The sequence below is a fragment of the Diplotaxodon limnothrissa genome, linkage group LG16 (genome assembly GCF_057381915.1).
Source record: "Diplotaxodon limnothrissa isolate DT_005_m linkage group LG16, D_limnothrissa_male_GT1.1, whole genome shotgun sequence".
NCBI lineage: Eukaryota > Metazoa > Chordata > Actinopteri > Cichliformes > Cichlidae > Diplotaxodon > Diplotaxodon limnothrissa.
In genome coordinates this window covers 26,438,124-26,499,071 of record NC_140611.1, presented here as the reverse complement: position 1 = coordinate 26,499,071, position 60,948 = coordinate 26,438,124, and the positions used below count along the sequence as shown (strand labels likewise).

At 40.6% G+C, this 60,948-nt stretch overlaps 1 protein-coding gene across 1 annotated transcript; it reads right to left on the bottom strand.

Annotated features, from left to right (window-relative positions):
• Positions 1 to 14,906: 14,906 nt before the first annotated feature.
• LOC146616332 (matrix-remodeling-associated protein 5-like) lies at positions 14,907 to 29,649 on the bottom strand. Its single transcript, XM_085373967.1, has 12 exons — positions 29,368 to 29,649; positions 28,636 to 28,855; positions 28,333 to 28,462; positions 26,810 to 27,051; positions 26,443 to 26,594; positions 22,202 to 25,764; positions 20,887 to 21,028; positions 20,117 to 20,252; positions 18,609 to 19,799; positions 18,311 to 18,518; positions 17,360 to 17,581; positions 14,907 to 17,223 (listed from the first exon to the last, which is right to left on the bottom strand). Exons 2-12 carry the CDS (start codon positions 28,827 to 28,829, stop codon positions 15,085 to 15,087), a joined length of 8,319 nt encoding a protein of 2,772 aa, XP_085230093.1. The 5' UTR covers positions 28,830 to 28,855; positions 29,368 to 29,649; the 3' UTR covers positions 14,907 to 15,084.
• Between the last annotated feature and the right edge of the window lie 31,299 nt (positions 29,650 to 60,948).

Below are 60,948 nucleotides of genomic sequence, written 5' to 3'. Positions count from 1 at the left end.
TACACACGAGTAGTCTCCTTTTGCACAAAATCACAGAGATCACAGTTTAACATGGGCACATGTAAAGCATGATTTAGCATCCACTGAGTTATTATTCATATTAATTTATTGCATACTGATACACATGCACAGTTAAAGGCGTATTTATGCCTGAACAAATTTAGGCATAGATGCAAGGCCATGTGTGGAGACACACTGATACAAAAACGTTTTTGATTTTTCACGCTAGTATGGATAACAGTGTGTTTTGTAGATCTAATGCAGGGATATTTCTTGTTATTATTATGAAAGCTTTAAGCTCACTATTTACACTATGTTCTGTTTTTTTCTTGTTATTGCATATTTTTTCATTGTCTTCATTCTGTGTATAATTTGTTCCTCACATTTACCCCGCCTTCCTCCTGCCCTCTCTATCCTTCCTGTACAATTACCTGCTCGGCACTAGAATAGAATAGAATAGAATAGAATAGAATAGCCTTCATTGTCATTGTACAGAGTACAACAAAATTGGAGTGCCACTCCCTTGGTGCAAGTTTCAATAATAAATATAAATGTAAAATATAAAAAGTACAACAAAACAATCCTAAGTACTCAAACACTAATGTGTTTCACCTGTGTCTAATTGCATCATTGTGTATTTAAGCAGCATATGCTGCCTTAGTTTTCTGCCAGATTGTTGATTGCAGTCAGTGGTCCAGCAGTGTTCACATAGTTTTCTAGTTTGTTTTTGCTGTAGGTCAGTTACCTGGTTTTGCCTCAGCTTTCTCAATTTGCAGAGCCTTCTCTGTTTACTTTATTACTACCTGTGTAACTGATCTTTTTGCTTCGGCGAAGACTTTTAGCCATGCCTTGTCTCTGAAGTTGTGGATTTTGGTTCTTATTCGAAGTCATTGTGGTGAGGCTGTACCGCCAACTGAGTCCACCACTTTGGTGCAGATTGAAATATCTCAAAAAGCACAGCCTTAGATGATTGTCATGAAATTTTAAAGCACCAACTTTTTTTATTTGTTCTGTTTTTTTCACTTCCACCACGAGGCAAGCATCTCTGCTTTTTATGCTGATATTGGAAGCACCATAAAAACCTGGTTTAGCTTTCATGTTTCGCTCACATTCTTGCATTCCTTCTTTACTGAATCTGGCAAGTCCCTACTAACTTACTCTGGCACCACCACCTGGTCAAAAATGTTTTTCCAATTCTACATTAAAAAAAAACTGGTGATATTCCTCCTCCTCCTTTTTTGTTTCTTACAAGTGCTAGCTGTGAATGCTAGCATGTTAGCTTGTGCGCCTAATGTCTTGGCTGTGTCTGAAATCATTCAGTCATTCAATACTCTGTGCTCTCCAGGCAGAGGATTATAAATTAGGCTTGGCATGAAAATGAATGAATTTTATTTGGCTTATTTTTTCTGCACTATTAATAATATAATTGCTGTCACATAATTAAAATGTGAAAGATGAATACTGGTTCAATATGAAGTAATTACAAACACACACTTTTGTGCGTAAGCATATTTTTCCAAATAAATAAACTCCTTGTGGTAGTTATTGTTGTGAAATGTGTTCTTAATCCTGCTTGACAGGCTGCCATTTCTTCTTGATGACACTGCATCACTGATTAGACACCATGGGTGAACTATGCAGGCGTATACTTACTATACTGTCTATCACTATATATTTAGCAAGACATGACAACATTGTACATTCACTATAGAATACATTAACTGTGAGGAACGCCTTACTCTGCGCAATGTTCTGGCTTACACATGGCTGTGCGCTGATCGTATGCAGAGCCTACACCAAGCTTTGCAGACCGTTGTTTACCTGTTGTAGCTGTTTACAGGAGGTGGTGTCACAAACAACCGGTCTGTGGGCTGTTCCTGCTTGTGCAGTTATTAGTCTTTCAGCCAGCCTTGGAAATATACAAGATTCAAAGAGCTGAAGTGAAACTGAGTCTCAAATACAATGAAAAGGATGGGCTGTGGCCACTCTTGTGCTCTTCATGCTGGGTTTTTGTTTTTGTTTTTAATATTTTGTCTGTAATGTATTTTTTAAGCTACCAACTCTTCAACCAATCCATTTTCCAACTATGCACAGCATCATCCACAATGAGTTACACGCTGTACATCTGAGTCGGTTGAGTAGGTTGAATGTCCACTCTGCAGATACCCACACAAAATAAAACACAGTACCATAAATGCCCGCTTTTGAAGTCTGGTCTGCTCTACACAGGATGTATGCACGCATGACTCTGACTTTAGCTGATTTCCATTTTGGGCATGCATTCTTTTTTTAATTCAGATTTTCACAAGCAGAAAATATTTTCATATAGAACGAGAAGGGTACCTTGATATGGTTTCCTAAATTACAAGCAATATACACTCATTACTGACATTAAACACATGGGAAACAAAGATAAGCCCAGCAAAGATCACAGATTAAACACAGGATCCGGGCTGGTTTTCTTCATATCATATACTGATTACATGCATGCTCATACATAAATGCAAACACACAGGAGTAATCTGTATTTTTAATCAAGTTCATAAAACAGAATTGCTTGCTTGTATTTTCTATGCAGACATCCAGTTCCCTGCAAATCATACTCTACTTCAGCTGCAAACACTTACAAGCATCTTTTATTATATTATATGTTCCATAAGATGTATAAGTCACTGCGTTTCTGCAGTGCAGTAGAGCCTGTCAGTTCAGTAAAGTATTGCAACATTTAAGCTAAGACAGACACGAGGGAACGAAGGTATATTTGGCATATCTGAAGCTCTCTCTGTAAGTCATTGTGCAGAGAAGAGCATTACTTCATTGACTTTAATAGAAACGTAGGCTGTGACACAGACTAGGGAATAAGAAGACATCACCATAACTGGGGATTGATATTATCCAGCCTTTATTGTGAGTCTGAAATGGCACTGCCTGTCTTTCTATCCTCTGACTCTTTCTCTTGTCTCCCTCTATTCTGCCTCTCACCCTGACTTACATCCCAAAAGAAGAGATTACATTAGAAAGACCTCCTTTCTTGTCTTTCAGTAGAGAAGTGCATAATTACTGTGTCTGGGCCTGTGCCAGAGTTCTTCAGTCCTTATTGTGATTTTAAGAAACCTAATTTTCACAGCTTCACTGCCACACTTTGGTTGAAAAATAAAACGGTGCTGTTGAGCTCTCACAAAATGGTATTAAGTCAAATTACCGAGGGTATAATAGAACAAGGGTTTGCTGTGTTTAATATAAAGATACCTGACTGTTGTTGTATAAGACACAGCCCTATGAAGAAGTGTCCTGAACTAAACTGTAGTGTGAAGAGTGAATAATTAGCTGCAACCTTGAAAAAATGTTTTAACCAGAGAGAACCTTTCCAAAAAAATTTCGACACTTCAAGGTTTTTTTTAACCATTTTCTCTGATCTGATATTATCTAGGGAAGTGTAAAAGAAAAGGCTAGAGTTTGAAGGTTTCTATAGGGCATCGGGCAAATGGTACAGTAAAACTGCTGTGTTACAAGCCCCTTGCTTCCCCAGGGCTGTGTATTATTATGGCTCCCTGATACTAACCAGTCCTCTGTGTGCCACAAAGTCTTTTATTGCTCCCACGCAGAGATTTCGCTTTCATCTTTTATTATGGTTTCTTCTCCTCATAGATATTCCTTTTTTAGTTTTTCTCTTATCTGTCTGTTCTTATCTCTGAGTCTTTCAGTCTCTCTCTCCCTCAGCACACACCTATACACACACACAGACACAAAAACATAAAACATAGTCGGAGCAAAAATATCCTCCCTAATGAGAAATAACAATATTCAGGTCTAGTTGATACATATAACAACACACATCAACAGGCGCCTCGACTCGCAGTTCTGATATATCACCCCCCCCCCCCCCCCCCCCCCCCCCCCCACACACACACACACACACGAGATAAGACATGCCCTTAGAGGTCTGCAGCTTATGATAATGTCTGTCTCCTCCAATTAGACACTTCTATCTGTGTAATGTTTTCCACACTCCTTGCACTTTTTCCTCTTTCGTCTGCCCCGTTTTTTCGCCCCTATAATTGTCTCTCTATTCAGTCTCTTGAAGGCCTACTATCAGCCTGTAACCTGCTGCTGACGCAAAACAGATGTTTCTCCATTGCCTCCTTCCTCCCCCTATCTCTTCCTGCTTCTCCACTTCTCTGTCCTTTCACTTAATCCTCATCCACCTTCCTTTCTCAGCACTGTATTTTCTTCCTCTGCCCCTTGCCCCCAGTTTGCCTTCTAGTCCTATTTTGTCTTGTTTATGTCTCACGGTCCACATTTCCACAATTCCCCCCTTTCTCTACATCTGTTCGATGTGATAGCACTAGCAGTATAATGAATTCCAGAGGTCTAAGTGTTCAGACACGTAGTGATTGACTGTCTTTGTCAGCAGTGTCTTTCATGAACAAACACTCTCATGAATTAGTGCTGTAGTTGTTGTTGTTTTTTTGGGGGGGGGGGGGGGCTTTTTAGCCTTTATTACGACAGGACAGTGGACAGTAAAGCTGTGAGCGACAGTAGAGGGAAAAAAAATGCAACAAATAGCCCAGCACATGCGCAATTCCCCACAACAGTGCTACAGCATATGGGTCACCAAGCTCAACCTGGTGAGCCACACTGGCACCAAGTGCTGTAGGAAATGCATTTGTAAAGATACACCATGAATTATTATTATATTTCTTTTTATTATGAACAGATATAAGTCATAACAATATCAATTTCAAGACAAGCATCAATTCTGCCAACTGTCCACATCCATCTTACTTGCATTCATTTACATTGTCTAATCATTATTGTTTTCTGCTCCGAAGAATCCTCTGACACAGTCTCATAAATCACCCATGTTTGTTTCACATGTAGTGACTTACATCTGTCTATTTATTGGCTTTGCTAATCCTCCTCATATTTGTCTCCTTATTCTTGCATTCCTTTATTCCCCCTTTTTTTCAATCCTCTTATTTTCCGCTAATCTTTTCCATCCCCGATCACCTAAGGCAAGCTCACCTGCTGCTGAATTGAGAGAGCCTCATTATCTCAGACACCTGATGAGCGTGTGCTAGTTTTCGTGTGCAGCTGTGCATTTCTGTGTGTCTTGGGTGGCGAGGTACAAAGTGAATAGCGTGGGTTCAACTTGTCATCCGGAAAAAAAAAAAACGGTCATCTCTACAAATTATGTTGATAATTACAGCATGCGCCAAACCAAGAGCTTAATGTGTATGTGTGTGCATGTGTGTGCATGTGTGTGGGTGGGTGGGTGTTTTTGCAACAAGGGGTGTAAGCAGCATTTCCACAATATTACATTTTTAAGTACTAAATCAGCAGTTCTCCAGCCATGAATCAACCTAGAGTGTGTTGCATGGTTGTTTCTATGGGCTCTCCCACACCACAAGAGCATCTGTTTGTTTGAAAGAGTCCCTTTCCCAGCGTGACACAGAATTTATCATATCTGGTGAAAGTTTATGTTTTCTCTTCTAAATTGCTGAGTTATATTGACAATGGAAACACTCCCTTCTGCAATATTCCCAGGCACCCGCCTTAATCAGTTTACTGCAGAGAAACTGAGGTCTTTCACAGGGCTGAGATATGACACAGCGAGCCAAGCAGTGACACTTATTGATTCAAACTGGTTTACTTCACAAAGAAAATAATAAATAATCTGTATTTATAACATCTCACTGACCCGTATTTTTCCAGACTATTCTTTTTGTTGTGTTTATCTAATTCTGTGCTGTAAATCTGTGTTGTTTTAGTCGATTGTGATCATTTCATCACCAAATATGCAACGCTACAGCAGAACAATGGCACGCCACCATTCCCAAATGGTGTGCCATGAGGCAAGTCCAGGTGGGCCGTGGGATTTTGTAACAATAGTGCATTATTATTACAATATACAACTGAAACACAAGAAGGGAGAAAAAAACTGCAGCCTGGTCATAGGTTCATATGCCAAAAATATTCTATCAAAAGTGTCTTTGTCTGAAAATACAATCAAAACAAGACAGATGGTATAGGGACTTGAAAAGCAGTACTACTTGTCCGATCAATTATTGTTTAGTAGCATATAACTTAATAAATGTAGATCTTTTGGTTGGCGACATTGTGCCAAACCAGGATTTTAATCTAATTTAATTGAATATTGACCAAGTAAACAAAACCACAAAGGCGGATGCAAAATGGTGGGCTTGATACTTCCAAAAGAACATGGTCAAAAAAAAAAGTTTAAGGGCACTCTATGCAGTCCTGTGAAATACTACAAGTACAATTTTTTGCTTCTGGAGGAATTCATAGGAATTAAGAGGGTCAGTTCTGCTGCTGATCAAATGCACTTGATAAATAGATTATCAGCAAGTGTGACCAACTCTATGAAAGTAGAAGTTTCCAGCAGTCTGCTGGTCTGTAGCATTCGAGTGCATGTTAACACATTGTCAAAATCTTCCCCTGAGTGGACATCCCTTGAAATTCAAGCCAAGATCAGACTGTGAAACTGCAAAAAAACAAAACTCTAGAGCTGTCTCTCAAACTCTACACACCTCAGATAGCTATGTGCTAAAGCTTGTAACAGTCCAATTACAAAAAGAGTGTGTCCTACAAGAAAAGGTTGCCTAGGGAAAGCAGCTTCTTTCTAAAACAAATGAGACCAAAGTGGAGATGTTTGGCACAGTATAACAGCACAAACACCTCATGCAAGCTGACAAGCAGAGTTGTGGAGGAGTCATGATTTGGGTTTGCTTTGCAGCCACAAGACATGAGTGCTCTGTGATTATGAGCTTGTTTGTATACCACAGTATCCTGGAGTGAAATGTTAGGCCATCTGTGTGACAGGAAAATGATCCCAAGCACAGAATGGCTGAAAAAAAAGCAAATAATTAAGGTGCTGCAATGGTCTCAACCTGTTTAGAGTTCTGTGTTGGGGCCTTAAGAGAGCTTCGCAAAAACGAAATCTTGTAAACACCAGTGAATGAACGAAAGTTGTAAAGAAGAGTGGGCCAAAGTTCCTCCAAAATAAACACTCATCCCAAGTTTGCCTTGCATCCCAAGCACTTTTGTGGGCAGGACAAACTATTTATTTCAGTTATTTTATTATTAATTTACAAAATTACAATTAAATCCTTAAAATAAAACAATCAAATAAGCACATAATAGCACTCTCAAAAGTATGCGGCTCATACTTTCAACTAACCATTCTCTTCTGTATAGCAAATTTCCTTCCTTCACAGTAACATTAATAAAAAGCACTGATAACCAGTGTCAATATTGACTCTGGCCCTAGTATTACTTACATTTTGGAATTTTGTCCCTCTAATGGACACATCTTATCTGCATACTAAAGATCATCGGATTTCCATAAAAATAAAATAAATGTCCTAATGCGCTGCTCTAAATATCAGGCCTTAATACACAAAACACAGTGGGAGGAAGGTTGGGCTATTGAAATGATTATTGTTTTTAGCTTTTTTCCAGAACTGGACTTCAGCATTGCATGAAGAGAAAAATAAATAATGTGGGTAAGCCTGAATTGCCCTTTAGGGTCTAAATATTAAAAACTAGCGGTCATATTACAAGATTAGTTTTGAGAGCTGAAAACAGTCTCTAGCCCTCTGTTGAGCAGATGCATCATTATCTGTTTTCTCAGCTTGTTTTGTTAGTTTTGTATTTAGCCGCTGGTCTTTCGGGAGTCTGACCTGAACTGCATAAACAGAGCAATAAACCAATAATTAATTCAAAGAATAAATAAAGAAATTCAGTTCAGGTCTGGTGATTTACTGAACCTGAGCTCAGTTGTCTTGGCAACATGTTGATCAAAAAGTAGACAAAGATCAAAGGTGTAACAGCAGGTCCGGCGATCCCCGAGCCTCTCCACGTGCATAGGTGTTTATGGCCGAGACAACAAATACAAAACTACTATAGCTGGCAAGCTAACATCTTGCATGAAACCTCTGCTAATGCTGGTGAGTATGGGTGAATGGGTGAGGCACTTTTTACAAGTGTTAAGGGTAAAGGGCGTTACAAAAAAGCAAAGCATTTACCATTTTGTGGTTTGCACCTGACCAAAATTTGCATGTGTAAGCGCAAAATACTGCAGAATTACTGGGCCCTTGTGGATGTGCTTGTTTGTGTGTGTTTCGTGCAGTGATCCAGTTTTCAGTAAAAGTAGGCCAGCCAGTTAGTCCATGAGTAAGCTTTTCTCTTGAGAAAGGAGCCTCCCTGAGATGACAGCATCATTAACAGCTGACCAACACACCCTACCAGTCAGACGCTCTCATTTTTGCATCGGCTTACACGTGACAGTCATATCACATATACTCTACAAAACCATTCAAACACACACAAACACACATGTACAGCTGCTGTGTGTGCTGTAATACACCCAAAGTCCGGCTTCAGCATTAGCGCATGATGGATACTGTAACTGTTTGTCTCCATGGTGTAAAAATATGATGCTGAGGTCACTGGCTCTCAGTTGAATTCAAATGAATGCTGACATGAACCGTCCTGAACTCTGTGTTACAGTCCAGCACCTCAGTTTCATTCTGAACGGATTATTTTTCTTTTGGGCTTGTCTGATTTCTCCCTTAAGTATGATTTACATATTTGAGACACTTACTTTCAAAGGTAAGATAAAATTTAAGCATCAACAGCAATGAAATTGACATTCATATGCAATACAGATGTAATGACCCAGTTTCAGGAGGTGTTGCGATAACATACCAAGGGCAAAGTCCTGAATCATGTAATAGCATTTAGTCTTTATTTAACACATATTGAAACTCCACTGCAGTACAACAAATGGGGCGGCTCATGGGCTTAATATTTGAATTCAGATGTTTTCAGTTTCATCGCCTCAGGTGTAGAAAATCAAACATCTAGCCATTCAGTCGGCATTAATAAACATTTGTGAGAGAATGGGTGATTCTTAAGAGCTCACAGAATTCAAGCGTGTTATTATAATAGGATGCCACCATTGCAACAGGTTGTAAATGGAGCTGTAAGTGGTATTATTGCCAAAGCAATATAGCATTTAGGAATCACAGCAATTCAGCCACAAAAATGGCAGATGACATAAAGTTACAGAAAAGGATTCCTGAGTGTTGAAATAAATCCCCAGTGCGCTGCTGATTCAATAACTGCTGAGGTCCAAACCCCCCTGACATTAACATCAGTGCAAAAACTGTGTGTCGGTAGCTTCAAGGCATGGGTTTCTATGGTTGAGCTGCTCCTGTAGGTGTAATTAGTATGTGGCCTGATGGTTTTGTCCATTTGCCATATGTCCATTATCTTTAGGATATTAAAGCATAGAAATTTAAGAAATAACTACAAAATATTAAATGTTATGACATTTTAGCTCAATAAAGTGATGGATAAAAGCTATAAAGTCGATTCTTAAACGTAGGTATTTTGGAGGAAACGGGAGGGCTTAATAAGCCAAAAGAGAATGAGTATAACATTTTTTGGTTGTATGTGGTATGTGGGATGATGCAGTGCAGATGTAGGTTCAGTGTTTTCAGATGAAGTGTTTAAAAGGCAGCATAACTCTGCATGAATTAAATGTGTTTCAATTGAGCAACACTGAGAACACATGGCCTTGGACCTTGCTAAGCTCTTTGATGGGCTTGGCTGGATGAATTATTTCTCAGCTGCTTTCAGAAGAATCACAGTCATGTTGGTGTGCTGCTTCTTCTGAAGTCGCATCAGTGCTGTTAGAAAGGGAGTAAAGTTTTTTAGATGTAATACTGCCAGTGGGTCAAAACACTCAAGGACTTTATTTGAATCATAATTTTCTGCTTTATTAAGAATCATTTTTCCTCAGTGCTAAAGTCACAGAGGAATTAAACAAAACTGCTAAAATGGGTCAGGTATGCAGTGAAGTCACATCCCATTATTTTTCACAGCTTTTGGGCTGGTCACTCTTTCTGAGAATGTCTTTTCGACTCAACAGAAACATACGGCCAAGAAAACTGTGGATGCGGACAGAGTGTTTGTTAACACTAGCATGAGTTGCTAATGGGCCCAAGCGCTATTGTAAACAGAGCCTGCTGTACGAAGTGATACTTCACTGTGTGAAGTATGTGTGACTAGACGTATGTTTTGAGTGCATTCTGCTGACAGAGGTACTTCTTATGAGTCAATATCATTATTTAAACAGCTGGTGAAATAATAATATTTTGCAATCTCTCAATCTCGGTATTTTGTAATCTCATACGTTTATAAGCTCTATGCGCTCAAAATCTGAAAATTTCTGGTCGTAACCCTCATATTGTAAGTCACCATCTGTGTTCCTATTAAGTCACGTCTATGAAATCTATCAGACAACAGCTGACTGAAGCACAAATTACAAAATCAAAGTCAAGTTCCAGATAATTGCTACAGTACACCTCCTCCCACACACTTCAGCTTAATCTCTCTTTTCCATCAGCTCATTACTGCACAGGTGGATCCTTAGTAAAATAGTCATCCTGCTGGCTTATTAAATGCAGGCGGATATGAGTCATACCCAATGGAAAACCTACTATATATGAATGACAGATTATAGGCACTCCAATTTACACATGAAATAACAGATAATAAGTGTAGATAGAGTCATATATGATTAGATGAGCTGCCCTTTTAACATAACATTACAGAGAGCTCATCTAGCTCTCATCAAGCTGAATTAATGTAAAAAAAGAAAAAAAAAGCAATCACTCATCCAAAGCCACAGGGTGAAGTTGTCATGTGCAAAGCGACGCTTTTCCCAAGTGCTCTTCCATGCAGGAATAATTTTCCAATTATTTCCAGTTATATAATCATTATTGCTTTGAAACGAAAGACTTCAGAACATTTTCATACATTCATATCATTATTATTTCCTTTAGAGCGGCAAAATTAAGGGGAAAAAATGGAAAAACACATTCGTGATGGGCAGCCTAATGAGGCGTCGAAACAAAATGTGTTTTTCACTCCAATGTGTATTGTTGTTCTAAAGCAACATTAAAGACAGGAAAGTAATGAAGCTGTCTGAGGCCTCTCAGTGGGTGGTGTAATGCAGCCATTTCGTTACTGATTACAAGTTGTGTAGCAGAGTAGATTCTGAGTCTGAAATATCTTCCGCATGTGGTTCAGATAAGTGACTCCCCATCACGGTGAGAAAAACCCTTCAGAGAAGGAGCCTTTACTCATTAAAAGGAAAAGTTTTTCTTTGTGAGAGTGTTTTCCATTAATCAAACACATGCACACACACACACACACACACACACAATGAGAAATAGGAACGCAGAAACAGATGACTAGCTGTTGTCTGTCTTTTCACTGTGATTCAAACATGAAAGCTGGGTGGACCATGACATGCGTCTTGTCAGTATGCCAGACTCAGCTGGCATGACGAATTTGTGATGACACCATCCACGTGAATATGTAAAATGTGAGCAGATGTAGCAGCAATGAGTGGTTCTGCATTACAAAGTGTTCTGTGTACGTTTGAATTTCCCAGGTAGTACAGCAGTGGGAGTGTGAGGGGTTCAATATTGATGCCTATAAAGTGTGTTTTAGTTAGTAGTTGATGATTGTTTCATTAACATTGATGGGGCTGAGATATTATCCCTATGATGCTATTAGCATAAATAAAACACGAGAAATTGTCATCATAAATTGCAGTTGCAGTTGATCAGATCAGCCTCGCATCTGAGGAACATGCACAGACAGTTGTAGTAATGATGCTACTGCAGGCATGCTGTTAAATGACAACATTACAGTTCTTCTCGTCAGGATTGCGTGCATTTCAATCCAGTCGAGAGCTTTGTAGCCACACTGTAATCTTGTCATTTCAGAGAATAAAGTGCAACTAAAGTAGATCCAAAATAGAATGCCTTGGTGATGCTTAATTAGTTAGTTATATGCTTGTATGTTTGCAATTGCACAAAAAGAGATTGGCAGTAAATTATTTGCTAAAAGGGACCACAAACATGGAACCATTAAGTAAAAGTGCCACAGTGGATGGAAATTCTCCAGCATCATAAAGAAGATAATTCAAAACATGTTTCGCAGAAAACAACTGGCTTCTTCAGTACTGGAGCTCAAAACAAAATTCTATTGTTGGTCCTTTTCCCTTTATTTTTCTCTAGACACAGAACTCAAACCAAACTCCCCAAGTTATTGGGTGGTGTGTTGCAATGATTCTAATCAGTGGTGCCTTTGATCAGTGGACTAATTCACATCAATAAGCTTCAGCTTCGCATTGTTTGAAACATTTCTCTTCAATTATTCAGCAGCTCTGATTTTCTCAGGTCTGACTAATAGTATCGACAAGTTTGGGCTGATTGTATTCATTTGGACTAAATGGTCTAATCACAGAGCATTAAGGCTACGGCTAAAAAAAAAAAAAGAAAAGGAAAAGAAAAAGAGAGGAAAAAACATTTGGAACTTTTTAAAGGCTAAAAACTCTTTTCAGATAAAGCTGGACTTGATTTAACTCGTAACCACGGCTTAACAATCCTGTGTCATGAAAAATAAGATATATAAAAAAAATTTGCCCTGGGCCAACTGGTGGACTATGTAGGAGTGCTAAAGTAACCAAATGGGGTTGCCTTAGTCTCAAGGGCTAGGGATAGTGCTAGACTGTGTTACATGTCCTGTGCTGTGACTTTACACTTGCTAAATTATATAAATTAAAAATGGCAACATGCAAGTAAAAAAAAAAAAAACCTTTTTCAATCTGTGGTTTGGGAGTGGCGTTGATATAAACCTTTGCCTCACAGCACGATGCAAAACAGAAACGCAGAAGAGGTGCACAGCTGAAAAAGGTGAAAATAGTCTAAATACTGTAAGTATGGTGTGAACGCTGTGTTGACAGCCCAGAGAAAAAAAACATGCAGTAATTACTTGGTGCAGCATTTTCGTCAGTTTTGGCATTGGCAGTAGTTCAGAGGTATTTTGCTCGCACTCCTTCGCTTTCCCTTACTCTAGCTGCCTGCCAATAACTTTTTTTTATACTAATGGCCAATATAGTGCACCGTCACACTGCTCGTATATACAGTACATAAGGTCAGGATTAATCAAAAGTATTCATCGCCTATTTACTGGACTCCCAGTGTAAACACCAGGTGTGAGCTCATGCATGGTGGCGTGTGGAGCTGCTCTGCAGGCTGTTGGGAGTTTTATTGCATTTCCCAGAGAGGCGAATATGATGTCATCAACATGTGTCTCATCTACTGTTAAGACCCCATTTCCTCGTCTGACAGCTGAGCCACGGATAAGGAGTTTCTGTTCTCATCATACACTCAAGGAAAAGTTTCCTTCTGCGCTCCCACCCTCCCACGAGGTGTTTTCTTTTTTCCTTCTAACTCCAAAAACTAGCACTCGCTCTTTGTCTGCACCGTGCTGCTTTTCAGAACAAAACTCAACCACTGACATTTCATTTTTTCCCATTTTTATTTATAAAATGAAGGTGTTAAAAGTCTAGGAAGCATTCATCACTGGCAAGTGAGACTTCAAACATATTCATATTTAATAATAATTCTCCCTTTAAGACTGTCTAACAACAGAGTTTGTACAAGGCAAATAATTTAAGGACAATATTTTTAAAAAATGATTAAGTGACTACATATAACTATGACCTCCTGGCTTTGTGCACAGGCGTAAGACAGGTGCTTGTACCGACAGACATCTATACAGTAGTTAATATCACAATAATCCTGAACATTACTCTTCAAAAACTGGCTTTTGTTGAAACATAAATGTTTTGTACCATATGTTCGGCTCCATTAGTGCTGTGAAAATGTAATGGAATCAGAAGGTGAGTACAAAGTCCTGAAGAATCTGCTTTTTCGAGTAGATCATAACACTGAAGCCCTCCATCAACATGCCTGTGAACGCTTTAACGAAAGCAGTTCAGTGCAAATAATGGCGCCAAATACGATTCTTTTTCCTGGTTTGTTACATATAGACCACCGCAACAAATCCAACCTAGTTAGCACATGAAAATACAACATTTTAAAATGACATTTTTAAACCCAAGAAGAATATTTTTTAAAATATACAACAGATGTAACACAATCATATTATGTGACATTACATTTGTACCTATGTGAATGGAAACAGTTGTGAAGGAAAAACTGACATGTTGTGCGATGCTGTGTGGCGTCGCTGGCAGAACGTTATCGGCAGATAAGCGGTTTAACATATAAATTGCAAAAAAGTTGCTGTTTATCACATGTAGCACAGAGATAAAGACGGCTTACATCAGCTGTACTCTCGCTACTGGAAATGCTCCAGTTTCAGACCAACCACTCATAGGAGGGCGACTCACCAGCAGTGAACTAACCTGTGTTATTATCAATGCAAAATGGAGCAAAATGGATGTTACACAGTTTTTGGACTAGAGAGTCAGCTGGTTTAAAGACTTTTTAATGTCTAATCCATTTGCTAACATGCACCTTGGTAAGGTCATGTCTAAAAAGGCCGAGGGCCACAGTGCATAGTGTGAAATTGCTATACTACATTGTGCAGTACATTGTTGTTCAGTGTTAGAGCAGAAATGTAAAGTAATAAAGCTAAATAATGAGCCGGTGTTAAATGGATATAGCGCATTTTGATCTTTCACACGAGGGTTGAAAATGTTTTTACATTTTACAAATAAACACAGAAAGAAAAGATGTTATTGTATTGGTGAACAATTCATTTTGCTCTTATTCCCCCTTTCTTACATTTTAGCACACGGTGGAGAAACAAGACCATTTCTGCAGGAAAAAATGCAGCATTTTTGCCACAATGATGAAATGAGCACTAATTAAAAACAGGATTTACACCAGTGAGACACCAAATGTGTAGACCACCTGCATGAAACATTGTACCTGTTTTTCAACCCCTGATTCAAAACCTCAAATACATAAATGAGACATAAACTGTATATCAGCAATGTGTCCTTTCTGAGAGTTATCAGTATCTCCCACACAGGGGTTTGCAGTTTCTTTGGGCATCAGGGACACAGAGTGTAAGCACTCAAACAGGTTATACACCAGTACAAAGAAGTGAAGTCTCTGTGTTTCTATTACATGACATTGTGTATGCGTGTATTGTCATCTCATCCGGTTATATAACATGCAGGTAGGTTGCCTTGGTGTCCACCCCTATCACATTTTTGGCGGTGCATTTGTAAAATCCTGTATCCATGCTTGTCGGTTTTTGTATCACTAAAGAACCCTGAGGGCTAAGATAGCGGTTCCCATAAATGCGAGGCTGAGCCATGACCTTCAGCTGCATCAGGTCTGGTGTTTCCCAGGTAACTGTCGCCCGGGGTGTTGCTATGGTCAGGCAGGGCAGTTCCACAGCGACACCGGGGCGGGTGTAGGTCACAGGGGAGGGGCCTGTTGTGATGCGCGGAGGGTAGGCGATGACAATAACAGGAACTGTGATCACTGAAACTGAGGAAGAGTCATAACTCGTGGATCTGCAGGTGTAGGTGCCACGGTCGAACACAGAGGCCTGCTGCACTGTTAATGCTCCATCCTCTTGGACTAAGTAACGGCCTGAATCATCACTCTCACCCTGGGACAGCACCTTGCCACTGGGCATGGTCCATGTGAATGAGCTGCGGGTAAAGCCAGGTGTTTGAGAAGCAGGGCAAGGCAGGTGAAGGGTCTCTCCATTAATGATGCTCACAAGAGAGGCTGTTTGGGTGATCACAGTGGGCGCTGAGGCAGTGCCAGTTGAGGATGGGGGGCCAACTGGGTGAGGTGGTGAAGGCAATCTCGCTGCACTTTGCCGAGGCTTTTCAGTAACTGAGATTCTCGGGTAAAGCACAGGTGACGCTGGCTTTGAGCTTAAGGACTGCTCTGATTCCACTAACCCTCTTGAGAGCGGCACCTTTGTTAAACCAACCCTTTCTACCCTGTGTGGAGATCTGACCTCCTCCTGCTGGTCTGACACCTCCAGCTCCACCCGCATTGTTGTCTCTCCTTTCTCACTTCTCACTACACAAACCAAGACACCACCATCACTCCCTCGAACACCCCGCAGCTCTAAGGTACCATTTCGGTGCACAGTAAGACGACTGCCATAGTAGGGAGATGGCAACATGCCATTCCCAGGCAGAAGCCAGAACAGACGCGACTGACGGGAATTTTGGGAAGGGCATGGCAAAAAAATAGTTTGACCTTTAACTGCTTGCTGCTTCACCGCCGTTGCTACACCCAGTACTGTGTTGGGGGAGTTTTTAGCATCAGTATTACTACTTAACTCACCACCATTTCTGCTGTCAGTCCTTCCTAGATTACCACTCCTATTAAAATCATCCCCTCTGTGTGTGCTTGTCCCAACTGCTTTATTAGACACAGTGCTACTAAAGCCTCCAGCATTTCTCGAATTACCACTTAACCTGCCATTTTCTCCGCTCGTATTAGCGTCATTACTAGCCTTTCCTGCAATGACTTCATTGATATTCCGTGCAGGATTTCTCTCAGCACTACCTTCTCTAACTGTGCTGCGACTGTTACCTACACTGTTGCTGTTGTGTATAATACTAGGTCTATTCATATTAATTCCAGTATTATCTGCTTTAGTGCTTACATTCCTAGCACGGTTCACCCCCACGCTGATTACGCTACTGCTCAGTTTTGTTGTAATTCCACTCACAAGTCCGTTAAATCCATTTTGACTATCATTCTTAAGGACAGGATTAGAGCTACTGATTGCCAAATTAACACCACTGCTTGGTACAATGTTTCTTATCCTCTCATTATCGTTGTCATTGCTGCTGCTGTTGTTATGCAGCTTGTCTGTGATTCCAGACAATCCATAGCGGATTATCCCCCCATTGTTAATGTTGTCCCCTGATCTGGTGTCAGTTCCACTATTATTGCTCCAACCTCCACCTTCCACTCGGCCACGCAATCCATAGGTAGGCGTCTCCACCTCAAGCCTGACCACCCTGCTCCTCTCCCCAGCTGAGTTGCTTGCTTGGCACGTATAGTTTCCCGTGTCGATCTTTTGAGCTACTCGCACCTCCAGAGTGCCATTTGAAACCACCACTACTCGTTCAAAATAATAACCAGATCCTAAACTTCGTGGGATAACACGGTTTGCAGGGTTGAACCACGTCACTGTAGGGGTAGGGTTTCCTGTGGCTCGGCACGGAATTCGGGCCGTTGCTCCCTGGCGTACTTTCATGACATGGTAGCTTCTGTCATCAGTAAAAGTTGGAACAGATGTCATCATAACCTTTACTTTGACCTTGAAAGGATGAACAGATGATTTAATTGTTTAGTGTTTTTAGTTGTGTAAAAGCTTCAGTTTGAAAGCACTCATAACTCATGCAGCTCATGACAAAGACTTTTAATTAAAATGATGAAGAAATTACTTGTCTTACCTTCATGGTGTCGTGGCCGCCTTGATTCTCAGCGTAACACGTATACTCTCCTCCTTCTCCAGCGCTTACTGCTGGAACCAGTAACGTCCCATTGCTGAACACTATTAGTCGTTGTTCTCGGCCTCCTCTGTCTTCCCCATGCAACACGCTGTTCACCATGGTTCCATCTGGTAAGGTCCAGTGGACAGCTGGGTCAGGCAGCCCTGATGCCTGGCAGTCCACCTGCAGAGGATCAGTGTTCCAGTGATGCATGATTTAAAAGGTTGTTGACTTTTTGTTTGGGATGAAAGCTGAAGTCGTAAGAAACATTATAAATGATAAATAACAACTACATGCTGCACTCTAAAACACATCTAAGCCACTACAAATTTCACACTCACACTAAAACACAGCTCATAAATCTTTAAATTAAAATAATTATTTTTAAAAATCCCACACTTGCTTTGTTTTTTGTTTTCTTGACATTTTTCACCAAGCCTTTAAATATTGATGTGTGCTTTATTTTCTGCTGAAAAACACTGCTGATGATTCATAGCTGCACATTTATGCGTCGGCAGGTTTTTCTTTCTTTTTTGACCCAAATAATATAAAACATTTTTAGATCCCAACTTAAAACCTGAACTTTAGGACTCAAATGTACCAACCCTGGCACGAAATAACTCTAAAACTCAACAGTAAACTTATATAAGAGAGGGACAGTTCAGATTTAGACATTTCTTGCCAGACATTTTAAACAATACAGCATCAAATGAATGAATGAATTGAATTATTTCACGGGAAATATGCAGTGCAAACACTACAACTTAATAACAACCCAGATTCAAATAAAATTGAGTGAGAAACACAGACTGGAAATAAAATATTAATCGCTTGTGTGCATTTATCAAACAAACTTTGCATCAGAAGCGGCTGAGAATTGCAATTTAATTACATTTCTGTTTTTCTGCTCACCTTCAGTGGTTTCCCGACTGACACCATCTGAGTGAGCAGTTGTTTTGGTTCAATCGTGGCGGGTTTCGCAGCTACAGTAACACGCAGGAGGCGATAATCATCTGCGACCTTGTTCCGTGCAATGCACAGGTAGTCTCCAGCATCCTTCTCCGTTACAGCTTGGACTGACAAGGTACCGTTAGGATGCACCTTCAAACGCCGGTCAAAACTTTCATTCAAACGTAGATAATTAAATTAGATGAAGTACTATTAAAATCAACAACATATGTAGTGATACAAATGTGGACATTCCCAGTACCTTAAGTGCTGGTCCACTAGCTTCCTGCTGGGGGTCCTCCAGATAATGATAGGGGTTGGGTTGCCAGTTACGGAGCAGTGAAGCTGTAAAATCCCCCCTTGTGGGACAGTAGAACTAGATGGTGATGTAGAAATAATACGGGCTTTGCTAAAAGGGGAGAGGAGCAAGGGATTCAAAACAATAGATGCTCTCCTGTCTGTAGGGGAAGCAACTCTTGTGTTGGTTATACTGGGTGAGACTTTATTCTTATTTATTGACCCCGTGGAGGGTGGGGAAAGGGAAGAAGAATTTGTTTTTTTGACACTGGTAAAGTGTGTGTGGGAGGCAGTGACTGTTTTATTAAATTTAGGTGATGAGTTCGAGGACCGGTAAGGGTTAGATGAGGAGTGAGAAGAGCTTGAGGTGAGCGACGTCTTGGATTTTTCCAAGGGAGATTTAGGGGAGCTAAATGGATTTGAGGGCTGGTTAGAGATACTCAGACCTGTGTCATTAATGAGTGATGAAGAAGGTGGCCTTTCAGTAGCAACAGCTTTTACTCCTTTATGACTTACTTCTCCCTGTCTTCTTTCTCCTTCTGCTCCCCCTTCAATTTTTAACTTCACTGTTCTCTTATCGGTCCCCACAGCATTACTTGCTGTGCACTCATAGCTCCCAGAATCCTTTGGCCCGACTTTTCGAATATGCAGTGTCCCATTGGTCAAGACAAAGAGGTTGCCGTGGAGAAACTGGGATGGGCGAACAAGGGTCCCATCTGGGATTCGCCAGCGGAGAGTTGGTGGAGGGGCACCTCGGGCTGAGCAGTGAGCATAAACTGGCCTCCCCGGAGACAAGAGCAGGTGTTCCTCTCTGGGTTGCTGTATCACCGGAGGTAACGAGGACACGTGTACACGCACAGAGGTGCTGGCAGCACCAGCTGAGTTGGAGGCCACGCAGCGATACACTCCTCGGTCACTGGGTAAAGTTACTGAGATATGAAGAGTTCCATTCGTGTCCACGCTGATTCGACTGGTGGAGGGGCCAGCAGATGTCATGACAGAACGATCTGGCAGAACCCACGAGAGCAGAGGGGCGGGAACACCATCCGCTTGGCACTCCAAGTGCACTTCTCCGCCCTGATGAATGGTGGCTTCTCTGTAACTAGCCAGCTGCATACGAGGGGGGCGAGTCCAAACTTCCAGGGTCGTTAGCAACCTGCCATGAAGAAGACGGGCAAAAAAAACCCCTCAATTTATGAAATATGCAAAGGCAAACACACAATGCATGACTCTATCAGAAATCACATAAGAGGCACCAAATCATACTTTATATATACAGGTTTGCATTACTGCGTATGTCACTGTTTGCTGTTATAACAACAGACTCAACAAGCATAACTGCACCACAATATACATTATGCTGAGTAATTTAATTACACATTACTGTAGGCTGATGTCATTAATATTAAAATACTGTGCCCTGTTGTCATTACACAACCATACTGTATGCATAACATATATCCGTAACCTCACCTATCACGACCCAGCATGCTTTGTGCACTGCAGATGTATGTGCCCCTGTCCTGCAGCTGAATATTCTGGATAACAAGGGTGCCATTTGACAGGACCTCAAAACGCTGAGCTCTGGAGTGGACTGACATCACCGCTCCTGAGTGAAAGACATACAGCAAGAGAGTAAGACAGACAGACGCACACAAAGAGAAGCAACGAGCAAAGAGAGTGAGGAAAAACGTTAAGAGGGTGAGAAAGAGACAGAGAGGAAAGGAGGAACGGGGGCACACCAAATGGCACAGCATGAAGTAAAGTCAGCGATGCAGTGCACAAAATGTTCCATTACTTGCTTGCGATGTCTTTCCCACATGGCAAGCTAGAGAAAAGCCTATTGTGTCCATGCCAGTGTATATGCTGGTTGTTAATGGGTTTTTTTTTCATCACAGTAAAATGTGTTTGTATTCATTCATAGCACATATTAAAGCTGACGCTTATTTCCTTTAGCATTAGTGACCTCAGAGTGTAAACCTTTAATTACTCTGCTTTAAATGCAAAGTCAATAGATTTTAGACCATACCATACAGACATGCACATATGCAATAAACTGGTGAATGCGAAATAAGCACTGCTGCGTTTTCCAGCAAAATTAAAAGAATAAACATGAAGCCTGTTCCATGATTTGAGTTTATGCAACAGATTTAAAGTGGCGGTAAACTGGATTACACACTGACATAGCTCAGGGTGTTTTGTTTAAGGTATGTTAGAATAAATGCATGCTGCAGTGTGCACACCTGTGGCGACTTTAATCCACGTGATGGTGGGTTTTGGTTCTCCTTTAGCTTCACAAGTCAGCCTGGCAGTGCTCTCTGCTGGGAATGACACTGTCCTGACGTGCGGGTCTGCAATCCTTGGTCTGGATCTCACGACTGGAGCCTACAAGAGCACATTAAATCACAGGATAATGAATTTGACTCCTTTAAAATATTCAAACCTTTAAAGATATCTGGGATTCACTAATTAAACATTTTAAACTTTACAAGTTTAAAATGTTTCATTATGTTGGCCTGAATTAGGTTGGCCATTGAGTTTCATTTTCTTAACTAAATAGCCAGTGACTGGAGGGCTTCCAACAACCTACAGCAAGCAGGCCAATTAAAACACATTTGTGAAGTTATGAATCAGCATGAAAAGTCTGATTCACAGGGGCTAATTAAAAACTGCCAGTTTGTAAAATGTTTCTTATTGCTCTTTTTTTTTTTTTTTTTTATTAAATAGTGATATTGTGGAATAAGATATATAATATAGCTTCACAGTGATCTCAGACTTAGAGTTTTTGTTGGTGGACTGAGATTTTTAATCTACTGAGGCTTGCCAACAAGGCCTGTAAATTAATTAACAATTGATTACTTTAAATCCCATGGGATTAGACTCACATAATGCATAACAACACATAATGCTATTGATTGTGGAACACGTGTTTTTAATTTTGTTTTTTTCTTTAGATCTCTGACAGAGCTCTGGAGAATCCATGAAATTGTAGAATTGTCATAAACATCCTTTAATTTTAATTGCAGGTCATGTGGATAGAGATTAGACTGTTTGGAGATCTAGATTTTGCCCCAAGGGCTTGCAGAGTTGGGTGTAGTGTGTGTGTGTGTGTGTGTGTGTGTGTGTGTGTGTGTGTGTTGTTTTTTTCTGGGTCAGCCAACTCTGGTTTGGAGCATCAGAGGCACTCACTTGGTAAAGAAATGTTAATGTGAGTTGTGTGTATATAAACTGCAAATTACATTTAAAAGTGCACTTAAAGAAATTACCCACTGCATAAATTACTAAATGACTAAAAGCAAGTAAAAATGGGGAAACATTAATTTGCAATTGAATTAACACTAGAAAAGAACAAATGGTGGTCCTAGTTTGGCTGTTATTCTCTTTGTAGTGTGTGTGTGTGTGTGTGTGTGTGTGTGTGTGTGTGTGTGTGTGTGTGTGTGTGTGTGTGTGTGTGTGTGTGTGTGCGCGTGTGTGTGTATGTGTGTGCTTGCCTTAAAGCCCATTTTGGGTAGCACTACCTATAAAATAGAAATGTTATTTGAATTCATTTGGACTCACCCCAGGAGCCACAGGGAATGAAGGGGACCAGTTAGTCCTGCTGCTGTGTGAATCTGGAATTGAATTAGCGCCGGCGTTTTTCCAGTCAGTGGGGGGCCGACTCTGGTTTGGAGCACCAGAGGCAAGCCTCTCTCTGGGGTCAGCTAGGTCGATGCTTGGCCTCTCCCGGGATGATGTTTTGGTATTTGCTGATGTCATTATTGCAGCGGTACTGGAAAGTGTGCTAGGCGTAGCTGCCCTAGAAGTTGAGTGAATTTTGGCTGAAACTGTAAATGTTGGAGTAGTGGTAGTAGTAGTAGTAGTTTTAGTAGTTTCAGATGTAGTAGAAGCAGTAGCAGTAGATGGAGGGTTAAGAAATCGGGACGTAACAATGAATGAGTTTGAAGAACTACTAGTAGTAGTGCTAGTATCGGTAGTAGTTGAAATCAAAGCATTATTATTAGGGTTTATTGTAGTGGTAAAGAGTTCAACTACAGGAATAGTAGCGGGAGTAGTAGGTGTAAGAATAGGTGTAGCAGAGGTAGAAGCACTTGCAGTATGTCTGGTAGTGCTAGATGTTGGAATAATAGTCCTAGCAAATATGGTGGAACTTGTAGTCCTAGGATTAATTGCAGTTGTTGTGGGAAGCTTGTACTCATTAGTCATAGCAGAAGATGTACTTTTAGAGCTGCTGGCATTTGCATTAGAATAAACCTTTTTAGGGGCAGTTGTAGGATTTGTTATGGTTTTTGCAGTAGCTGCACTGGAAACTGAAACAAGGGAGGAGTGAGTTGCTGGAGAGGAAGACTGATATAGTATGCTCACAAAATTCTTCCCCAGCTTTTCACTGTGTTTGTTTGGGGGTGTGTCAATATGCTTGCCTAAGGCTGTTTGTGTTTCTGTGTGTTTGTGTATACTGTGTGCTAAGGTATGTGTGCCTGGCACATGTGTTTCTGAAATGACAAAATTAGAATGAGTGGGTGCTGGTGTGCTGAAAAGAGTGGACTCTTCACTGTCTGGTATCTCTTCCCTGTCTGGTCTCTTGCCTGAGTGAGTCATTATAGCTGTAGGTGTGTATCTGTTTGTATACGAGGGGGAGGGAGTCTGTGAGGGGGAGGAAGATGATGAAGCAGAGCCAAAAAGATTCAGAGCAACATCGTTTGGAGCAGTCTTAATATGGTCTCTCTGTGTCGACAAAATTCCCGCAGATGTGGCTGTTGAGACCAGTGACAACATATTGATTTGATTTGTAGTGGTGTCAGGTGTCACAGCAGGGGTTATTGGGTTTGTGGGTTCCAGGGGACGTTGGTTTGGGGTCAAAAGTTGCACCCTGGGCCTGTTGATGATTCGTCTCCGCTGTCCAATCTTCCTGTGTGAGTTCCGAGGTCTTTGGGGGCGGGAGTTTGGCACCAAATTAGGGAAGAACCGCTGTCGGGGATTCTGTGGTCTCGTTCTTGATGGATTGGGGTTCACTTCTCGCTCATCTCCTTCAACTGGTTCTGGGACAATTTCATTTGTTCCTGACACTGGATAAGATGTGACCGGTTCTTTCCGTGTCACTGCGTTTGCTGCTGTCTGTGTTTGTGAACCCGGTATCTCTGCCTGCCTGAGTGTGTCTGTCTCATTCTCTATCTGTTTTTCTGTTGACCTCTCTGTACCTTCTTCTGTCTCAGAGTCTGTTTCAGTCTCTGTTTTTATCTCTGTTTTTGTCGGGCTTCCTGTGTTAACAGGTTGAATGGGCTGTAACTCTTCCTCCTGAAGAACTATATCATCAACAGACGACCCTTCAGTTTCTGCTTCCACTCCTGCTGCCTGACCTCTACCTCTATCTGTATCATCATCTTCCTCGTGTTCTATCGTGACTCTGTCTTCAGCTTCTTGGACCGGTGCAGCTGTGGGCTTTTCTGTTGTGATAAGTTGGCCACGATTAGCGAGAGCAGTCCTTTGACGTATCTTAGCCAAAAGGTCAGCCCATTTCTGCGGATCTATCTTTTTTTTGCTCGTGCTAACTCTACGTTTGTTCTCAAAGAGGTTTCTTCTCTGGTCTGTGGATGAAAAAGCTGCACCGCCTCGTCTCCGGGAGCCTTCTCTTACAGGCCCACGTCTTCGTGGGTTTCCAATCGGATAGCGTCTGTTTGGGGGTCCCTGAAACGACACTGGGCGTTTTCTATTTCCAACAGTCGCCTCTTCCACTTCCTCTCCGTCCCCTGATCCTTCATTCATGTCACGTAATAAAGGAGCTCTTATCCTGGTTGACCGGCCAGCAGCAGACTGTGGTCCTCTGGGAAACGAAGTCCTAAGTGCAGGGATATGCTGTGAATTTAATATCAGCTGCACTGACAGAGCATCTCTACCATAGTGGTTGACTGCAGTGCAGCGGTAATGACCACCATCCCTCAGGGAGGGGTTAGGCAGATAGAGACTCCCATTTGTTTCTATGGTGAGTCCACCTGGCACAGCAGTTCCTCGGCGTACCACATTTCCATTTGGCAAAATCCAGCTTAAATAAGGCTCTGGTGAACCAGACATCCTGCAAGGCAAACTGACAGGTTCTCCAACTGTCCCTGTGACAGGAGGCCCCACTTGCTCTCCTAAATGCGGAACAGAGGACTCCTCCACTGCCAGATGCAGAGGAAGAACATCTACGTCCCTTCCAGCCCTGGCAACGCAGTAGTAAATCCCAGCATCTGACAGTTGTACATTTTGTAGCAGTAAAACAAAGCCTGAAGCCCGGAGCCTGCCATCTAGGGTGCTGGAGGGGGAGAGGAGTTCAGATCCATCTGGGAGAATCCACTGTGCTTTGGGGTTGCCAGAAGTGAGAATTGGGCAGGGTAGCTGTACTTTACTGCCTGCTACTGCTGCCAGTGCTGTGGTAGTATGATTAGTTGAAATCAGCACCCAAGGGTGAGAAGCAGCAGAGGATGATGAGAGTTGAGAGGTAGGGTCAAGATGAGCAGAAACTCTTGTTGAGTATATAAGCTGAACCTTATGTCCATTAGACTGCGCTCTGTTTAGCTGAATGCTAATAGCTGGCTGCATTAACCACTGAGGCCTGGCTTTAACAGAAGCTTTGACTCCAGTGTGATAATATCCATCTGTCTCTGCTGCCTGCCTATAGCGGTAGGCCAATGGGGATTTACTCAGCATGATCTCCCTCTCGAGGCGAACTGCAGTCTCGCTGTAGTAAGCCAGAATCCTCCAAAGTTTCTCATAGCTCTGTCTCTCCACGGGGCACTCCAGAGAGAGCGAGAGAGCGAGAGGAAGAGGAGAAGATGAGGACACGGAGAGATCTGGAGGAGGAGCAATATCTTGGGAGTCGGATGATTGAGTGATGTTGCAACTCAGATCAACACTGTACCCTTGCTGGTCAGACAAACCCAGTGAGGCACTGCCTAAGGGCTCTCTGAAGGTCTCACTTGATTTAATTTCACTGGGTTCTGTCCCTAAAGGTGCCTCTTTTCCTGGAGACGGGATCACTGGTGAATTGCACGTTAAAGCAGTCTGTTCAAGCAAGCCCTGCCCTTGAAGTGAATTGGGGGATGTACATAATGGACACTGTGGGCCACCAGGACATTTCATCAAGCCTAATTGAAAGAGGGAAACAGAGAAAATGATATCACAAAAGACAGCCTTACCATATCTAATGTCATAACAGCTATGCAAATACACAATAGCACGTTTTAGCTCTTTCAACATATAACTGCATATTATAGTCATTTATTAGTCATGGCAGCATATTTTAAGCATTCATTACACTTTATATCTCTTACTAATTAGGTATGGTTACTTAATTTACACATAAATCAGAAATATGCATCACTTCATTACTACACAGGAATCATTAGCCTATATTTCAGTGGACACACATCAGTGCTGTCATCATGGATTAGTCATGGCAAGTTAAGTCTGGCATATCAATGAGACACATTTCACGGCCTAGCTTTCTCTCACATCTCAATAACAGCCACAAAACACACTGGAAGATAATGGGGAGAAACAATGAATAATTTGTGACAAAAAGCAGGTGGAGGGCGGTAGTGGCCAAAGGTTCTCAGATAACAAAACCAGATGCATTAAAATGAATGGTTTTGGCATGCAGCTCTCGGTCTCGGCTTATAAAGTGGAAATATCAACAAAACAATCTTCTGTTTCTCAGCCCGTTCCCAATGTTCCTTCTCACCTTATCTATTTCTTCTTCTGAACACGTTAGAGAGACAAAACAATAAGTGTAAACAAATGATTTTTTCAGGAATGGCAGTCACCTGGGTGAGCCAGAGTCCAAGAAAGAAACCAGTTCATCCTGCAGTCACAGCTCCACGGATTAGCCTGCAGCATAAGAGTTTCCAGCAGAGGTGCTGTTGCTAAAGCGTCTTTGGGCAGGGTGGTTAGACTGTTGTTGGAGAGGTCCAGGTGTCTAAAGAAAGGGAAGAAGAAAAAACTGATATGAAAACAGAGGGAAAGCAGAGTCTGAATCAAAGCAGATGGCTGCTTGGACTGAATTTAAGTTAACAATTACTGTGTTGCCCTCACTCTCAGGACTACCAGCAGAACTAAATCTGGTTATACTTTTAAAACCAGATTTCCCTCGCACTGATTATTACATTGAATGTTTGAAGTGTACAAGCTCACCTGAGTGTGGAAAAGTAATATGTATTCAGTAGGGACAATGTGCATAGAGTGTGAGGGTGCAACTGATGCAGCCTGTTTCCTTGTAGACGAAGCAGCCGGAGGCTAGGCAGCTGGAGCAGGGCCCGGGGGTGGATGTGCTGGAGGAGGTTGTGATCCAAATACAGGCGGAGCAGTGAGGTCAGGCCAGAGAAGGTCAGCGATGAAGAGATCTCTCTCAGCTTGTTATAGCTTAGCTTTAGTATCTGTGGGAATAAAGGAAATGAAATGAGCAGAAGGAATGGAGGATTAGGACAGACATCTAAGGCTGATTTAAAAGGAAAAGAAAAGTCGGTTACTGGACACCACATGCTGGCAACATGAGTCTATAACATGAGAATAAAGAGATGTGTAAAAATCCAAGTAGAAACAACTTATCCTGAGTAATTTTTTTAAAATACAAGCAAAGATTTCAAGAAAATAGTTAAAACATTTACAAAACTACTGCTGACAGCATATCCAGATGAAATATTCATGCTGTGCATCGGGTCAAACTAAAAGGATATCCTAGAACTGGCGGGGTTTCTCATTATCCAAATGTAAAATTTAGCACTTTCCCCAAAAGGAAACTGTAAGAAATCTATTGCTATTCCAGCCATGTGTGAAGATCCCGCCAGAAATTTAAGAAGGCGCACCATGAAAATCAGGTTGTGGAATTTTGTTTCTGTGAGGCTTACGTTAAATCTGCCCTCTGGGGAGGCTACTGAGCTGGAAGAGTTCCAGCTGCTGACGGATCAAGCATGTGAAGACGTCAGCACATGAAAATATGGATCCTATTACCACAGAACGGCAAATATATCAGCATCTGCCTGGGAGATGAAGGGAACAATTGCTAGTTGAGTAATATCACTTCCCCACGGACTGCTAACTCTGCCCTCAGGTTGCTTCTCAAATGTCCAGTGTGTTTCCTGTCACCAAGCAGTGAAACGAATGATGATTGCTAAATTATGCATCACTTATAAAGAAATTAGGAAAAAAATGCTGACGTTTTGAATCTACGAAATGATGACTGTTCGCTTTGATTGATTAATTCTAGATTAGTTTTGCAGATCAGAGCTTTAGCTAATGAATCGGTTTAATATTAATAGTATGACTGCAGGATTTGGGCACATTTATCAGTGTAGCGTCGTTTCTAAATTACACCAAACCTTTTTGACAAATACTATTTATCTTGATAATCATACATTACTGGCGTTATCAGTAACAGAAACCTTCTTTGACAAGCGGTTTTAATGTTAATCTCTCATAGTTAGAGTGTTATTAATAGTGTTAATTACAAGTATTTCAGATGTTACTGGTCTACTGTATCGTAACTTTTTATCTCCACTGTCACAAAATGTTGTCTCTCCTACCCATTAGGGTGTTGAGGCGACTGTTTGTTGTAATTTGGCGTTTTATATATAAAACTGCCCACTCTCTGTTTAATTAGATTCACTAACCCCAGTGAGAAAGGTCAGAAGTATTGTCTTTCTCCTCTTCCTGTTTACCTGTAGCGATTTCATGTCTCTGAACGCTGCATCTGGAAGATGATGGAGGTCATTGCTGTGAAGCATCAGAAGCTCCACCCTCCTTAACCCAGCCAAAGACCTGTCATGGAGGTTCCTGATGCTGTTAAACCTGCCAGAGAACAAAACACCATCTGTATACTTTTAAAAAAAAATTCCTGTGTTGACTGATTTAAAAAAAAAGAATAAAAAACACCCAAAAAAGCTTTAGCTCGTTATCACTGATATGTTACATATGTGTGAGCAGCATACTTTGTTCTTTTGGATGTATGTGTGTTTCCATACCCTAAGTTTATGCGTCTGGTGTGTGCAGGCAGACCGGGAGGTATAGCGAGCAGTGAGCGGAAGGTGCAGTGGACTTCATTGGCCTGGTAGCAATTACAGGTCCTGGGGCAGGACTTGCTCGTGGGCACAACAAGTGCCAGCATCAGGAGAGCCAGTAAAGCCGCAAGCACATTCACTCCCCGATTCATTTTCATTTACTAGAGGAGACAGTACACTATCACTGCAAAAGAGGAAAAGGAAGTCAGGAATAATGGAGAGAAGCAAAGAGCACCAAAATTTCTCCAACAACTTCTGTCAAAATAACCTCTTTCCTTTTTTTAAGTAGAGACCACAGTGCTACTCCTCACACTTTTACTTATACTCAAGCCACAGAGCCATGCTGGAACACCGCACCTGTCTTAAAGGTGAGATATTTAAGTATAAGACATACAGACGCGCATGCGTGTGCTTAAGTAGTTAGCGGTGTGGCTGATGCGATATATGAATGAAGGTTTAAGTCAAAGGGCGCATTAGGAGGCTAGAAATACTCCCGCCCTCTCCCTCGCTCGCTCTGTTACTCTCACCCAATCGCAAAATTAACATAAAAACGCCAAACATTTAAATTCAACAGACCAACTATAGAGCTAAACATGAGAAAGCTTTTCGACCTATAGTTAAAATTTAAGTAAATCATGCTGATGAGCAAGAAGCATTGGAGATAAATAGATTCTTTTACCGCGTTTCACAACATACCTTGAAATCCTTCGGTCCGGGGGAGTTAATCATTTAATGGAATTATTCATTTTGACCATCAAACGCTGACTTTAATCCAGCTGCACGGTTCGGAAATTTAAAAGCAAATTTATGCAGTTTATCCGCCCATCAGGTCCGATACTTGGAGTGAATTCCCAAGAAAGTTATCACCTTAGAAGAGAGCCAAGAAAATCCTGAAAAGTAATATCACTTTTTTTCCAACTCCACAAAACTTTTTTTTAAAGTATGTTAACAACATCCAGAGTTCTTCATGCGTCTCTACAAAAGTAGAGCGGCAGGAGCGGCAAGCGGACTATTTGCATAAGCGTCTGGCGCTGTGTGAATGTGTGCGAGCGTGTGTTTGTGTATGGGACAGTGGATGTGTATTTGGAAAGGGGGACTGGACTGAAGTGCACCGAGTGACGCTCGGGGAGAAGGGTCCATCCAAGGAGGGGCTTTCTCTGGAAACCCAGAGGTAACAAGTTACCGCGTTCGGGCTGCTGCTCCTCTCAAATGCGTGTAGCTGTCAGAAAATAACGCCAAAACTCATTTGCAAACTCTTATGTCGGATAAAGGCTCTTATAACTTCTCTAGGAAGTTTAACTTAGGTCATTTTTTCTATATAATTTTAATTTCGAGAGGGCTTCTGGCTTTTACTTATTTCATATAATCTTACTGTCTGAACAGTTTTTAAATTTAAGCTGCAGAAATGTGGAAATTTGTGAACAGTAAATATTGTCATTTGATCTGACATCAAAAATAAGCTCATTAATAGGATAGAGTCTAAAGAAACAAACTATGAGGTATCCATCTGAGCCTCCTTATTACTATATTATAGTAAATATGATTTTGACCTATTGCCATTAAGATGGCTTCTCCACTCTGCCAGAAGATTATTCTGGTGAAAAAAATAGTAAACTTCTGTATTTAACTAAATTTAATGTAATATTAATCAAAGATATTGGGCAATGAAAAAAGTCTGAGCACACAAAATACCATATTACCCTCACCGAACCATTAAACGCACCCATGATACCAAAAATTACACAGAAGACATGACCTCTGTCTCTTCATTGGCCCTTAGGCTGTCTCTGATGTACACATTTGGGTTAGGATCTACATCTTATTCTAATCCATCTGATGTGTCACAACTTTTTCAAGGACACTGAAGCAGAAGCTGAACTGCAGCTTGCTTAATTGGGAGATCCTCTGTTGGTAACATGTGGTTCCATATTTTCAAGTTCCACTAAAAATTTATCTAATTTTCAGGCACCACGTGGCGATTACACCTCCTTCTGTGAGACTTAAATGAAGGGACAGCAAAAATAGACTGATGCTCCTCAGCTGTTGTCCCCTTTAAGTAACCCCACCCCCATTTGTCACAGTAAGTTAGTGACAAGCGAGTACGCCTGGCAGAGGCTCTTTGCATTCCTTTAGGTCATTAAAGCGATATTTCTGAGAGAGAAAAAAATCACCTTATTTACCCTGGACAGAAAAACTGCTTGAGTTTCTAGGTCTCTCAATAAACTTTTCCAGCACAAATGAAAGGTTTTGTTTTTTTTTTACTCACCACAGGGGGCAGCAGTACTGAAGTGCAGCAGCAGATGTGCAAATAAGGTCACCACTGAAAAGTTTTGAAGAATTCACATCAGCTGCCTGAATAATGGATTGTTGCTCTAATCCTGAATGACTGTTCATACCTGCTGGCTTGACAGTCGACAAGTGAACATCCGCAGACATCTGAGTGGATGGGATTTGATGCTTTACATTCACCAGCAAAATTCCCTCTGATGTTTTTCAACAGATGATCCAGTCTTCACCACCTTATAACCCTTGTCTCTGCAGGCAGTGTTGGCCTGTGAGAGCTTAGCAGCTCTCACATGCTGCACCGATTCCCTGTAGCTGTAATATGACTGTAAAAAGCATTAGGCCCAGTCCCAGCTCACTTCATTACAATACTTATCACTGTTATTGGAATGTATTGGACCATAATAAATGAATCACTGTCTGTCTAACTGGAAACAAGTAAGGAATGAAGACATAATGTAATATAAAGGCTCCTTGGGGGAAGAGAATGAATGAAGGGAGTCAAGAGAAAAAAAGAGGAGCAAAGAGAATGAGGGTTAAAGGCACTATGCTTTTGGCTTATGGAGAATGACCCACACTATTAAGTAAATGGTTTACATGCTGCATAAACAATTAGCTCCCGTCCCTTAGCTTCTTTTTTTTTTATCACCAGTTATAGGCTTGGTTTTTGTGTTTTTTCAGTTTTGTAAAGTGAAACATGGCATCTTTACCTCAAATGTCCAATTTTCTGTATTTAACAAGTGAGGAAATAAAGGATGCTATCAGCGATGCTATTTGTGTGCTATCGGCACACAGAAAATAATATTTACCGCTCTCAGGCCCCTGGTTCTAAGAATAAATAAATATTTTAGTTCGAGAAGCTGGCGGCCAAGAGTTTTGAGGTATTTACTGACAAATTTCTCTGAGCTGAATTGAAAGCTGCAGTAATACACTAGACAAAACCAGGTCATACAAAAAAAAAAGACACCCATCCTGTCAATAACACAGAGTTACCACAAAGTGTGTTTCTCTAGACCTAACAATTTCCCTCAAACCCCCTAGTCCCTGCACCAAGCAATCACATCTGTCCACCAAATGCTTGGAGATGAAACTGAAATCCTTCATCATCATGCCTGCCAACACCAAAAATGTCAAAGTAAAGGAGCCCTACCAGAATATACTGTATGTAATTTTAATTTGTACCCAGTCATTGCTGGAAAAAAAAGATCTCATTTGCATGTTACTAAGGAATGCATTGCTTGCTCACTCCACAGCCTGCAGTCACTTCAAGATAAAAATTAGATCCCCTCACTTTTGCACGCTTAACCTCTTACAAGTGTAATTTTCATTTACTAAAAAAGGCAATTTTTCCAACCAAATTGGTTCCGTAGAAGAGACCTGGGCTGCTGGGAGTTTGTCAAACTGCATTTAAACTCTGTACACACATGACTGTGTTAGTTCCCACCCAGACAACACAGTCATCAAGTTTGCAGATGATACCACTGTGGTGGGGCTCATCTCAGGGGGAGATGAGACTGCATACAGAGCTGAAGTTCAGAGGCTGTCAGATTGGTGTGCAGACAACAACCTGGACCTCAATACCACCAAAACAAAAGAACTGGTAGTTGACTTCAGAAGGAGGAAGTCCGAGCTGCAGCCTGTCAGCATCAACGGGGAGTGCGTGGAAAGGGTCTCCAGTTTCAAGTTTCTGGGTGTGCACATAGACACAGACCTCCAATGGAGCTCTAACACCTCTGCGGTCTTAAAGAAGGCCCAACAGCGTCTCCACTTTCTGAGAATCCTCAGAAAAATGGACCTGAAGAAGGAGCTGCTGACCGTCTTCTACCGCTGCTCCATTGAAAGTGTGCTGACATATTGCATCGGTGTGTGGTTCTCCAGCTGCACCACAGCACACAGAAAGGCACTCCAGAGGGTCATCAACATGGCCCAAAAAATCATTGGACATCCTCTTCCCTCCCTGAAGGACCTGTACAGCACTCGCTGTCTCAAGAGGGCACGCAGCATCCTACGGGACTGCACACACCCAGGACACCGGGTGTTTAAGCTGCTGCCGTCTGGCAGGAGGTTCAGGCTGCTGAGGTCCCGAACAAATAGACTCAAGGACAGCTTTTACAACAGGGCAATAGCCCTGATCAATGTAAATAGCTGACCTGACTGGATACCTCCCTGGACTTTTTAGGGGGAGGTAACAATGTTTAAAACGATAACAATAATATTTATATTTATAACAAGGTGCAATAATAATTAATGTGCAATAATAACAGTGTGCAATACACATACACTTATTCTTCTTTTTTATACTAAGTTAATATACTGTGTTGTGTTGTTTGTTACGTTGTGATGTGTCATATCGTGTCGTGTTGTGTTATATGTAGTGCCGACGTAGGACAGTTTTTCCAATTTCATTGTACTACTGTACTATGTATGACTGTGCAATGACAATAAAGAGTTATCTTATCTTATCTTTAAAAGACTCTGAGAACATGAAAGGAAAAAAGTAATTTAATGTGATGAGTTAAAGTCTGAACTATCTGGACAAAACTCCAAATACTATGTCTGGCAAATCCCAGTAAATGTAAAGTAAAGCACAATGGTGGCAGCTTCACACCATAACGATGTTCATAGGAATGCTTAAATGCAATACAGATCGAAGCCTGCAGACTGCAGAGCAGAACCTGCGCGATGGGTGCAGGGAATGCATTATCTTTGAAGACGCTCTGTTCCAGGACAGACACGACCTGAGATTGGAGTGATGTTTCACCTTTCGGCACAACAGTGAACCAAAGTAATCAGCCATGACAGTACTGCAGTGCAATGGCCATCTGCAGCACATCCAGTCTTACAGAGCTTGACAGGAGTTGCCCAGCAAAATGTGACACCCAGGTGTGCAAACTATATGCAGACGTTATGTAAGCTATAATAACTTCCAAAGATTTAAATACTTTTAAACTGACTATTTTGATTATTGGTAAACTTTAAATGAATTTAAATAAAATTCTATTTGTAAAGGCATCTTAAAGCTTTTTGAAGGAACTTTTCTGTATTCTGGTTCTGTTTGTCTCTCTTGGTGAGATTTTTTAAGAAAGTACATTGGTCATCAGTGCTGTCTAATCTCCTGGGTTTGGTGTTATCTAGGTCAACTACTGGAGTGCTGACTCATGAATTCAGGAAGTATACAGCTCCAGGAGGAGAGAAGTTTGCTGATACTGTCACGGCTGGCGGAGGGAGCCGTGTGGTGTGGAGGAAAAGGAGGACCCAAGATGCAGCGAACTGATGACAGAGTGATGTTTATTTACAAGGTGGTGGTGGTGGCAAAAACAGGCAACTCAACATGAGCAATTACAAACCTAAACTGGGAGAAACTAAAGACAAACCTGAGACCATACAAAAGGGGTGCGGGGCAGAGAGACGCAGAGACAGGAACGAAACACCATAGAATGCAGAGCTACACGGAGGAACGCAGTGATACATGGATGAACGCAGACGAGCCGACGAGGAGCACAGGCAGACACCAACTATAAATACACACACCAGGTAATGAGGAAATGGCACACAGGAGGGGACACAGCTGGAACTTAATGGGCATAACGAGACACAGACCTACAAAGTAAAACAGGAAATCTAGAACCCGAACCGGACACAAGGGGGGAGGACACAGAATAACTAGAACAGAGGGAAATAGTCACAAAACACAAAACGCTGGGTCAATGACCCAGGACCATGACAGATACATAATTTCAAATCATGTACATTATGTATTCTTTTTCAGCTGTCTTTCATGTATGAAAAGAAAAACTTTTTGAAAGTCCTGGGAGAGAAAAATCTGTGCATTTCATTAACTCTCAATTCTTGTTTTTCATTATTCAATTTTCTTTTTTTTTCAGCATTTTGGTTCTTTAATTGCTGTACATGTTCTCTGAGTTCCCCTGTGTTAGTAAAGCTGGCATGATAAAAATATATATCTATACAGGGAGTGCAGAATTATTAGGCAAATGAGTATTTTGTCCACATCATCCTCTTCATGCATGTTGTCTTACTCCAAGCTGTATAGGCTCGAAAGCCTACTACCAATTAAGCATATTAGGTGATGTGCATCTCTGTAATGAGAAGGGGTGTGGTCTAATGACATCAACACCCTATATCAGGTGTGCATAATTATTAGGCAACTTCCTTTCCTTTGACAAAATGGGTCATAAGAAGGACTTGACAGGCTCAGAAAAGTCAAAAATAGTGAGATATCTTGCAGAGGGATGCAGCAGTCTCACAATTGCAAAGCTTCTGAAGCGTGATCATCGAACAATCAAGCGTTTCATTCAAAATAGTCAACAGGGTCGCAAGAAGCGTGTGGAAAAACCAAGGCGCAAAATAACTGCCCATGAACTGAGAAAAGTCAAGCGTGCAGCTGCCAAGATGCCACTTGCCACCAGTTTGGCCATATTTCAGAGCTGCAACATCACTGGAGTGCCCAAAAGCACAAGGTGTGCAATACTCAGAGACATGGCCAAGGTAAGAAAGGCTGAAAGACGACCACCACTGAACAAGACACAAGCTGAAACGTCAAGACTGGGCCAAGAAATATCTCAAGACTGGTTTTTCTAAGGTTTTATGGACTGATGAAATGAGAGTGAGTCTTGATGGGCCAGATGGATGGGCCCGTGGCTGGATTGGTAAAGGGCAGAGAGCTCCAGTCCGACTCAGACGCCAGCAAGGTGGAGGTGGAGTACTGGTTTGGGCTGGTATCATCAAAGATGAGCTTGTGGGGCCTTTTCGGGTTGAGGATGGAGTCAAGCTCAACTCCCAGTCCTACTGCCAGTTTCTGGAAGACACCTTCTTCAAGCAGTGGTACAGAAAGAAGTCTGCATCCTTCAAGAAAAACATGATTTTCATGCAGGACAATGCTCCATCACACGCGTCCAAGTACTCCACAGCGTGGCTGGCAAGAAAGGGTATAAAAGAGGAAAAACTAATGACATGGCCACCTTGTTCACCTGATCTGAACCCCATTGAGAACCTGTGGTCCATCATCAAATGTGAGATTTACAAGGAGGGAAAACAGTACACCTCTCTGAACAGTGTCTGGGAGGCTGTGGTTGCTGCTGCACGCAATGTTGACGGTGAACAGATCAAAACACTGACAGAATCCATGGATGGCAGGCTTTTGAGTGTCCTTGCAAAGAAAGGTGGCTATATTGGTCGCTGATTTGTTTTTGTTTAGTTTTTGAATGTCAGAAATGTATATTTGTGAATGTGGAGATGTTATATTGGTTTCACTGGTAAAAATAAATAATTGAAATGGGTATATATTTGTTTTTTGTTAAGTTGCCTAATAATTATGCACAGTAATAGTCACCTGCACACACAGATATCCCCCTAAAATAGCTAAAACTAAAAACAAACTAAAAACTACTTCCAAAAACATTCAGCTTTGATATTAATGAGTTTTTTGGGTTCATTGAGAACATGGTTGTTGTTCAATAATAAAATTATTCCTCAAAAATACAACTTGCCTAATAATTCTGCACTCCCTGTATATGTATATGTATGTGTAATGAATCTATCTATCTATCTATCTATCTATCTATCTATCTATCTATCTATCTATCTATCTATCTATCTATCTATCTATCTATCTGATAAATGTAATCCACCAGTCCCTTTATTAGGTACACCTGTTCCACTAATTTCATTTCAGAACAAGCATCAGTATGAGAAAGATTGGTGTTTTAAGTGACTTTGAAGGTGGCATGGTGGCTGATACCAGAGTATTTCAGATGATGCTGATCTACGGGGATTTTCGAGAACAATCATATTTACTCTGAAGCTTAAAAGGAGAAAATATCCAGGGAGCAGCAGTTTTCTGGATGAAAACACCTTGTTAATGCAAGAGGTCAAAGGAGACTGCTCAGAGTGCTTTGAGTTGACAGGAATAAAAAGATACAACAGTGAGAATTTAGCATAAATTTAAAGCATCCATAAATCCTGCCTTATATCAACGGTTCAGGCTGCTGGCACTGTAATGGTGTGAGGGATATTTTCCTGGGACACTTTTGGACCCTTCGTATCGGCTGAGCCACAGCCTACCCTGCTGACCAGAACAACAAAACGATTTTGGCCCACACCAACATGAACCAAAATCTCTGAGGAGTGTTTCCAGCACCTTGTTAAATCTACGCCACGAAGAATTATGGCATTTCTGAAGGAAGAGGGAGTCTAACTGTGTACTTGCAAGGTGTATTTAATAAAGTGACCAGTGAGTGAATACATACATGACAGTAAAACATAATTTAACTATGGCCAACTCTCTTGTAAACTTTTCAGATCTGTGGTTTGAATGACAGCTAAGCTTCCTGTAGTCTGACTTTAAAGGTGTGCTGCTCTATAAAGATGTGGCACTGGTCTGTTATTAATTTGAGGCTCCAGCACTCTATGGGGTCAAGGCCTGTCTGGCCAAATGAGAGGTGGAGCTTAGCCGCCCAGTGGGCAGTTATAGGAAGGCTCCACTCAGGTAGCTGTTGTATGGACTTAAGTAGGGGATCATTAAATCAGTCAATTATATTCATTTGTATATATATTATAACTTTTGTGTGACCTATTGTGAGTTTTGCTTCTAATCTGTTGGGTTTATTATTAGCAAACAAATTAAACTCAATGTGTTGCAAAGGGGTGATAGTCTGAAACTATAACTAAGCAAAAGGATAAAAAGATTTTTTTTTAAATTATATATATTATTAAAGACATATTATTAATATATTGCAGCAGACACAGGGTCATCATTATTTTGTATATATTTAGGGAGACAAAAGTCATCACTGAAAAAGCAGAAGTTGAGGGAGCTGAGGGGAAGGCAGCTGGATCTACCAGATCCAGATGTGGTTAGAGTAAAACAAAAAGCTAACATGTCATTTGATATCCTGAGGTCCTTTACAAATGCACCCCTGCATTAAACACCAAAATACAAAGTGTCATAGGAAAAGACCTCAGTAACAAAGGCTCGCGTGGGAAATTCTTCTCCTCCTTTCTCCATCACAGCTCTTTCATTCCCTCACACTGCTAAATATGTCACTCTGTTTCTCTCGTGTTTTTGCTCCATAGCTGTTTCAGTCAGGGGCAGCTCATTACGCAAGATTTCATTACACTGTGTAAGAGACACAACATAAATAACTTAATATTGTGTTAACTTGCTCTAATTAGGCCCATAAATTAGTCATGGCCACCTTATGAAAGATGATTTAATTTCACATGGCATCTATCAGCATGTTTGGGATAGTTATGAGTAGAATTTTAAAGAGAACACGGACCTGAAATTTGCTTTGCTTCCACATCACGACATTGTTATAAACAGCATGTATTATTTATTCAATGTAAAATAAACATTTGTCTTGCTTTGTCACTCCTTTAATTGTCTACTGGTGTGTTTCTTATAGACTGTGATTCTTAAAAGTATTTATTGGATCTGTATTTATGAAGCTATAACCAGAAGTCATTAAGCTTGTTAACTAATAAAGAAATAAATTAACGTACTCTTTATTCTTTCTGTTAAAGCTAAGCCACCTTTAAACACATGCTACTGTATTAACCTTTCAGTTGAACCCTACAATATGGGACTCTTATCACTGTCTGTTTCGTCATTAGAGATTCAGAATCCTTCAGGGGTCAGTTTCTTCTGCTCACCAAAAACCTCATCAGTACTGTTGATTAAATCCAGGTTCCAGTTTAAAAAAATCATAAAAAAAATATTGTGGTATTTTACTGTGTAGTCACCATGTTTCAGCTCTTAGACAGTTGGTTACTCTAACTGATGCAGCTCACCATTCATGACCCTGAGATCCATTCACAGGAGGGTGTGAGTGAGCTGTTGCGCTAACTAGCTCAAACTGTGACTTTTTAGAGGTTTTTCTCGGCTCCCTTGAGCCCTTCAAGCCTTGTTTCCTACTCATGGCTGAAGGGTAAAAACAAACTGTGCTATTCTGTGATCTAACTCAGCTCAAATGTTGACATTCAAGACTCAGATAAAATATCTGAGGAGAAAACTATAAAGGAGAATATCACTTTGACTGCAATTGGGACTGACAGGATACAGCTGGGATCCAGTGGTTAAAAAAGGGGGTGGGCACTGTTTATTTTTATGCCCAAAACTGAAGAATTCCTCTACATAAATGTAGCAAGTCACACTTTTAATGGCTGGTGAAAGAGAAAAGTGGAAATTGATGCTATAAAAGAAAATCTGTTCTTTGTGCTTCTCTGTGATGACCATTACCACCAGATGTTTGCTGACATACGGCTTCTGGTGTGAGGACATTCTTACTAAAACAATAGCTTCTATCTATATATTTACAAAAATAAAATGCTGTGCAAAAGTCTTAAACCACCTCTCATTTTTCAATGTTCAATGTTTCAGTGTTTGCTAGGAAAATGGTACACGGGTGCAAAGATTGATTGAAATTTGCAAACATAAATGAACATGCAGTAAATAAGGTCAAAACAGAGTAACGAGCTTAAAAGTCAATATTTAATATGATATTATTTATACTTTAACAAAACCTGAACTCTCTACGGTAAGCTTTCTAGGAATTTCTTTAAGTAATCTTTAGGAATAGTTCTCCAGGTTTCTTAAAGGACATTTAAAGCTCTTTTTTGGATGTTGGCTGCCTTTAGTTCCATTCCTCTGTCAAGATGATCCCACGCTTTTTCAATAAATTTCAGCTCCGGGCTCTGCGGTGGTCAATCCATGACTGACAGTGATCCATAGTGCATTTTTCTCTCAGGGTGGAGTGTACTCTTACTTGTCCAGGTATGCACTTTGTTAGAGATCATAGTCAAAGACATGACTTTCATATAGGTTAATCTGCTGTACATGGCTTTTTAAGCCTGGTACTTTTCTTCCAGGTGTCTGTGCTGTAGTCCAGGCTGAAATATGTCAGGGTTTTGGCTCTTTGGAAATCCCCTATAGTGCAAAAAATACCGTGTTATGCCTGTCAAACTGTGTTAATATAAAGCATTTTTCATAATTTCACCTACAGAAATGGAGAAAATTATGTTTGTCATGTTTTGTGAGAGGCTGCTAATAACAAAGATATGATTTAAAAATTTCTCTATGCTATGTTGACTGTAATGTGTGGAATTTTTCTTTGTTAAGACACTTAACAAGTCACATCAAGGACTGGACTGAAAATGGGTGAAAAAGGACAAAAGATCTTCAGAAAGCATGGAGAACTATTTCTCAAGGCCAGTTTAAAAATACAGAAAAGTGTGTTTCCCTGAAATTCTAGCGTCTGGATATAAGGCATGTTAATTAAATGATTGGTAATAGTCATACATTTTAATTTGTCCAGCCCGCTCTGAAGCATTAATATCATTTTAGGCAAACACCTGCCTTACATCTGAAAGAAACTGTATAGTAATTTAATTAGTTTACTCAAAGAGTGCCAAAAATGACAGCCTACTGATCTCCAAAAAATAATAGCTCACGAGTTATATATGAGACAGTGACAGACCACGAGAAAACAAAACATCATAAATAACTAGCGATACAACACAAGATTAATCAAGCACTTCAGGGACATTAGTGTCAGATTGCAGACTGAAAATGATATACACAACAAAAAGCAAGAACTGTCATAACACTCACTCAAACACGCACACGCAGAAATGCTTTTCTCTCACTCTCGAGACATTCTTTTCTTTTTTTCCTCACACATAGACCTTCTGGATAAGCATACACTAATGTACCCGAGCAAGCACATTAGCCGTACTGCAGATCAAACACCAAATCTGTAATTATCTCAGTGGAACACATTTGCATTGAACCTTCACACACAAATTAAAATTCCCTAACGTTACAAGGTCTCGTCTTCCTCTGAAACATCTTGAAAACATTAATTCAACTCATTTCTGAGCATCACACAAATGCATCCCTTCTGATTAGATTTATATAATAATATATAACATAATATATGCCTGCATTCACTACACTGTACTGATTATCCTGCAACAACAAAATGAGATGCCACGCTGAGTAACAACCACTGTGATATTGTGGAATAGCTTAAAAATGTTATAAAATCACACCTGAAAAGCAAAAAAAAAAGAGTTTTGCTACGACTTGAAGATTAGACGTTTATTCTCATGTAATGTCAGGACACCAGGCTCTGTTCTGCTTCATGGATTGGTCTCTATGCTGCATTCTCAGCAGTAGCATCCAGAAATATTATTCATTAACCACTTCACCACTAACTTTAAGCAACTTGCTCGTCACAACTGTGGAGCACGTTGGCTCCTATTTGACTGTTTTCAGACCTCATTGATTACACCTTGGTGTTCTCACCTATCTCATTACCTTTGCTGCAGAAAAGTCCACTCCACTCTCATCATTCACTCCAACTCTCTCGTCTACTCAGCTCCGATCATGTCGCCATAATTTCGAAAACATTGTGTAGTTTCACATTGAGGCCACCTTTTCACGCCTTTAATTAAATCCTTTGTAATCCTGTAATTATACACATCACCCCCTCTCAACCTCCATCCTCTTACCCAGCAAGCAATACAGGCTGCCAGTGGAGAGACATAGTGATCCTGGTTACAGACAAAAAAGTGTCACTGCAATGAAAAAAAGAAATAAACATTTGGGCTGTAGCATGTTTGCTAATTAGCAAAAGAAAGCACTGATGGGTATAGCAGCTCATCAAATGGTTTCAAACGAACAGAGTAATGAATTAAACTAAACGAAGGCTCAACACAGCTGAATCCTGAATACGATAGAACAGCTTTCAGTTCAGTGGTACTGAATGACTCTTCAGCCCAAAACTGAAAAAAATGAAACTCAGACGATTGCTGTTTGATATTATTTTTTCCTGAACAGCTGCACAGTTTCCGTCTGGACGAGACATAATGATTAAAACCATGCTCTTTATAATCTTTTTTGTTGTTGTTGTTGTTTTTTTGTATATCGATTGTCTTAATTAAACTATCTTTGAAGCAGACACGTAAAGATGATTTGACCTTTTTCTCTTACTGCACATTGAGGGTTTGTAAACAACTGCTTCACTTCAACCTTAGCTAGGGCGTTTTTTACATTAAGGAGGACGGAGACTTCGGTTTAATTTTGTTCTAGTAGAAATATGATCCTTCATCTCCTACAAGAGCTTGTCCTTTGAATTAGCTATAAGAATGACTGAGATGAAAGAAGCTGATTAAACTCTCTGGACGACTCTATCCTTCATACCACTTCAAGAGCTTGTGTTCTTAATTAGTTCAGGCACTAAGTTGGCCATCTATCATACTGGCGGGCACTGTGCTCAGACTAAGTTCAAGGCTGGAAAGTGACTTACAGAATAAGAAAGTTACCAATGTTGCTGTTGATTTTCATGCTTCATCCTTACTCAGAGTCATTGTGGTATATAAGGATATGTGCTTTCTAAATACCCGTAGAAAATATATATATATGCTGAGTGAGGTGGATTCACAGGCTGTATGCACACAGTCACAGCTGCTTGCTAATTTGGTGCTAATTAGAGCCAACCATTAGGCATCGTCGCCACAAACACTGCAGAGAGGTCCAGTTTAGTGACTCCAGTTAGCAGAAGTGAGTCAGCTATTTGTTACAGATGCCTACCATCCACCTGTAAATCAAAACAGTCCTAAAATGCATATTTTACTTATCTACTTAAAACTATCCAAAGAAACAAAAAACAACTATCCATACAATTGTCCAGAGGGGGAATATTTGTTCTGCTAAGGGCTAAAATTAGAGGCATGGCTGTTTGATTGATTAGTCTCCTGCCAGAGAGAGCTGCAGATGATTAGTGTCTGTTAGGCTGCTGAGTCACTGAATTGAGTCTGAGGATTGTGTTTGTGCTGTTCATGCCTGGTTGGAGTGTTTTATTGTAATTATCAGACAAATAACATGTGTTTTTTTTTTGTAGTGCAATCGAAGACGTTTGAGCTTTGAGTTTTGGTGAGTGAAATTGTAACATGTCATTACTGTTACTAACTGTTACAGCTTGCTAAAAAAAAGCTTATTAGTGTTAGCTGATCAATTAGACACTTTAGTCCAAATATGGTAACTCCTGTGTCCAAAAATCAACTCCAGCATGGCAGCAGCCGTAATGATATATTCAGCGCTTTAAAGTTTGGAAACTGGAACCCAATGGGTGATATTATGGCCATGTCCATTTTTTACATACAGTCTGTGGTTTCGAGTCATATTAAATGCAATAAAATGGTCCCTGGTCGTGTCAAAAAGGACAATAAAGCAGTGTATGATTTAAGGCAGGTCCCTGTGACTCATGAGTTGCTTCCTCAGGTCCACCCCGTCTCTCATCACATGCAATTTCATATCATAAAGACAGAAATGACAAAAATATTCCACTAGAAGCTTTACAGGACTTCACCATCCAGTGCAGATGTTTCTGTCTTTTCTAAACTATATGGACAAAAAAATAAGGCCACACTTCTTAATCTTTGAATTGAGATGTTTTCAATCACATTGCCACTGGTGTATAAAATCAAGCACTTAGCCATGCAGTCTGCCTTTACAAACATTTGTGAAAGAATGCCACCATTACAACAAGTCAGTTCATGAAATTTCTGCCCTCCTAGTTATTCTGGGATCAGCTGTAAGTGTTATTATTGTAAAGTGGAAGCGTTTAGAAACCAACTCAGGCATACAGTGGCAGATGACATAAAGATAGAGAGCGGGGTTACTGAGTATTGAGGCACAAACTGTGTGAAAGCGGGCAGCGCTCCGCTAACTCAGTAATTGCAGAATTTTAAAACATCCTGAGTATAAAGCTATATGTGTGCTGGGAGCTTAATGGCATGGGTTTCCATAAGTGTTACATGGGGGTGGCAAGTGTTTCTTGTTTATAGGATTTAATAAATTTTGAAGGTAGCCTCAAGTGGCCATTTTTTAAAAAAAACAAAACAAAAACAACTGTGATTTTTGCTGTTTGAGAGTCAGCCTGAAGCCTTGCTTATATTTTGTCACTAATAGCTGGAATCAAGAAATCCAAGTAGTCATTCCTGGTATTCTTCTTTGACGTCTTATTTATATCCACTGCCTGGCGTACGTGTACAGGTTTTGCATCCTAATGTAAATTCTCGGGGAACAAATTCCCACAGTCAGAAAACCAAACAGACGCACAGATGTCCACACGGACCCTCACGGTCACCATCTGATGATGATATTTTTATCTTTCAGACCTAAGTGGACCTTAGCAGACTCGCAAACCTGGAAAGTAGAATTAAGCCTCAATTTCAGCACTTGGTTCCAGCTCGTTCCACATCGTCCAGTCGCCAGTTAAGGGTCTCTCCTGTCTTGGCACAAGGTCAGTACTCATCACAAACTTTGCTACAGCTGAGATTTTGGGCCAAAGATGGTAAATGCATGCAATACGATGAGATTTAGATATACCAGGACCATCACATGGCATTAATACAAGATAATCTTCTGAATTATTGCATCTGAAAGCGATCACAGCACTTTGGCTCATCAGTGCATAGGCATGTCTACTGTGACATATTGTTGTTCTATAATGCACTTTTTGTTAATTTGTTTAGAGCCAGTTGAAAAATATTAAAGCTGTTGTAATCAATATTATAGCTCAAATGACTCGGCACTGTATGTGTGTGTGAAAATGGGCACTTTGGGTGATAAACCCAAAGCTAATTATTCAACTCTGCAGTTCCACTCAGCTTTATGGAGCATAGCATCTTCAAACTCATTGTTTTAGTTTTCCTGCCAGCAGCATTTACTGTTTTAGTTCTCTCTCATCAGCGGTGTATCCAGCTGGAGCGGGCAGCTGTTTCCACCAAGACCCCACACTACCTTCCCACTGCCAAACAGCAGATGGACACGGCTTGCGGCTAGCTGGTGAGCAAAGTGGAGCGTTTAGCAGCTAAACGGCAGATATTTCCCCTCAGTGGCCGATAGCGATTAAAAACAATGCTTAAAGCGAACGCTAAACCTTTATTCACCACTTAGTCAAACACACAATTGCAAACGAATACTACAGTTGCAAACAATATTCCAACTCTTGTAGAAAAATGTCAGTGCGCTGCTCACAGATGTTTTCACTCCCTTCAAGTGGTCCGAAAATCAGCTATTTAAGGTTCAATTTATAAATATGTATGAGGGCTTAAAAGAAACTGCATGCAATAGGGTGGAAATTTTCTGCTTGATAAGGCAGAAAATGCTGTCTTAAATCTGAACAAGATGAACTCAGATATACACAATAAATTCAGACTGTAAGTGTGCACAGGAGTAATTGCTTTGCATATATGTATTTGCAGCCACGCGTCACATAATGCAGCAGAATTTGGCTCTGAAAATGGAAAATAAACTTTTGTACTGGAAGAATCCGGAGACGAGCATGTGAGGACTGCACTGATGGCAGCACCCCTAATCATTAAAGTATAAAGGTGCAGACGACATAAGGTGCAGACGACAGGGAGGATTGAAATCACGTTCACCTTTAAACTGCTCATATATCTCTTTAGAATAATGTTGTTGTTTTTCTTATTTTCACCGTTTTTTGCACTACCCTTAAACCAATACATAATTCTGGATATGGAACATGTAATCATAAATAGATAAATAAATAATATGACAGCCTGTTTGACAGAAATAGTTCTGAAAGTGACACCCTGAGGAGATATAGGCATAGAGTCCTCATTAATGCACCTTCACTTTTTTCTCTCCCACAATAACTCACATTACTGTCTACCTGAGAGGAATAAAATCTGTTCTGAATAATGACAGCATGATATGTTAATGCCATTAGACGTCAGCCATATCTCTGAGCTCCACTCTGCTCTCTCCTTCTTCACCTCTGCCCCACCCCATACCCCGTTCCTTGTCTCGTTTCCTTTCTGGAGAAACATTTTTACTAGCATTAGGACAGTGTGTGTGCGCACAGGCACGTGTCTGTGTGCTGCTGTCGCCGTTTCTCAGCCCATCTCCAGATGTCAGGGGGCAGGAGGGCTGCAGATGGTTGTCATTCCCATCTGACAGCGGCAGGAAGAGCGAGACTGAGGGAGAAGCAGTGAAAGAGAGAGAGAAGGGGGGTGAGGGCGAGGTGGGGTAAAAGGAAAGCGAAATAGAGCGTGTGAGGAACAGAAGGACAGAGAGAGACAGCCATAAAAGACAGTAAAGATGCTACTCTTGTCACAATAGTGGCAATCTTGCTCACACTTAAACTCCACTCAGCTTGAGGGGATGTTCTGTACAGCAAAACTGATGGAGTGAAAACACATCAGAAATGTGTTTTTTACTATGGTAACACTGCACTGGAGAGGAAATAACACTTTTCCAAAAATCAGAACAGCATTGTTTTTTTATTTAGTTTTTTTCTAAAGCTGGACTCAAACATGGATGCTCAATATCTGGTTTTTATATGTGACCTGTCAAAGACAGTATTATTTCAAGATCAAAAGTTTCATAAATCTAACATTTTGTGGCTTTATATGAGGCTTTATACTTGCTTTCATTTAGCAGCTAAGTAAGGCTGTTTGCCTTAATATCGACAGTCTTTTCTTTCACGGGCTTACTCTATGTTTGTCAAAGTATACATCATTTGAGAGGTGTGTAAAAATTAAATTTTATTCAGACTAAACCTGGTAAACACATGTGAAACCGTTTGTTTTTTTTAATGGGAAAATGTATTTGAGTAGGGATTAAACGGCTGGGGAGAAAAAAAGCAATGTGTAACAGACAGAAATCTTTAATGAACGAGTAAATTCCCACGTAGGATATTCTTTGATGTGGATGCTGGCGCTTGCAGAGAAGTGAGAGGCACAGGTACTCGGGAATGTTGGATTCGACACAGAGAGGAAAGACAGGAACAGAAGGATGAAGTGAAGGTTAATGAGGAGTCTGACGCCGCAGGGAACCTGTCCTTGGCTCCAGACACGCACAGACACCTAAGCACTATGGTAAAAGCCCAATAAAAGCTGTTAACCTGTAGTTTAGCTTACTGGCCAATAACACAGGAAGGTGGCCTCATTAACACACCTAAATATACTCAGAAGACAACAGACAGTTTTGTGAGAACAAGAACAAGCGTCTGTGCAACAGATGACAGCGCACTGGCACTGCATGACATAGAAAGCAGTCATGATGAAGATTAAAACTCCCAAAGTGCACTGCCTGCGAGGAGCTTCATAAATAAAGGAGTTAAAAGGGTTGCAATTTAAAGTGCTGTTGTTTTGGCTTACTGCACGTGTTACCACTCTTTTTAGTTGTGATGAACAATTTATTTTTGCTGTAAGCTACAGATAAATAATTTTTGACATCATCTGCAGTGTACAACAACAAGATTGAACGAACTGAAATGGAAGAATGGAAACAAGGCGAACTTGAACTTTTTTCTTGAATTCCATTTTTTAAATGTATCCATTTTTACTATTTACAGCTTTTGCTAAATATATCGTAAAACACTTGAAAATAGTAAAATTCCAACTTTATGCCTATATTGTTCCTTTTATACTCACTGACCACTTCACTAGTTACAGATTTCGAACTGCTCATTAACTCCAATCATCCAATCACATGGCAGCAACTCAGTGCTTTTAGGCGTGTACTTATGGTCAAGATGACCTGCTGAAGTTCAATTGGAGCATAAGGATGGAGATGGCAAATGATTTATGACGCTTTGAACATGGCATCTTTCTGAAATTGATGATACTGGAATTTTCCAGTAGTCCGAGTGAAAATACCTTGTTGATGTCAGAGGTGAGAGGAGAATGCCCAGACTGCTTTTAGCTGAGAGGAATGCAGCAGTAACTCAAATAACTACTCATTACAACCAAGGTATGCAGAAGAGCATCTCTGAACACAGATGGACAACAGCAGCACAAAACCACACTGTATTCCACTCCTGGCATGCAATGTGTGGCATGCAGTGGCTACAAACTGAGCCTACAATTTGCATGAGCTCGCCAATATTAGACAAATTGCACACAGAACACTAAAAGGACAAGCTCTAGAGTATTTATCTCAGCTTCTTATTAAACACACTGTTGCTTCTTGTGTTCAGTCCAGGTTTGAAATTTGTTGTTTGATCCTTGTACAAGACTGAGGACTAGCGGGGACAGAGCCTTTCAGTCTGTGGCACCGACTTTCAATCTTCCACTTCAACTTCATTCAGCTGAGTCTGTGGACTCAGCTTTCTGTTGAGATTCTTATTGATAGGAAGTGTTTGAGTTTTTATTTTATTTTATTTTATTTCATTCAATGTTTTAACTGACTTTTGTATTGCCATTAACTATATTTTTTATTTTTCAATAACTATGATTATTCATTGCATTTTTATCCTGATTGTACAGTGCCTTGGGACTACAGGTTTTTATAAATAAAATTTACTTACTGCTATCACATGTGTGTACTCAAAACAACTATTGGTGTAAAAGTGAATATTCACTGATCAGGTATAGCATTATGACCACCTGCCTAATATTGTGTTAATCCTCTGACCGTCAAGGAATGGACTCCACTAGACCCCCAAAGGTGTGCTGTGGTATCTGGCGCAAAAAGGTTAGCAACAGAGCCTTCAAGTCCTGAAAGTTACGAGGTGGGGCCTCAGTTGATCAGACTTGTTTGTCCAGCACAGTCGACAGATGCTCGATAGGATTATCCTGTTGAAAGAGGCCACAGCTATCATTCCGCTTCCATGAAACAGTGTATATAGTCTGCAAAAATTCTTAGTTAGCTGGCACATGTCAAAGTAACATCCACATGGATGGCAGGACCCAAGTTTACCCAGCAGAACGTTGCCCAATGCATCAGACTGCCTCTGCTGGTTTGCTGTCTTCCCTGGCACTCTGGTTCCAGGTGTTCCCCAGGTAACCGGGTTTTCCACATAATGTAACAGAAAATGTAATTAATCAGAAGAACCCACCTTCTTTGAGTTGCTGCTTTCGGTATTGGGCAGGGGTCAGCATGGGTACTCTGACTGTTCTGCAGATATGCAGCCCTATACACGGCAAACTGTGAAGCACTGTGTATTCTGACAGCTTTCTGTCAGAACCAGCATTTCATTACTGAGCTACAGTAGCTTGTCTATTGGATTGGACTATTCGGGCCAGCCTTCGTTCCCCATGTGCATCAATCATCCATGATCCTGTCACTGGTTCACCACTGTTCATTCTTTGGACCACTATAGACACGGACCACTGCAGACTGGGAACACCCCACAGGAGCTGCAGTTCTGGAGATCCTCTTGTTGTCAAGCTTTCACAATCTGGCCTTTTATCAAACTCACTCAAATCCCTATGCATGCACATTTTTCCTGCTTCTAACACACCAACTTTGAGGGCAAAATGTCCACATGCTCCCTAATATATCCCGCCCACTAACAGGTGCCACAAAGAAGAAATAATCAGTGTTATTCACTTCACCTGTCAGTGGTCAATGTTATGCCTGATCGGTGTAATTGGCTGGGGAGATTGTGGCCTAGGCATTGGCAGAATCCATCCAGCTTACTGTACCCCACCTTTACATTCACACACATTGCTCAATGGGAGTCATTACTAACAGGATTGTAAACACATATCACCCTTACTATTCTCATACATTAGGCATGCCTGTGCTGCAGTAAACAGGAAACAGAGAGTGGCTGCTTGTTGAAAATTCAGTGGAGGAAAAACAGCAGTGTAAAATGAGAATAGAATTTCCAATGAAAGTAGCAGCAGTTATAAGTAGGGTGTAATTGTGGCAGTAAACACAGATTAGAAGTTGACACAAAGAAAATAGTGAAATATTAGAGCAGGAAGAAAAGCATTATCCACTGCAAGAGGAAGTGAAGGTGATGGGAAAGGATGAAATCACAAAAACCCTTTTTTTTTTTTTTTTTACTGCTATGACCAAGTCAAGAAACAAACATGTCACCACTGCTTTCTATTCATTCCAGGAGCTTAGCGGTGTTTCTAAAATTCTTTGTCCTAACAGTGCTAAAATACCAGATGAGGCTAGATGCGTAAACAGTGAAAGAAATTGTCAAACTGCCCCATAGTCTTATTTAAGCAACCTTGCTCTATACCTGACAGTTCCTTTGTAAGACATCCTACAGCAGAAATACAACAAAGAAGCAGTTAAGATGAAGACTCATTGCTTTGTAGATCAACCTTGCAAAATCAAATTTTCATTGATTCAGTTTAAATATCCTGCCTGCAGGACCTTTGATCAACACAGACTGTCTCTACCGCTCTGTCCTTAGCTCTTCCCTGGAAGCTAAATAATGAAGACTTCCCTCTGCAAGCTGCATTCAAAGACCAAGTGTGAACTAAGTGGGCGTCAATTGTCAGTGGGCACAGTGGATGTGTGTTTTGGTGGAAGGGATACTCTTTAATCTTTGACCAGCTGGAGAGAAGACAATTGTGCTTCATCACTGAAGTGTGAAGTGATCAGTGCCAACCACACACACACAAACAACAGTCATTTACACTGCACAGTTTCTGTATGACCTCTCTGCCAAAACAGGAAGCAAACAGTCCCACAGAGTACATATAGAGACTGATGAGGTGTAGAAATTCTAATACAAGTGATATAAACCACACCGTGTAAACTAGTGGAGGCACATTTTGGCAAAACAATGACGTCTCTTGGCTGGAGGCTTTTCTGTTTGCATTAATGAGAGTCATCAAATTCAGCGTACTTGGCCTAAATCCACTGAAAGTGTGAGAAAATGCTGAAAACATTGCCACTAAATCCTCTGCGATTTTTCGATGCATTTTAGCAAAGATCCCAAGAGACAGCTGAGCATGCACAACTGACAGTGAATCGCTGATGTGGAGAAATCCTCAAATTCAGCTTGAGTTCAATAGAATTATTATTATTGTACTTCTTTGGGCTTAAGATAATAACCAGCTTCCAGGCAGAGTTCCTTCAGACAATACTCAGACTTTGAACCAGAGAACGAAGCAGAGGGACCAAGAGAGGAAGAAAAACACGACACAAGTATGTTAATATATAAAAATGTCTTTCATTTAAGTTTCAGTGCAGAGTCTTCAAACCATTATCGAATGCCCACCATCGTTCTGTGGTATTCTGGATACGGTTATACGCCGTTTCGAATGATCAGATGTGACAGGGGATTTTGCAGATAGAGCACAATGATCCCGAGATTCGATGCAGGAAAGCCATTGAGAGGGAAGTGGATTTAGGAGACATGCAAGAAAATGACCAAGAACTGGAAGAAGGACACGGAAAGAGGTTTAGTGGAGACAGAGAGCATGATAAAGAGTTGAAAGGATGAGGAGCTTGTAAAGAAAGATAAAAAGTAAGGTCAGTATAATTGACTCGAGGGATTAATGCTGTCTTCCACAGGGTTTCGGACATTTATATATGGTTCAGCACACATCCACATACACTTCAGCTAATGCAAAGTACAGTGTGGGCATGTGCATACACACATGCTGGATTTATCCTAATCCAGTAATAATCACATCACATCTGATGCTCTGTTCATGACTTCTGGCAAGATGCATTCTTGCTGACTCTCTCTCTTGCTTTGTGTGTGTGTGTGTGTGTGTGTGTGTGTGTGTGTGTGTGTGTGTGTGTGTGTGTGTGTGTGTGTGTGGCACTGCATATGCATCTGCTGTGAGACGAAGCAGTCTAATCTGATCTTCTTAAAAACATCTTCTCTCTTTCATCCTTCCAACCCTCTTTCTTTTTCACAACATTAAAGGACAATGTAATGCTCCTGAAGCCTAGGAGGGGAGGAGTCATAGATAAAAATGGGGGAAAGATAAAGGGTAACAGAGATGAAGAGATTAAGAATGAAGGCAGAGGAGATTTAGAAGGGATGGAATGCCATTTCCAGGATCTTTATCTCTTGCTTTTTCCCATCTTCTTCTCATGTCTGATTTTTCTCTCTCTTAAATTCAAATGTATCTTAGCAGTTGCATTAAATACAGTACTGCCAATGGAAGTTTAAAATGTAATAATTCACAATGGAAAATAGGGAAGATTTTGCACGGCAGCACACGGCACAACTCAACAAAATAAACATTTCACCTTATGAAATTACTGACAGAGAATGAAAATGGCTGCAGAGCATCACATTGCCTTTGCAGGTCAGTGTCAGCTGTTTCATTCATGCTTTACAATCACTTGCTCATTCACTGCAGCAGTGGTTAGTGAAATCCAATTATAAACATGCAGGTTTAAAGCAAAGCCATTATAACCTGAAACTATCAATAATGTGCTGATGACAGCAGCTTTTTTTTCTGGTCTGCTCCCACTGCCATCCAGTGATCATCTTGATGTGCCATTTTTTGACATTTTTAAATATCTACCTGTTGCTGCTCTCATTTCCTTTTCAATATATGTATCTGTGTAACTGTTCGGTTCCTTGACGTAAGTGCTTCTGAATGAAATATACAACACAATAAGTTCCAGCTTAACAGCTGGGTGCAGCACCAGTGAGGGGATTCATAGAAAAAAGAAATAAAAGATCAAAAAGAGGAAGCTAATTTGATGTGTTGTCCAGCTGGTTTGCCTTCAGGCAGTGACATGCCCTGACATATTTTCAACCTCCACAACAAAGTTGTCGTTTTTTCCCCCAAGAAATACATGTTTAATTTTGTTTTGTCCCAAGAGTGTGTCAGACTTTCAGATTTTTGTTTTGGTAAGGAAGCGGGTTCTTGTGTCTCCATTGAAGCTGCAGCACAAAGTCTTGCCCTGCCTCTGATTCTTGCTGTTGGCTGAACTGACACCGTCTGTTTTCGCTGCATTGCCAGCTTTGTTCTGTTCAGTCTCTTTCTGGTTTGTGGTTGGTCGCTCACTAAGCAAGGATCTTTCACTTTAGATATCATCAAAAGTTTGCTTTTTATCATTTTAGTTATTTTAATTTTTTTTTTTAGTGGAAGAGTACGATGTGAAGCTGAACACTACTCGTGTTCCCTGATTGTCCCTATAGAATGTGTGCAATAACACGTGCATCCACTTACTGCATGCATTTTAAAAACGGGTAGAGAAACGGACTAAATGAAAGACAGAAAGCCCAGAAACCTCCATAAAATACACACAGACGCAGCTGCTTATATATCCACAGCGTGCAAACACGTACACACATAGAGATAATAAGAATGTGTGACACACACACACACACACATACTGTATTTAGTGCCCACTGAGCGTATACAGAGTCTACTGATGTGTTGTTACTGCAAAAGAAACACCGCAAACAGGAAATTCTGCAGGATTTCCCACAGATCTCCTTCTTTATGTGGTGGATAGTTGGTAGCTTAGGCTTGGCCACAAACATGTAAATACACAGAGAAAAGCTGTTTTTGCTGGAGGAGCACAGGATCTACATCAGACTTGTCCTGACAGTTATTTTTCAGGCCCTGACTTGCAAACTATCGCTATTTTTGATAAATGGATAAACACACTGATTTCGGAAACTAGATATATATTTTCGGCCCGATAACAAATTTTCTTAAAGAGCATTTAAGATACATTTAACTACTCACAGAAAATGAGTAATTCCTTGACTGTGACTCCTATTTACATTTACACGTCTTAAGCAAAAGCAAGGCTTTTTACAACAAATATTATTTTAATCCCACAATATAAAAATGTAATCCTTTAAATCCACACCATCTGGCTGTAGCTTATCACCTGGCTTCATATCCTCCCCATCCAGCTTTTTGAATTTCAGTCTTTTTATACTCCAGATTGCTGTGTACTTTGCAGTGGGCAGCCACTTGAACCTGCTTTATGTTATATTTATTCAGTCACGTCAATAAAAAATTAATAAGAGCACAATGTCTTTAAAAACACTGGACTCAAGTTAACGTTGCTGAGAGAAAACAGTAAATCTAAAACTCCCAACATCAGGAGGTTTGCTCAGCTGTTTCCCCTGGTTTCTTTATCTTACGCTAAAACTAACTGGGAAATGGCTCGTTGGAAATCTCAGAAAATATTTGTGTGTGTGTGTGTGTGTGTGTGTGTGTGTGTGTGTGTGTGTGTGTGTGTGTGTGTGTGTGTGTGTGTGTGTGTGTGTGCGCGCGTGTGCGTGTTACTCTAATTCTGAGCATATAAACACTTGTGATAGATATTTGGGGCATGACCACATGTCCTTAATAGCTTCAAAAAATTGTTTATTACCCTTAACGGCTCAAAGACACCAAAGCATGTTTTCAAGATGCTACTTGAGACCCCGTGAGTATTAAAATATTAAAAATAGATGTATTTGTTGATTATGATAAGTCTGAGTACATTCATGTGTGGCCACAGTCTTACCCGTGTTCTTATGCCAAATCTAAGATGTGGCCCAAAGAGATTAATTAAACCTAATACATCTGAGTAATCTTGAGGAGATTTGGCTCTTGGTTTTATGAGATCATCAAAGCTCTGCATCCACTGACTCACCATCTCCTGCCCCTCTGATAAAGAGCACACTTCCCTCCAATCTGTTCTCAAAGAATGACCTTTGAGAAAGCAGCGGAAAACTCCCCGTGGCAAGAGCATGTTTAGCTCTCACTAATGCCTCTGATAGGAACGGCCGCTCGGACAAACGAGCAGCAAATTTGAGACCGAGCCATCAAAAGCCCCAAGATCGGTGTGGAAAAGCACTGTTAAATTATTGGTACAAAATGTTTTAAATGTTAAATGTCTACAGTATTTATAAGACTCTGGCTTACTATTGTTCCCAGAAACAAAAGTTTACCAAACTTTAGAAGCCTTAAGTGAACAGTAAACACCAAATGTTACGAATCCAGCTTGAGTGAGACTAAACAGAGAGAAAAGAACTGGGAAATGGAGAGAAAAATGGCAAACATAAATAAATATTAACAGCCTCAGGGTCATCAGTCCTGCTGACACGCTCACATGCGTTTAAGCTGTTGGGTTGGGCTGGCAAAATCATTGAAAATGTAAGACCCTCTCGCTATCTAAATCCATGTTGCCATGACGACCGCCAGGAAGAGGATGTGTAAAACTTTAGACTTTGTGGTTGTGGTTATATAACCGAGTCTGTCTAAATTCTGACTGGCTTTCATTTTCCACCATGAAAGGATCATCTGATAAAAATTCAGTCTCGAAGCTGTGACAGAGATCAAATAATCTTCTCGCTTTTTAAACTGGAGGAAACCACTTTGTCGCTCTTTAGACACCCAAAGAAGGATCAGATGTGCACTGCTAAGTCAAAGGGAAGTAGTTCTAATGAGTAAAATATTTTGCAATAAATCCCTTCCAAATAAAGTCTGTTCATTATTAAATAGGCTCTTGAGACCCAAGTTTGCATATTAGATCATATAATTGCTGTGGAAATGTTACCTGCCTCCACTGTTTGCAATACTGCGTTAGTGTTTGCAGGAGCACCACGCGTGTTAGTATGAGAAATCACACCTCACTTTCGTATTCAGCTCTTGTTCGCTGTGAATGAGCGCAGTGTTCAACTGTTTGTCTGTGGCTGCTGCTAGCAATAACACTGCTCATTGATCCCCAGGTACCAATAGACCATTTCCTTCCCTGGACATGCACACACACACACACACACACACACACAAGAACACATTATATAAGGTTACACACAGACACACATGCAACCAATATTGATGCACAGATGCAGAAAAGCACAAAATCAAAAACAAGAGATGCATTACAAATAAAAAGCCACGGCGGAGTAAATGATACAAACATTATCAAAAACACACATCCGTAGTCAGCTGACCGTATCTCGCCCCTCATCAGCACACATGGCTGTACAGGTATTAAACGTCGCCTGTGGCCTTTGTGCGATCAGCTACAGAATAACAATTACAGACACAAGGAAACACTTTTGGGCTGAAGGAGCCTGTAGATTGTGCACAAAGACAGACAAACTGACATCCACACATACATGAATAAAAAATATGCAAATAGACACATGAAAACAATTTTGTAAACAAAGAAACTCACTCACACATACTGGTCTTTCTGCGTTTTGATAGCAGAAGATGTGCATCAGACACACAAACCAAAGCTTGCTGCTCAGTCCTGTCTGTTTGCTTTCCCACTGATGTGGTTTGGTTGGGTTAGGCTGTCTCCAAACAAGCAGAGGAAGTCCAGAGAATCGCCGTTTCCTCTGTTTTCTCTTCATCTTGATGTCTTGAATAAGTCACCATGAAAAATATTTGACCCTCAACAGCTGTAGCCACGCAATTTCTTTATTGGCGTCAACAGATATTTGTGTTCTAGCTGTTATTTAACGTGATGCATCTTCTAAATGAAATGCTCCCATTCAAATATCTGTTCAGCAAAAAATAATAATTTAGATTTAATTAGATTTCTTTATAACTTGGACTTGGAAAAACTCCTAAGTGACACCTGAGCTGCAGACCAAGGTGCAGAGTTCACATTAACACCATGGCCAGCTCTAACACACACACATGCACGGGTGTGTCCACAAACTGATGCCAAAATCAGATTCAATCATTATTTGTCATCTTTGTATCTTCCAATTTGCAAAAGAGGTCAAATGCTTTGTGCAGTTTCTGTTCTGTGTAACAGATGAGTGAAAATAATTAAAGAAGATCTCATTAGACTACTGCATGCAAGCTAACATCTGATCCTGTGCACATTTCCTCGTCACATTAAATTCAGTTCCAGAGCGAACTGGCCAATTTATTTTTAATTATCAGAAATGACTCAACAAAATATGAGTGAATTATGGTACCACCCCATTCAGTTTTTCTGGAGGCCCAAACATGACCTGTGATGCACTTTAAGATACTCAGCATGTATTCACACACACAGCAGAGCCACTGAGCAACAGAAAGGTGGAGAGTCGGTCGGATGGACAGACTTTACCTAAACCTTTACTCTTTAGCTAGTATACTAACACAGATGATGTCTTTCACAAAGTCAGAGGAGCCTTGCTGAAATACATTTAAGAGCTTTATTTGTTTCTTTTCTTTGTTATTTACATAAAAAATCTATAGACTCTTTTTCTATCTGTGATTTACTTGGCTTGAAAAACTAATAGTTGTAGTAAATTTGGTTTTCATCTGTTGTTTTTACCTTCTTCAGTCACTGTTAACAGTGACTGAAGAAGGTAAAAAAAAAAAAGGATGTTGCATTAAAAAAATAATACAATGAAGCACCTAAAAACATCAAATAATAACACAAATCTACTTCTTACCAAAGATATTATAGTGAATTAAGCTCATCCCATCAAAGTGGCTTCACTGTGAGGCTATTGCTGCATTTTCACTGTGAACCTTAGGTTGATACTTTGACTGGAGAAAACAGAGAGGGCACAGTTGATGTTTGTGACATAAAACACAGGAGAGATAAAATCTCAAGCAAAAGGTACAAACTGCTCAGCAAAGTTCACGGGAGTAATGTAGAGGAGCATTTTAATCATTTTATTTTTATTTTTATAGTCTTGTGTAGCCTGTTACTTAACCCTGTAACTGTTTAAAGAGCAGAAAGTCAGGAAAGGTTCACGTGAGATCACAAGCTTGGCTGTGTGACCCTTACAGGTTCCAGTTTGTCTAGAGTTTCTTAAGTATGTGCCCTAAACTATAAAATCCTAACCATTATTATATTAGTGCAAATTTGTTTTCAGCATCATCCGTTCACTCTCTGTTACAGGTTTTCTCCGTCCTTGTAGGGCTGATGGCTGAATGAAGCCATCTGGAGAAAAGTGGATGCAGAGTGAATAATGCCAAGGTTACAATCATATTACCATATGTGACAAGGCAAAGAGTTGCTGTAAGACTATAAAATGCTGGATCTGTGGTCCAATAGAAAAAATGAAGTAAAGTGGTTGGCTTCAAGAGTTGATTTTTTTGTTTTTTTGGTGTGCTGTCAAGAGGTGCATCTTATCTGATTTCAATCATACTTCAAAGCAGTGTTTACATACATAGTTCTACGGTGCTTTCTTATATTATTGTAAGTTACTGATGCCTGTTGTAATTTTTTTCCGTGGTGCTCAGAACAATTTATGGGGAAGGAAGCAAAAACTGTCTGCAGAAATGCAAATCGTGATATATAATTTTGATCTATTTCGATGTGTGTAGGATGTGCATGTATCTGTGTAAGTGTGTGGAGCTCCAGAACTCATTTTTGTCTCTTCAAGGTAAAATATTGCTCTTACATTTCTCCTGACAGCACAGATCGTGGCTCAGATTTAAATTCTGCAAAGCCGAGGGTGAAACTCGGATGAAATGTGGTTATTCTAAGCAGGCCATTGATTCCTGTAAGAGACAAACCTTTCCTGCTGAGAGTGTTGTGTCAGTGTTTCTCCACCCAGTGGATATCAAACCACCCCATGAGCACGAATGTAGACTTCCGTACAAAAGGAGACTGTTTAACTGTTTCTGTCTGAAAAGTGAAATACCAGACTTACATGATGCTCTTTGAGTAAAAAAAACAAACAAACCACATTCCCAGACACATGGCTGTTCCAGTGCTTGAACGATTGCACACTTATACACAGACGCTTAACTAAAATAAAGATTATTAACAGAATATATGGCATGCAATAATAAACTGAAACATGCAGAATTGTCATTCAAACACACAGAAATCAGTCAGAAAAAGGCCTGAAACACAGAAGCTGCACACACTGAAGCATAGTTAAAGGATTTACAGGGCGCAGAGGTAGTAGTTTGTTGTTGGAGGTGCACTTAGAGAGTCACTAATGTCAGCACTAAAACTAAATCATAGCCTGTAGTCAAACACGCCTCTTGAGTGACAAATACACAGGCACTACACAACACACACATGCCTAGGAAAATACACTCCTGCACAGACACACACACCTGTTTGCTGTCCATGACCTTGCCTCCGCTGGCCGTGACACACCTGCACTCTATCTGCCTGTTCAGACAGAAATTTAAGTGGGAATCCATCAAGTTTGGCAACAGGGCTCTGCGAGTGCATGTATGTGTGTGCATGTGGGTGTATGTGAGAAAGGGAAAGAAAAAGAAGGATTTTCAAAGAGCAAAAAGAAAGATGAAACAAGATACCAGAGCAGGAAAGTTGTTTGAAGTGAATTTGAGTTTGTGAATTCACAACAGAATTGGCCACGGGGAATCAGCCTCTGCTGTGCGATGGTGAATCTGCTTCTCCTGAGAGAAACAGACAAGTGGATTTGTTCTGGGACCAGCAGTAGATATCAAACTCCAGCAGAGTGTTTATACAACAGATTTCTGATTCCCCTACAAGTTCCTAAAGAGAAGTTGTAGGTCTAGTCAATACTGAGACAGTAAGAAGCAGAGGAACAGACCGACATTCCTTCTGAAAAAAACCAGACTATGACGGATTCACGCTCTCAGCAGAAAATATTGGTTTTGTGAAACTGTCTGGTTAAAGGGGAAAGGAGGGGTAAAGTGAAAGGGAGAAAGCAGGGTGAGTCAGACAGAAAGAATAGAAAAGAAAGAACAGGTCACAGGCATTTCTGAGGGCAGAAAAATGGGAGATGGAAAAGAAAATTGTGATTCTCCTCATGTACTGTGGCAGAACTAACAGGAGGAGAGGAAGAGGAGAAGCCTGAGAGTAGATAAACATCAAAGAATGAGTAGGGAATTTGAGTTTAACCTTTACAGCCAAAAGGGTTTGACCCTTAACATCTGTAAAGATACATTTACTCCAAAACACCTCATATAAACGTACGTTTGCACAGAAAGAAGAGGAGACACTATGAAAACACTTTAAAGCACAGTCCTTACTATTTGCTCCGCCCGGCCTGCCTTTTATCTTTATCTGTTCAACACATACACTCGCTGCTACACTTAAGAATACTTTAAATAAAATAAAAGCTGGCTGACTTAATCTTCCCCCTGATACACACATTCTATAAATTCACAGATAAGCATGCGTGGGCGTGTGGTGAAGAAGATCTAAGTGCTGCAAAGGTTTATAATGGCTCCACTACACGTTAACACACTTGTTTCATCTGCCAAAATCGTGGAGCGGATCTGCACCAGATCCAAGTGTCACCTTCCACCTAATTGAGAAACTGCAGTTTTCCCCTGTTTGCTCAGTTTATTGGTATTCTAGTGCTGAGTTTCTAGTGCTTTCACTGGTAGGAAGTCATATCAGCTTAACCATCAAAGCTGAAGAGCAGAATACAAAATTGCCCGTACCAGTACTAACAAAGCTGTGTTCACCAACAACAGCTGAAACTGCTGGGGAAAAAAAACAAAACATTTTTCTCATTTCCTGCAGACACCAAGGAGAAGATATTAAAACCTCAGAAGTAAACGGCTTACTGATGTGGCATATTACAATTTCTGGATGATTAAGGATGTTTGATTTCAGCTTTTGCTACTTTATAAAGCAACTCAATTTGCAAGATTGAATGAGGAAACGTTAACTGTATTTTATTAGTGCAGGCAAAAGTAAGTTCTTAATATCTTTCTAACCAATCCCACCTAAGCCCTTAAATAGTGAAATTAAAGACCTATAGCAAAGGAATATGTAGAAGGTTGAAAAATGTTACCTTACTTAATAAAGATGTGATGAAGATATAAAGGGAAACAAAAACACAGCTATTGGAAATTGTTAAATGTGCATTTTCTGTTTCATTTCTCATGCTCTTGAATAGTCCTATGTAAATAACTTTGTGTACTTAATGAAATGCATACTCGGAACCTGACCTGATCTGTCCTTGGGTTTTTATACCTTTTTCAGAGAGCCCTATCAGACAGCTTTTGGTGTGAACACTGTCAGGTATACTTAGGTCTGCAAGAACACAGAGCTGAGGGCTATTTGGTCTGTTTTCCTGAGAAAACATTTCACCATGACAAGGTCAAATGGGAATCTTATTCAGTTATAATCAGCTTAACTACATAAGGCCACATCCAGAGTGCATACAACATTGAAATAATTGAACACACACACACACACACACACAATCATCCTGGTAGTTATCTGCGTCTCCCAGCTGCAAGCTTACTATCCTGAGTTACATCAGAGACACCTGGGATTGCTTTGAATAGCACACACATGAGCAGAGAAGCATGCACATTGACCAAAAAAATCAAGAATCACACTTGCACATA

Excerpts from the sequence above, each read along its gene's own strand:
- LOC146616332 (XM_085373967.1), bottom strand. The coding sequence starts at position 28,829 with ATGAAAATGAATCGGGGAGTGAATGTGCTTGCGGCTTTACTGGCTCTC. Across the intron at positions 26,595-26,809 it reads TATTACTTTTCCACACTCAG|ACACCTGGACCTCTCCAACA; the intron begins GTGAGCTTGTAC and ends CCCTTTCTTTAG. Across the intron at positions 18,519-18,608 it reads CTAGTGGACCAGCACTTAAG|TTTTGACCGGCGTTTGAAGG; the intron begins GTACTGGGAATG and ends TTTGAATGAAAG.